Raw genomic sequence first — 72,089 nt, 5'->3', positions numbered from 1 at the left:
CCAATTCATGCAGGCCGTCAGAGAGATGGGGTCTGCCGTAGCTGCCATAGAGGGCCGACCCTCCACGTCAGGGCAGGCACAGCGTACAGCAGGGGGGCGTAGGAGATCCAGCAGGCCGAGGCATGGGTCCCATGAAGCCTACCACGATGACACACCCCTACCCTTGGAAGATTTGGCGGACGCTGTCGACACCAGCGATGACGCGGATGATGACGACACGTGGGCTGCACAACCGGACTCCTCAGGTGAGGCCTCGTTTGAGGACGATGCAGGGTCTCGGCGGGGCACCTCATCTAGCGGGTCAGGAAGCAACCATTCTTCCTCCTCCTCCTCCTCTTCAGCGGGCGGGTCCGATGTGGGGAGCTCCGCTAGGGCACGCAAACGGGCAGCTAGGTACGCCAGGAAGGAGGCGGGGAGGAGGGCACAGCAGTCCAAGCGCAGGAAGCTATCCGCTATATCCCGTAGAGAGAGGAAGAGAAGAAATTTGCCCGCCGTTGTGCACTGCGACTATACGGCAGTGTGCAGGGGTTTGCGCGAAAGTTGCAGGAAGAAAATTGAGAAAGGGGACTACGTTGACGTGTTCAGTCTTACCGAGGACTCCAAGAAAGCGTTCAAGGCAGCTAAGGATAAGGGCGGCATTGGCTCTGAGGCCTACAGGTCTTATGACAACTGGCTGGCGGGTTTCTGTGTTTTCGCAGCCTGTTACTTGGAGGATTGGCCAGACGAACACATGAACGTGATAAGATATATACACATGGTCCACGAGATGCAGCGTACCTATGGGGGCACGGCTTGGCGTACTTATGATGAGCAGTTCCGGCGCAAGCAGGACTGTTTATTCATTCTGGACCTTGGGTGCAAGGATGTAGAAATATGGATGGGGCTCACGTGCATGGGGTCGGGGGCGGTGGAGGCTGCCTCCGCACCTCCGGCTCCTCCCGCGGCCTCCCCCTCCTCACAGCGACCAACGCAGGAGGCCCTTCCGGCACGTCGTTTCGCTGCGACAAATAGGCCCGCAGCAGTAGGCGCATCTAAGGGTAAATGCTTCGCATTTAATAACTCCTCCTGTCAGATGGGCCAGCGTTGTCGCTTTCGGCACATCTGCATTAATTGTTCTGGGAACCACCCGGCCTCCAACTGCTTTCGGGGCCCCCGCCCCAATAGAGGGGCGGCGGCCGCTACACCCAGAGCAGCGGCAGGCGGGAATCCTAGATAAGGCGCGTTCACCTGTGAACGTGGCTGCCATGGCCGATTGGTTTCAGCGCTACCCAGATAGGGAAGCGGCCTTTTTTCTGTTTGAAGGTTTTAAGGGGGGTTTTGTTTTACCAGTTAAAGGAGAAGTTAAGGGCAGATCATATCGCAATCTCCAGTCCGCTCGTTCCCTCCCGGAAGTTTTGAGGGAGAAAGTGGATAAGGAGATTCAGTTGGGGCGCATGGTAGGCCCCTTTTCCCTCCCCCCCTTAGAGAACCTGGTTATTTCCCCGGTTGGTGTGGTACCTAAGAAGGCCCCAGGGAAGTATCGCCTTATACAGCATCTGTCTTACCCAGCGGGCTTTTCTGTCAACGACGCCATCCCAGAGGAATATTGTTCGGTGACTTATCAGTCATTTGACGATGCCCTGGCAATGGTTCGGTCGTTTGGACAGGGGGCGCTCATGGCTAAGATAGATGTTGAGTCTGCTTTCAGGCTTCTCCCCCTGCACCCCAGTTAATTTCGGTACATGGGCTTCCGCATCGGAGAGGAGTATTTCATCGACAAATGTTTGCCGATGGGGTGCTCCGTTTCTTGTGCATTTTTTGAGAAGTTCAGTACTTTTCTGCACTGGTGTGTCGAGAGTTCATCTGACGGGGGCGGCCTAGCCCATTACCTGGATGACTTTCTGTGCATCGGGCCGGCCGGCTCTGATCACTGCGCCCGCATGTTGCTTAAGATTCAATCGCTGTTCAGGCATTTCGGGGTTCCCATCGCAGACGACAAGACTGAGGGCCCTTGTTCTTGTCTGTCTTTTCTTGGTATCTTAATAGATACTGAGAAGGGCTGCTGTAGCCTGCCGGCCGATAAGGTAGGCAGGCTCAGCGAGGCTATCTTGCAATGCGAGAGTAGGTCTAAGATCACTCTGAGACAAGCACAGTCAGTTTTAGGGCAGCTCAACTTCGCGTGCAAGGTCATCCCCATGGGCAGGCTTTTTTGCAGGAAGCTCGAGAGGGCCACGGCTGGGGTGATCAAGCCTCAACACTTCGTCCGCTTGTCCGCCGAAATTCGGCGGGACTTGAAGGTATGGTCCTCGTTTTTAGAGGACTTCAACGGGGTGTGGATTTGGCTCGCTCCGACCGTGGCAAACTCGGAGCTTCAGCTATACACGGATGCAGCCGGAGCGGCTGGCTTCGGCTGCTTCCTGGATGGGCATTGGTGCGCGGAGGTATGGCCTCGGGGGTGGTCCAGTGAGGGCCTCACCCGGGATCTTTTGCTGCTAGAGCTTTTTCCCATCATGGATGCCATGGAAATCTGGGGATCGCGCCTAGCGAACAGGAGCCTGCTGTTCTGGTGCGACAATTTCAGCGCCGTACACGCCATCAATCACCAAAAGGCCAAATCCCTGTTAGTGTTGAGAGTCCTGGCGCAGCTTTCCCTCCAATGTCTGCGCCATAATATATTGTTTAGGGCTCAGCATGTGCCCGGCATTGATAATGAAATAGCGGATGCTCTTTCGCGTTTTCAATGGCAGCGCTTTCGGGATCTTGCGCCTCATGCTGATCTGTTGGGCACGCCCTGCCCCTCTTATGTTTGGCAGGTGATCGAGCCCGACTGGAGGGGCTAGCGGAGTCCTCCTTGGCTCCCCGTACGCTGCAAAGCTATCGGCAGGCATGGGCAGAATGGGAATCGTTCTCAGGAGGGGGTGCGCAGCCAGGTAGGCGGGGTCAACAGCGTTTATTGTCTTTCCTTTGGTTTTTATATAGCTCAGGAAAATCCAGAGCAGTGGCAGCTAGGTACTTGGCGGGCATATCTTTCTTCGCTAGGATCAAAGGGCGGCCGGATTTTACTAAGGGTTTTCTAGTCGCTAAGGCCATGAAGGGCTGGGCACGGAGGGTGCCAGCCCCTCCAGACGGTCGCCGGCCGATTAATGCCTCTCTTCTTTGTGATCTACTAGAAGGAGTGGGGCATTGCGCTAGCTCTGCGTTCGAGGCGCTGCTGTTTAGGCTGGCTTTTTCCATGGCTTACCACGGTGCTTTTAGGATATCCGAGCTAGTTGCCCCCTCGAAGACTAGGGACGCGACCCTCCTTCTGTCTGACATACGCTTAGATGGAGGGACATTGTGGTTTAGGATTAGAAGGTCCAAGACCGACCAGTCGGCCAGAGGTAGGTGGTCCTCCATGGGCCCTGTCGTCCCTGAGTCAGTGTGCCCTGTGTCATTGGGTACATTGTATATGCTAGTGAGACCTTCCTCAGGGTGATCCTGGCTCCTACACTACGATGGTTCGCCTCTGACGTTGTACCAGTTCCGATGGATGCTGGGGCGTTGCCTGTCTCGGTTGGGCCTGTCACCACGAGACTTCGGGACGCATTCTTTTAGAATAGGTGCCGCTACTGCGGCAGCTGAGGCCGGCTGGTCGGTGGAGGACATTAAATCCCTAGGGAGATGGCGCTCAGCGAGCTACAAGAAATATATTAGGCCACATCTGCTGTCATAAGTGTTGCTGAGTTGTCTGTTTGTGACTGTCATGTTGATGGATGGTCATTTGTTTACCCTTCCCTATGTCCACCCTACTCGGGGCTTAACTACGCTCTGCTGTTGGGCCAGCGTCCGGAGTTTTCCCGCTTTTTTGCCTGATCTGACGGACTGAATCTGGTGCTACTTAATTTGGCTATAGGCTAATTAAAAGTCCCTCAGCAGGTCTAGTCGTTTTTTCTCCGGCCGAGTACACCTTTAAACCCTTTCCTTTCCAATACCCTGCCCTTCCCCCTGTTTGTCTCTTTCCTTTTGTGTCCTGGTATGGCTCCAATCGTGATTGGAGCATGTCTTAGGCACTGTTTTGAATGTGCCTCGAATAGTCATACCAAATTTGTTTTTTTCTTTTTGGCAGATCCTCATAAATATGCAAAGGTGCTCCCAATTAAACAGTCCAGTCTAACACCCTATTTCATCTCTCTTGCATCTCTCCCTTTTAGGTCGGGGGATCGATAGGCTCCAGGTGTGGGTAGTCGGTCACTCATTCGTGTATTGGGCGGCTAGGCTAGCTAGCGCAGGTAAGGGTCCCCCCTCTGCCTGCATCGGATCGATTAGGTGGTTAGGGGTGCGGGGCATGTCCTGGGGGGCCCTTAAGGATTTCCTATTGTGGTAGTCTGTTAGAACCCCGCTTTGGCGGGAAAGAACGGCAGTTTTTTAAAATAAATTAGTTAGATATTAGTTATTGAGTTTACGTACATGGTTTGTTTTCGGTGCACTCACCTCTCATTGACTTAGGCATGTTGCTGTAACACCCGTGTCGGGGTCAGCGACCTCACCCGGAGGGGTGGGTAGTCAAGGCGCAAGGTTGAGTTGGATACCGCTTGTTACGAGTTAGACCAGTTACGTTGGTAGTTGGGGTGGAGTTTAGTTAATAGCCGTTCTTTCTTGGCCACCATTAATTAATCAATTAATAAATCAACAAAAATTAGTTAAAAATTCTACAAAAATAAATCAGTTAACAACTTCTGCCAAACCTAAGTCTCCGAGTCATTATTTCAGGTTTATCATAAGTAGAGGTTTTAAGTATTAAGGTGATACATGTTGGGAAAAAGGACGGGTAAGATGATGGGATGTTTAGAATAACGGAGTGCCTGCAATAGGCATGTAGAGGGTTAAACATCCCTCAGCTGCGTGTCATCACTGACAAGCATGTGACTCGGGGATCCTATGGGATGGGGAGGGTTTGGCCAAGGAGGAGGGAGTATAGGAGCAGGAAGGGGAGGAGGATTCCTCTTCTTCCTGCTGATTTTCCCACCCTCCCTCCCCCTTTTTTGGGTTTGGTTTTGAAGTGGTGGGTTTTTTGTGTTTTAATCGCGTTAGCTGATAGGCGGGAAAGAACGGCAGTTTTTTTTAATAAATTAGTTAGATATTAGTTATTGAGTTTACGTACATGGTTTGTTTTCGGTGCACTCACCTCTCATTGACTTAGGCATGTTGCTGTAACACCCGTGTCGGGGTCAGCGACCTCACCCGGAGGGGTGGGTAGTCAAGGCGCAAGGTTGAGTTGGATACCGCTTGTTACGAGTTAGACCAGTTACGTTGGTAGTTGGGGTGGAGTTTAGTTAATAGCCGTTCTTTCTTGGCCACCATTAATTAATCAATTAATAAATCAACAAAAATTAGTTAAAAATTCTACAAAAATAAATCAGTTAACAACTTCTGCCAAACCTAAGTCTCCGAGTCATTATTTCAGGTTTATCATAAGTAGAGGTTTTAAGTATTAAGGTGATACATGTTGGGAAAAAGGACGGGTAAGATGATGGGATGTTTAATGAATTTGAAATGGATTTTTGTCCATATAGGTGAATGTCTATACTGTATCTATATTTCTTTCCAAGTTTCTGTATGTCAGCCTATCTACTAAATACATCTGTGACCGTACCCAATAAATATTGTTGGAATTGTATTTCCCAACTGTTCATTTGTGTGTGTATGTATATACAGTATATATATATATATATATATATATATATATATATATATATATACAGCAAACGTTGTAATGAGGCACTCGTCAGACTTCTTAGATATGAATATGTTTCTTTATTCCAACATGTTTCGGAAGATATACAGATTTGACACAACTTTATTGCAACAGAACATAGCACCTTCACCAATCAACGGCTGCTGTCTAGTGCACACCCTCTCATCAACACACCTGTGTTCAGTCTAGCACAATCTGCCCGAATGCAACACAGGTTGGTGGGAGGTCCCGTGCATATAGCCGTCAATACACCCATGACCATTTGACTATTGGATAGAGTGCAGCACATAGTATGGATTTGGTTGGGTCTGATTAGTTTTGGCCCCCGCTATCTCCAATGCTAATTGCGCCTCAGCTAATATACTGCGTTGACAGTCTCCATGACAACGGATGCCTCCCTTGGGGTGGCTCCCTGCCGGACGTCTGGTTGTATGTGATGACGTCAGCAGTGCGAGCCTGAGGCGGCAGTCTGAGATGCGTGTGGTGACCGGCATTTGCCGCATCCTGCACGCTGTCAGTATGATGCGCCCAGGTGCTTGTTACAGCCCCCTTGTACATCACATGGATGTGCTCCCGCCTTGAGAGTTCAGGTGAGCAGATGTAGTGCTAATTGTGTGTAGCATAAATATCCGGTCTAAGGTTGAATTACTCATGCTCCTGAAGACGCTGAGACGCCACCGAAACGGCCGTCGGGCATGAGTTTTCCAACTGAGGATCCCCATGGTGCATCAGCATTGTGTTTAAGTATTTGACTGAACTTTTGATGTATCGCTTTGACCCCATGGAACCTCTTGCTATTATGTATGGATATTTGAATTTTTTTCTACATAAAGACTTTCTTCTTGCATTAAGAAATTGGATGTGCTGGCTTTGATTTATTCTCTAGCAATTCTCCATTATGTGGCTGCAGCACTTCGCAGATGAATTACACTAGTGGTGTGCATCATTGTCTTCCAACAAATATCACCCATTTATGCATGGTTGCACCCAGTCTTAAAGAGACATTGTACATACTTTTTTCTGTTTTTTTTCACGTTTTTTTGTGTTGTTCTATTTTTTATTTTTTGGACTTTTTCTATTGTTTTGCCTTGATATCTACACTTTGTGATAAGCATGGATACGGCTAGCTCCTTATCTGAAGCTCTATCTAACACCAAGAGATTTGATAATAGAGATGAAGCACGTATATTGTTCAAAGGCACGGATTCAATTGCTTTTGATGTCAATACACCAGCCGAAATTTATTCAGATCTCCTAAAGCTAAAAAGGAGAAAGGTTGAACTAACTTTACATGGCTTGACTTTATCGCAACATTTAAAAGATAAAATGATTCCACGGGGTTTCCGTATACGAAACCAGCCCACCATAGGGCGAACCAATTTGTATTTGGTAAACAATGGTGCCAAATATTGAATGACTGTTCGTTTCAACTGATTCTTTTGGTGATTGAACAAGTAAATACTGATTTGGAGTTGTTAGAGCAGGAGATAATTGCTTATGACAATGTGGGGGTTGAACAGTTGAAATCAGATCCCTCCGGTGATTTACTAGTTAAACTTGATGATTAAGTGAATGCTTTCCGTCTAGAACTGCTTGCTTTAAAAAAAAAGTAAATACAAAGTAGTCAAAGATGATTACAAAGAGATGCGTGTGTATGGCTGGGTCCAGGGTAACGAACAGAGAACTAATTGGAGAGATCATTTTATATCTCGTAGAAGACGTACAGGGCGCGGTGATAAGGGTTTTTCTGATATTGATACCCACACTTCTGCAAGTGATTCGGATCAATCCCAGAAACGGGTTTTTCCCAAAGGCAGTATAAACAGGTCAAAGTACAAGGCTCAACCAGACGAAAACCTTGCAGAAGGGGTGGAGTCAAGAGGAAGAGAGGCAAAACCGACAGGTCGCAAGTACAACAGGAAAGCGAACAAGTGATTTTCAATTTGTCAGATTATAGTCCCAATGTTGATGAAATCGATATCTTGAACAAGGGACTTTCCTTTGTTAAGTCATTTAAACAGCGTCCTTTTGTTTTTGAAATAGAATTATACCAGTTCCATCACTTGCTTAAGTTGAAAGATTTCTTTGCCAGGAATCCACAACCTGACAGACAAGTCAGTCAATTTAAACCACAGAGTACATTTGAGCCCCCCTGCTTCAATCCAGCCATTGATACTTTTGTTAAACTGGTTAAAAGAGATACCTTGGGATTTATTCAACATCAAAAAGTTTCTTATTCTAACATGACAGCCAACCAGAATTTAGCCCTAGACAGTCTTAAAAATAACATCAGTATAACTATCTGCCCCGCCGATAAGAGGGGTGGCATAGTTATACTTAATAGACATGATTATTTGGAAGAAGTCCATAGACAACTATTGGATACTACATGTTATAAAGCTTTAATTTATGATTTAAACAAAAATAGATTCTCATTCCAACAGCGCTTTCAACCGCAGCTGGATTGCTATCTAGGAGCACCACTCCTTAGCATTTATACATAAGACCAAAAAAATATAGGGTAGCTTTCCAGCGCTGGTTGGATCCAATGAATGATTGATGATCAGTATCCCTGGGTTCGTAACCTAAGGGACCACACTGACCTTGGTTTTGGTCCCTATGTGCAGACAAAGGTATCTTTACAGGCTCAATTCAAGGGGATCTTATATACTCCTATCCAAACACGGGGAGATTACAACTGACCTTGTTATAATTCCCTATATGCACAACACGGTTTCTTTAAAAGCTGCAATTTTCTGTGACAAACACACACTCTGTTTCGGATAGTACTGACCTGGTGGCAATGCCCTATGTTCACGTGGGGGTTTTTCTTTAGTGCGTCCCAGCCAGCATAATGAGTTTCCAGAACAGGACAGCGTGAGTTCCAAACATCATTCGGTTTATTATGAATAAAAATTCCAATACAGATAAAAAGTATTTAAAAAATGAAGTGAGGGACAGAGAGCTCCAGATACAACCACCAAAAAAACCTTCTCATCCTAATTGAGCTGGAGAATAGTGGGACCAATGGAAAGGGTCTGATCCAGAAGCTGTCCGTGCCTCCCTCCTTACACACCTGATCCCACGTATGCCTATAAAAAAGAGGTAGACTCCATCATTAAGTTTTGATGTTCATGCAAATATGTATAGAAAAATGGAATATTATTGCTGACATTGTTTGCAACATCTGCAGACTCCTGTGGCATAATGGGTGGGAGCAGATAAAGTGTGGTACATTACGTCCTAATGTCTAGCGGTCAGACCACATTGGTATTGGATCATAGGTCTCCATGACAATGGACGCCTGTAGTGGAGTGGCTCCCTGCCGGACGTCTGGTTGCAGACGTGACGTGGTGAGCACAGCGAGCCCCGCGAGGGGACGCGCATAACTTCACAGGTATACACGTCCCCTCAACATGCTTCGGGCTCGGTGGCTCGCTGCGCTCGCCACACTATATAAAATCAACTCCATGCCGACGTGGATAGTGGGGGTATGAAAAGGTCATAGGACGCATACCGTCACCCCTTGCGGGCTCGCTCCGCTCGCCACGCTTCTGGTTGGCGTGGATAGTGGAATTAACAAGGTCGACAGCTGTTACGTTGACTATTGTCATTGTGAACAGGTTTAAGAGTGTTTTGCACAGTGCACCCCTATGTACCCCTACACCCTAGTAAATCTAGACGCTTTAGCGTCTAAATCCAGATACCCCCCTTCTTAGCAGCTTGCAGGGAGTATGGATTCAGACGCTTTAGCGTCTAAATTCACCCCCTTTGATAGCGGTGTGCCGGGGTGTCGCAGGGAGCCTGGATTTAGATGGCTTTAGACGCTACGCTACCCTGATAACGTAGCGCTGCTCTGAGAACAACTAGGTGGCGCCGTGAAACTACACAAGTACCGTGTAGTTTCACGGCGGCAGTTACTTAGTCAGCGTAGTGTCCCTGTCAGAATGAGCATATGAGTTATGGCTGCCGCCAAACTAAATTTTTTTTACCTGATGGAGGAGGACTCTGTGAATATCTTGCAGCTTCACCACTTTCTCCCTGAGACCAAGACGTGTCCTAATGGCCATCCAATGCGCCTCAATGTGAAGGAGCGGATGTGGCACTGCCACATAAGAAGCTGCGACAAGAAGGTTAGTGTCCAGGCTGCACAGTGGTTTTGTGGATGCCATCTCACGTTCATGATGATCATACGCTTCATGTTTTGTTGGGCCGAGGAGCTAACCAGCATCATGTTTTTTGAGTGTCATCTCTCCATTTTGAAAAAAAACAAACCTTGCAGTATAACAACCTTATGCGGGAGGCCTGCACTGTGGACCTAATGTCGCAGCCCCAACGCCGGGTTGGCGGTCCAGGGAAAATAGTTGAGGTGGATGAGAGCCTCAACAGTGACTGTTTGGAGGCATTTCCAGACACACCGGTGAGTGCTTCGTGACACCTGTGGAAAGACATGATGCCAGCACCCTGATGGCCGCCATCAACAAATACATCGGAAGTGACTATATACTTGGATTGCTGGCGTGCATATACAGATGTAGTGCTGCTCATTCAGCTTACCCATGGCGGTTCTACCACCAGCCCGCCATGGCAGCCCATGGCACAAGGCATCACAATACATTTTAACAGCTTGCCGATTGCTGGATGAGTGCATACCCGTGATCATCCACCAGGTGTCACTTTTTGAAATCTTCACTGCGCATGCGTGAAATGTGCGCTGCAGTGTGTGCATTAAGTGACTGCAGTATTAAAAAGCTCTGTAGCACAGGAACTACTGTACTTTGCTACTACTGTACTGTCCAGTAAGCTACAGTACTGTAGATAGACAGCTCTTATCAGGTGTGTAGGCTAGTGAATAAGCACGCCGCTCTACATGTTGTACATTAATGTACAGTATGCCTGAGTTTGATTATTAAAAGGAACTTATTTGTTTCCAACAAATTTACAGTACAGATGGAGCCAGTCTCTTCTTTGCAGGGGATGGCGATGGCGACGCCAGCCACCTGATGTGTTGGGAGAGGGCTGATTTTGTGAAAGCCTCTACTCCTTCTTATTGCTGACTCAGCACATAAGGTTAGTGCTGGGACACTTAAATGGTTAAATAGTATTCATTGACAAAATTAATTATCACAGTACACACACAACAATTGTACTAAACACACAGCAGAAGTACAGTTGTACTGTACAGTTGGCGCTACAGCGATGTTCACGGGGATGAGACACACGAGCGTCTCATACTGTAGTATACTGTGTAAGCTCTCTCCGCTCGGCGAATGTCGATACCGTTCCATCGGTACAGTATATCAATCTGACGCTAGATTGGTGGAGCATTAGCCACCAAGAGGTGGTAACTTGTATTGCATGGTGAGCATCCATGCCCCTTGGTGGATGGGAGCGCAAGAAGAAGAGAGGATCGCCAAAACCTCTGCAATGGCGTGCTGGCGGCAAGAATGAGAGACGCTTCATCTGTAACACCAAGCAGCTGGAGCAGGCAGGGTACCACAATGAACGGGTGAACCACCGCTACAATTTTGTTGTTCCAGACACTGGGGTTCACACCCAAAACATTGAACGCCTTTGGGGGTCGTGAAAGTGGCATAACAAACGTCAAAGGGGCACTGCGTGCCAGAATCTGGACTCCTACCTACAGGAATTAATTTGGCAAAAGACTGTTGGCGCAGAAAACGCTTTCCAGCGTATAGTTTATGCCTTAACTCTGCTCACACAGGCTGAAAAAACAGACGACACAGATGTAGACACAACTGCATCCACATCTGCTGCAGTTTCTGTCAATGCAGGATCAGAAGAATAACTTTCATTTTTTTCTTTCTTCTTGATAATTTCAATATTATTGTACTTTGTTAAGTTGCCTTCTTCTTATTATTATTGACTAAAATCCAGTTACCAGTTAATGCATGTCGTCATTACTGTCTCAGATGTATGATATGGCAGGTGTGAAAGTGTACCTGAAACACCCCCACTATCCACGCCAACCCGAAGCATGGCGAGCACAGCGAGCCCCATGAGAAGACGCATTACACGTCCTCCCAACCTTTTCATACCCCCACTATCGACGTCAGCGTGGAGATGATTTTATAAAGAGTGGCGAGTGCAGTGTACCACCGAGCTGAAGCATGGCGAGTGGATGTGGATTACTTTACATGTATTCCGGCTGCGCTCGCCATGCTCACTGTGCTCACCTCACTTTATAAAATCATCTCCATGCCGACGTGTATAGTGAGGGCAGGAAAAGGTCAGGAGATCCTGTAATGTGTCCACTCGCCGCGCTTCGGGCTGGCGTGGATAGTGTGGTTTCAAATGGAAGCATTTGCCAGTATGTAACATGGAGCACTGGCAAATGCCTTCTTTATTGTGCATGAGATGCACTTGCGTCCCAACCCCCTCTTTCTGCAGGAGAGGCATGCACTACAGAACCCCTAACCCTGTCGGCAGGGTTGCTGTACCCTCTTGGCAGGGTTGCTGTACCCTGCCGTAATAGTTACTCAGATGCAGAAGCGTATCAGATGCTTCTGCGTTTCAGACGCTCCTGCTTCTCAGACCGATGGAGCGCCTCTCCGCTGGTGCCCGCATGATCCCCTCTCCGCCGGAGAGGGGATCATGCGGGTTCTGGCGCTGTGTGAGAGGCGCTCACTAGGCTTGCCAGGGATGCCAGGAACAGAGATGCAGATACCGGCATGGTTGCCACAGAGTCACTACACTGACTATGCTAGGCAGACATTGGGCTATGCTGATAAGGCTGCCACCATGAAACTACACAAGTAAGGCAGCCGTTGGGCTATGCTAATAATGCAGCTTCAAACGTAACAGGAAATGTAACAAAGCAATGAAGAAGGCAAGTCAGAGGTACAAGCAGTAGAAAGAAAGAAGTAATAATGCCACTGTATAGGTCATTGGCACAACCTCATCTAGAGTACTGTATTCAGTTCTGGAGGCCATATCTACAGAAGGATATAAATACATTACAGACTGTACAAAGAAGGGCAACTAAAATGGTGCATGGCCTACAGTACATTACAAAACGTAATAGGAAAGGCTAAAATATCTTAATATGTATAGTTTAGAGCAGAGAAGGGAAATGGGGAACATGATAGAAACTTAAATATATCAAGGGTTTTAACAAGGTACAGGTGGGAGACATTCTTCACAGGAAGAGGAGCAACAGAACATGAGGACATGCATTGAAACTAGAGGGAGGAAGATTCAGTGGAAATTTGAGGAAGAATTACTTCACATAAAGAGTAGTAGATAAGTGGAATAGCCTCCAATCAGAGGTGGTAGAGGCAAATACAGTAGAACAATTTAAACATGCTTGGGATAGGCATATTGATATCTTTACAAAAACATAAGGATCAAATATGGTTTGAGGTAAAATGTTTAAAAAGGGGCAGACTAGATGGGCCAAGTGGTTCTGATGTGCCGTCAAATTCTATGTTTCTATGTTTGTATGAGACCAGTGAACTAGTGATGCATAGTTCAGATTTATACAAAAAATACAGGATACAAAAAATACAGGATACAGTTCCTATACGCTGAAATAAACAAAAATTAAAAGAAAAACATGAATAGAAACAATGTCATAAGTATACAGTAGGTGATAAATAAAGAACTTTAAATGATTCCATTATAAAAACCACTTCAAACTTAATTGATCGTTTAAATCCTTCGGGCACATTGAGTCAAGTTTAATAATCCACCGATCTGTCAACACCTCTAACATGTGCAAGGACATGATCTATAATTCTGTAGAGAGGTACTGTATGTTTAGCAATGGAAAAATGCTAGGCTACAGGCTGCTCACTTGAGCCAGATATACGTGGCACAAATAATGGAATGATGTCGACACAGTCTTTATTTACAAGTAAAATCAGTTTTTCCAACATAAGTTAATGAACAGGAACATGAAAAAATAAAAACAAGGAGTGGAACATGTTAGAGGGTGACGTACAGTACAGTATATGGAATTTAGCAGCTGAAAATAAGTGATAGAATAAAAAACCTTGTGCAAATCTAAAAGCGCTGTTTATTGTATATATTTGGTTCTGTGTCTAAAGGTTTGTGTATCCCTTTTAACAGCAGCATATTGGATTTGAATGTAGACTTGAGCTTTGTAAATTTTTGCCTCAGAAGTGAGAACCTGTTTGCAAAGTACCCACAGGTGGTACAATTAGGGCATTTAGAGCATCCATTCCTAGGCTTACTTAGGAATATAGTTTGTACTTGCTTCCCAAATTAAGAAATGTCAGTGCACACTAACATATTTTTTAGATTACTACCATGCTGGTAAGAAGTCATTCATTTTGTAATCTGTAATGCAGTATTTCCAGGTCTTTGTCAGAAGCTAACATAGGCCATCATTTTTTATCTACTTGGTAGATATCAGCACTGAATGTATTTGTTAATCCAAATATGTCTATTTTGTATTTTGTAGAAGAACTAAGCATTAACAATCTATCAGCAGGGATAGATAATGCCTTAGATTTAGCAATAACAAGATCTTTATTAGAATAGCCTCTTGACTGAAACGTCTGGTGCATCACTTCTAGCTGTTTTATACCTTCTTGAAGGTAACGTCTGGTGCATCACTTCTAGCTATTTTATACCTTCTTTTTGATTAGTTTAATTACGTAAAGTCCTTAAAAACTGAAACTATGGTAAGCCACACTGTATAGGTTCTGGGTGTGCACTGCTTGCTAGTAACAAATTGTTTCTATCAATCAGCTTAGTGAACAAAGAAGTAATTAAATGGCTATCCCGTTTAGTAATAGTGATGTCCAGTGAGTTCACACTAGTAGCATCCATTGTACATGTGAACGTAACTGGACTATCAGTAGCATTGTGTTTTAATATCACATTTGGTGATCTGAGTGGTAGGGGGCCTATGTTGAGGCAGTGTAACCTGAAGAGGAAAAGGGGGAGAGGGGCTCTCAGGAGACAGTGGTAAGGTGAGGGGCTTTGTGGAGACATTAAAATCTGTAGGGAGAGGACTGTGTGGAGACAGTGTGATCTAAATGGGAAGATGGACTGTGCAGTACCAATGTTATTTGTGATGCTGGTGGGGGTCTGCATGTACTGTATGTAGCTTGATCTTAGTGTGAGGGGCTTGGTTACAACAGTGTTATCATCAAACTAGTAGAGGCCTGTGCAGAGACAGAGTGACTGTGTGGTGGCAGTACAGTATGTTCTGAAGGGAAAAAGGGCAAGAGAGGTTGTATAGAGGCGTTGTTATCTGAGGTGGGGTGAGGGGCTTTGTGTTAACAATACAATCTGTGGGGGGAGAGGGCTGTGTGGGGGCATTGTAATCTAAGGGGCAAGGAGAGGCTGTGTTTAGGCTGTGAAATCAGTTAGTAAATAGGGGATGCATTTAGGAAATGTGATCTGAAGGGGAAGAAGGACTTTGTGGAAGCAGTGTTCTCTATGATGCAGGTGGGGGTCAATCCTTAATACAGCATAGCCAGAAAATACTTTTTCAGTTTGGGACACCAATGGAATCTTTGATTTCTATATCAAAAACTTCTGGATAAATTGCATGACTCTGATAATTTGTTTTTTTCCATGAAAAATAAGAGAAATAGGGGTTATCATTGGATGATAAACAGAACGCTAGGGAATAATTGTGATATTATATCTGAATTCCAATATGAAAATGAGAGTTTTCTTAATCCAATACAAACCTTTAAGTATTTAAAATAATGAAACAAAAAGTCTATGCTTTGTCTTTGCTAGTAAATTATTTTAACTCTGCTGTGCGGCTTTCTTCTTTGAGAAGTAGATCCACAAGCAATCTGAACAGCATATTTAAATGCTGTTGAGTCCAGAGGGAAATTATCTTTTAAATTACTTAGGAAATAGGCAGCATTGCTTGACACCCAGGATTAACTGCTACTACATAAGTTAATTTGTTTTAGGAGATGTTATAGTTTCTAGATATAGATTTGGATGGTTTAACTTTAGAGCAGAAATACCATAGGCAAATTTGGTAATCGTTATTCAAATGCTTTACTCTAAATTAGGGTTTTAAATTGTCTGTAAATTAAAATATGCATTACAATAGTTATTAAGAGCCAAGACATTCTAAGCAGAATAATATGGTTGTTGCAATTACTGATCTTGTTTTTTTTTTCTGAAGAGTATTAATGTTTAGTATTCATGCAGTGTATAAAATATCATTTAAGATTCTACCACAGAAAGGATGGTCACTTATCAATCAATGTATTCTGTTCTTAACACATCAAGTATGCTTAGGGCACTCATTAACATGCTTGTCAAACACGTCAATTATTTTGATATATTGAAGAAAGTTGTGTATCTTTTTTGCAATGCCAACTTTATAAATATTAATTAACAGAATTTCAACTGAATGGTTTTCTGTGGTTGAAATTGAATACAGGCATTTATCTATATAGACTGGATAAATTAGATACCAAGTACTTTTGTATTAACTGTGGCTTTGAGTTTTGAAAGATTAGTATCAGATGTTCATGAGTGATAAAGTTGCGAGAGCTCAACTACTATCCAACCAGCTTTTGTCATTTTTGTAGATAGGAGCTGATTGGTTTTGTAGCTCTCCAAGCCTTAGTGCATCTGCTCCTGGGTGTTTTGAAATGAACTGAGTTTTGTTAAGAACATTAGCATGAATCACACATATGGGTTTTTTTCTACAATGGACATGCTATCTGCATAAAACTACTGAGAATAGTCATCCACCTAAAACCTATTCTAAATGGCTAAGATATAATAACCAATGCAAGGGAAATTCTTGCCTGCCACCAGGGTGGCGTGGGTATTAATTACACAGGCCTGGTTTTCTGACAGCGGCAACCTCTCTCACCATGGGCCTTATTCTAGTTCACTCTTTCTGACAAAATCCTTCTTAAGCCCCATACACACGGGGGAGATATATTGCTCAGCAATATATTGCTAGCAATATATTGCTCAGTTTTTCCTTTTCATCAGCGACCAGAGTTGGTCGCTGATGAAAGGGAACCTCTGCCGGGCGGTGCCGCAGAGGTAATCAGCTGGTCGCAGGAGCAAGCTCCTGCGACCAGTGATTAGAACAAGGCTGAAAATGGGAGCACACACCCCACGATTTATCGTTGAGGCACACTCCCAATCACTGGCAATATGGTCGCCTGCGACCATATTTCCAGCAATTTCAGCCCCTATCGCCCCCGTGTGTACACAGCATAAGATGGACAAAACCATGTGCACTGCATGGGGGGCAGATGTAAAATGTACAGCGAGAATTAGATTTGGGTAAGTTATGTTATTATTTGGTTTCTGTGTAGGGTAAATACTGGCTACTTTATTTTTACACTGCAATATAGATCTCACTATGAAGTAAAACTCCACCCAAATCTAATTCTCTCTGCACAAGTAACATCTGCCCCACCTGCAGTGCACATGGTTTTGTCCATCTAAGATGGAATTTGTCAGAAACAGTGAACCAAAATAACCCCCCATGTGCTGGGCTACAATTAGGCTATAGAGTCTGCTGCCTCCCCCACCCTGGATTGGCCGCATCATGTGGGGCTCAAGTGCCTCCTGCTCATTGAGCTACAAATACTTTTACTTTTTCATGTTTTCCATGCATTTGTAATTAGGCCATGTCCCCACATTTTCCCGGTAAAACATTTGACAGCACTGGAGGTCATAACTGAAAAATGCATTGAGATGTTGCGGCAAAATATAAAAATATATTGGCCTAAATTCACTAGGGTGGGAGTTCTATTGAAATCAGAATGTTGCCCATAGCAGCCTATCATATTTGAACTATTACATAAATAAGAAGTAGAATCTGATTGGTTGCTTTGAGCAACAACCCATCTTAGTCAATTTACCCCACACAATATAAATGCATAGTCCCCATGCACAGTTTAAAAAAAAAACACTGTAATTTGTGGGGGAAACAGTTGGAAAAAACAGTTTTTTCTGTCCAACAACAAATTAGCCCAGAGTTCCTTAGGACCATTTTTATATTGTGAATGCCGGCCAAATATGGCTGCTGCTATGTTGCAATCTGAGTTAGTGTCATGTTTTATCTGGGGTTCCAGAATAGCAATCAATAGTGTCTAATGATAAAAACATTTTTTTATATTTTGTATTTATTTTGTATGTTCCTTGCTTGGATGTTAAAATTAAGTAATATAAATGAAATGTATGATTTGTAGGCTTTTGGCTAAGCTAGTCATTTGTTTATGGAATCCTACTTTCAAATGTACTGTAATTGTTTGATTGAAACACAATATTTTTTTTAAATAGGATTTGCCACTGGACACTTTACTTTACAGATTCCTGATGATATTTCAGTTCCTTTTAATAAAAAATCAATATAGTAACTGCTACCCATAGATAATAAAACAAAAGACTTCTAATGCAGAATAACTCTCCCTCTATTCTTAGATAATAATTATGTACAATTAAAGTGAATTCTACTTTTGTAATATTATAGTATGTTTTGTAAGTAGAACAATGTGCCATGTATAAGGGTAATCTAGAAAGTAAAGACTGTGCATACCCACTACACAGATATTTCACTCTCCCTAATTTATGGTCATGCAGTATCCCTAACCTGTGTTCTAGGTACTCAGTTAAGCCCCTTTCACATTGCAGTTTTAACACGGCATATTGCTGATTTGTAACTGCTTTAAAACGGTACCAGCTGCAATATGAAAGCTCCACAATCAATTTACCGGTTACAAAATACCGGTATTTTGAAACGTGTTAAAAGCAGGATCCTACACGTTTCTGAGCTGTTTTTCCTGCAGTCTGAACAGCTCAGAAACGGTATTTGCTACAAATGATAACCACACATGATCCCCGCCCACAAGCAGGAAAAAAAACGTTTAAAATTACATTGTATGGCTTTCTATGGGTGAAATGGGTTGAATCTGAAGGTACAAAAATGGTATTGAAACTGCAATATACCAGTTACAACATGTAATGTGAAAGGGGTTTAACTGGGTTTTGACCCATTTAAAAAAAACGTTTACAAAAACGAGTTGAAAGCAGGTTTTTGCAATGTGAAACCAGCTTTAGTGGTGTGTTGTTAAGGTTATTTTTGGTGCATTGTTACAATGAACACTAGGACACACACAACTAGCTAGTCAATTAACCCCTTCCTGACGCAGCCAGTTTTTGCCTTTCTTACAGAGCCATTTTTTTTCAAATCTGACATGTATCACTTAAGTGGGTATAACTTTTTTTTGCTTTTACTTATCCCAGTGATTTTGAGATTGTTTTCCCGTGACACATTGTACTTTAAATTAGTGGTGAAATTTGGTCGATACAGTTTTTTTTGGGGGGGGGGAAATACCAAAGTGTCGTGAAAAAAATGGAACATTTTGCTATTTGCAAAATGTTCCATTTTCTGCTTGTGAGACAAATAATCATATCACTCAAAATAGTTAATAACTAACAAAGACCATATCTATTCTTTATTTTTAAATCATTATTTAAACCGCCTTTATTTTTTTTGGACGCTAGGGGGCAGCAGAGTCTAAATTTTACACTACATGCATTTCAACGCTACTTTTGGCTATTCACTTTTTAACAGCCAATAGCAGCGATCGCCCAAGACAGGAGGCATCGCTGCCCCCCCTGGGCAATGAGGGAGGATGTCTGCTGTCAGGGACAGCAGACATTGTCCCTCTGCCACCTCGTCTCGAGACGGGGTGTCAATTTAAAGTCATGACGTATATATACGTCATGTGTCGGGAAGTACTTCCCGGCCATGACGTATATATACGTCAAATGTCGGGAAGGGGTTAAAGCTGGTATATAGTGATGTGGAAAATTGTTATAACATGTTCAATAATAAAATAACACATTTTAAAAACAAAGATTTTGGACACCCATCACTTGTCACAATTTTGGGTAGAGAGGTTTTCAATCATCCAAACTATTATTTGCCCCTGGATCCAAGCAATTTTCTCCTTTTCACTAAGCTGAAAGGGTTCCTGGGTAGAAACATTTTGAAATTGATGATGAGTTAAAGCTTGCAGTCACCAAGTGGTTCAATAGACTGGTTGCAACAAGGGGATTTTAAAACGCCTGGAGAGATATGATAAATGCTTATTTGAATGAGGTGATTACAGTATATGGAGTTTTTTAGGTATTAATTTAAAGGAGTTACACTCCTGTATCTCTAATTGTTATGTACTTGTATAATAGCCCACTTTTAAAGTTTATTGAATATATGAGTTGGTTATGAGTTTTTTTGAATATTTTAGTTGGTTTATTGAATATATCAGTTGTATGCACTGATAATTTTTTAGCCCAGCAATTTTTCCCACCATACACGCTGTGCAAAAACTCCCAGTATGTATGGACCTTAATTATACGATCATCTCTTTGCTTGTTGTTGAAGTGAATCATAATCTGTATGGATTTTCATTCATATATTTATTGTAGGAAGGCCGATAGCTCTGGTTCTGGACTGTCCCAAACAAACATAAGATCACCAATGCATCTTTTCCCGGCTATGAGGTATTTTTTTATATTTGTTGTTATTGCATATTTTTTCCTCTTCCCAGTATGCTGCAAACAAGTTAGCATAACATGGGCCAAAAGAGGTCCCCATAGCTGCACCTTTGATTTCCTTTTAGAATACACCTTGATAACAAAAAAAGTCATGTTTTAATATATAATCTACTAGCTAAGCCCGCTTGAAGCAAAAGCTTCGAAAGCTAGTCTGCTACCTTGTGATTGCCTCTGTGTTTCTGTATGTCTGAAAGAGAAAGAGATGTAGTTTTACTCACTGCCAGCCAATGAACACTTGACATATATATATTAAAAATTGATCTGGTCATTTGGAAGATCTGTCATTGTTGATAGGGAATAGCAAACTGCGTTTTGTCCCTGTTCATGACCAATGCATGTATAATGAGAATTAATGTCGCTTGTGGATAATGACATAGTTGGATTCCATTCTATGTTCTCTAAGTATTGTATAGTTTTTGTTTTCCTACTAGCTTTGGGAGGAAGACATCAATATATTTTGAATTTATTTCCGACACAATTGGTCATCCAGTAAAGGGGGGGTTCTCTTAATTTTTTATACATCTTATGTAGCTGTTGGAATTTTTTTATTTTCTTTACAAATGTATTTCAATTCTGTTGTTAATAATACCTATATCTTTGCCTTTTTCCAAGATTTTAAGGAATTCTTGTTGGAACTTTTCTGTTGGATCTTCTTTTAATATAGTGTATGTTTCTTTATCATTTAGGGATCTTTCTATTTCTGCTTGGTATTTTTCTGTGTCCAAGACCACTGGGCCTCCACCTTTGTCTGCAAAATTATTCTGGTCTTGTCCTCCTTAAGTTGTTTTATTGATTCTTTTTTCACAATTAAGTTATATTGAATTTAATTGGTTCTTTTTCTGTCAATTTCCTAATTTCCTCTTCTACTAATTTTTGGAATGTTTTAATATGTGCCCCCTTTATATGAGCTAGATAGAATGTTGATTTATTCTTTAATTTCAGATGCTTGTATTTTACTTTTATATTCTGCTGCGGTCTTTGTGGATTTTCTTTATTGTTTTTTTTTTTATGCACAGCTTTTGGACTCATTTTTGTGCGTCTATATATAAATCAAATTTATTAGCACTTGAATAAGGGACAAATTTTAATCCCTTCTTTAGTACGGAGATTTGATCTTTTGTTATCTCTTTTTAACTTCAATTGAAGATTTCATCCAGGTCACTGTAGGTAACAAAACTATTACAAAATATGTTTTTACATGTATAAAAAAAAAACATTTTTTTGTGATCTAGAGTGAGCCAGTAGGATTTTCTTTAAGTTTTGGGGGCATTCTTTTTGTTTCCCTTCATTTTTGTTTTTATAATGACTACACCAGACAATTGACACTGTATAGACTCAACAATAGAATAACTATAGAATAACCCAATCAATGTCAGCACCAAACCCTCTGCTAAATAATAGGACACCAAGGAAATTAATAAGAAAGAGGCAGTGTCAAATTCACAAACTTCATAGACTCATAGAGCAAACTGAATGTTAATTCACAGGCATTATTATTATTATTATTATTATTATTATTATTATTATTATTATTATTATTATCAATAATATGATACTTAAAAAAAAAAAAAATATATATATATATATATATATATATATATATATATATATATATATATATATATATGTATATGTATACCAAAATTCTACTACGTGCTAATATTATTTGACAGTGTAAATACACAATAGATGAGGCAGCCCAATCACTAAATTCCCTGATGGTTAGGGAATTAATACACAAATATACAACCCAATAGTGATCTGGCGCCTATAACACTCAATTAACAACAACAGTTTCAAAAGGGATTGTTCATAATCTCCAACATGATTAAGAAGAAGCGTTGTTCATTCACAAGGTGCTTTTTATTCAAAAGATTTTCCAGATGTCAACAGTACACAGAAACCCAACCCTGGCAAACTAATTTACTTTAACTAAGATGTATGTGAACCTTTTTTATTATATAAAATTGCTAATACACTTTATTTATTGTGCGCTATCTCTTGCTTCTTTCTACGTACTCTTGCTAAGCCTCGGGATTGGTTTAAAGGAGAAAAAGCTGCATCATACATCCATGTACAAATTGGACACAATAAGGATCAGTGCAGTCTCTTGTTCTTTTATATATATATATATATATATATATATATATATATATATATATATATATATATATATACATATACAGCAGTGGAAGGGCATCGGCACTCAGGAGACTTCAAACGTGAAATAACGAGTTTAATAAAAAAATGCTGACATCTCAATGGCGACGTTTCGGGGTCAGACAAGCCCCGTTTTCAAGGTGAGAGCCTCTGCGGGGGGCACCGGAGCAGCTGATACAGCACAGCAGGAGTGCCGGAACCAATTTGAAATCTATATATATATATATATATATATTATAATATATACACTAAACATCGGCACTCACCTTTCCTAGTTTTATGGTACCCTATGGCTTGTGACCACATTGTTTAAAAAATGTGATAGCTATGTGTATTATAGCCATTTTGAGCCATAGTGTTAGGACCTGCAGAAAAGTGGGGTCCAGTGAAGGGGGCTGCAGGCTTAAATGCATTGATCAATTCATGAACCAAATCTCCACTATTTATTATCAGCTAATTTAGTGTGTGCAGAGCCCCTACAATGTCTATATATATATATATATATATATATATATATATATATATATATATATATTTATATATATATATATATATATATATATTTATATATATATATATATATATATATATATATATATCTGTAAAAAATGCACTCCTGAAGAAGTCCAGCAGTAATATGCGAAGGACAAAATGCATTGGGGATATCTTTTATGAACACTGACTGACCTCAAAGGTGCTGGCAGAGCACTCATGAGATAAGCTATTTCTCATTTTTAACATTGTAAGGGCAACTGCGTTGTCATTGTGTGGTGTAATAAAATTGTTGTTGACATATTACACTATCATCTCCATTTTTGCTTTCTAATACATACCTACTTGTTGAGGAGTAAAACAGTGGGATGTATAAGGTTCCATAGAGGAGGAAAACCTTAGAAATATCGTCAACCAGGACTGCAAACATCTGTCTGGGAGGGCATTATACAACAGGCTCTAATCACAGTGGTGGAGGACCACCTTTTACGGTACTCCTTCATTTGTTGGGGTGAAAACTCTCACATGTGGTGAAGGGTATCAAACAACTAGAAGATACTGCACTAGGAGGCGCTGTTTTTCATCTTTTTTACAGATCCATTTTACAAGTGTTCCAGGATAGGAAACACATAGGAGAGGAGCTGCCACCCTGGAGAGGAGGGACGGTGCTTATACAAGGACTTGGAGTAAAAAGATTCCTAAATTGTGACATTACCAAAAAGTACTTTTTTGGAAAAGAGGAGAGACTGAGAGGGGTTGGGCGCTAATACCACAACTGTTAAATATATATATATATATATATATATATATATTTGCAATTAATAGGGTGTGCCATGGGCTCTTCTGTGGCCCCCTCTTATGCTAATGTTTTTATGTTTTTCCAGGAATATGACTTCTTCTTCAGCGAGCCCAGTATCAGTGAGCACATTGCGATGTACACTCGTTATATTGATGACGTTTTCCTGGTATGGACGGGCGGTGAGGAGTTGTTTCTCAAGTCTAAGGTGTCAATTAACGAGTCTAGCCCCCATTTTAAATTCACCTTCTCACATAGTGTCACACAGGCCAATTTTTTGGATGTATTAATGATGGTGCAGGATGGAAACATTTCGACAGGGTTATTTACTAAGAGTACGGATAGAAACACTTTGTTGAGAGCCTCCAGTCACCACTCTCCACCATAAAAAAATGGTTTACCATTTTCACAAATGTTGCAAGTTGCCTGGATTACAAGCAACGGTAATTGCTTGTCACATGAATTAGAAAAAATGGTGAACAAATTCTGTGTTAGGGGGTACGACCGTGAGAGTTTGTTAAAACTGAAGCAAAAGGTTTTAAATATGACTTGGGAGGAGCTGTTTACATCTAGATAATCTACAAATAAAAATATACTACCCTGGGTGAATTAATTTTCCCTCAGCAGTCCCATTATTCGTCGAGCTACAAAGGCACTCTGGCCAATTGTAGCCACAGATAAGGAACTTCCATCACTGTGCAATCAAAGGCCGATGTTGGCCTATACGAGAGGTAGAAATCTTCAGGACACGTTGGTTAGGATAGATGAAACTGAAAAAAAGCCCCCAGTGTTGCCGAATGTTTATGTTAAGCCACCTGGCTGCTACAGTTGTTACAACTGTGCAGCTTGTAAGTTTATGATACCCTGCAAATTGTTCAAACATCCCCATTGTGAAAAACTATATGTCATCTGGCATGTATTGACATACTCTACTACGTTTGTAGTATATGTCATTGTATGTCCCTGTGGCCTTTTTTTATGTGGGTCAAACCACTAGAAAATTTAAAGAGAGGATGGCGGCCCACAGATTGGCTATTTCTCAGACTTCTAAGGGTAAAAGTGTGGACCAACGTGTCCCAAGACATTTTTGGAAGTGGGCCATTCCCCTGATTCTCTTTAATATTTCATCATTGACCACATTCCGGTGAATTTGAAAGGGGGGGGGGGGTGATCGGGCTAAGTCACTGTTACTGAGGGAATCTCAGTGCATAGTTAGACTCAAAACCATGAAACCATTTGAATTGAACAATCCAATTTGGATCAGTTGGAACAGCCTAGTATGAGGGTTCACTTAGTTGTCATAATGCATCATTTATTATCTTTTTCATGTCACCACATTGTTATATTAGATCATATTCCATTAGATAAGATGGTGCTGAATTATATTGTACATAAAGTAGCTCCCATGTTTTATGTTTTTATCCTTCTTTTTTTATCATATTTTTTGTTATGTGGTATTGTTATTATTTGTACATGTTTTGCCCATAGAGGTTCTGATAAGTTTTGCTGTTTCCCTAACAGGGGCGGGAACTAGAACACGGCGGAGAGTAAGGAGAGCCCAACATCCGGGTGGAAAGTGGAAGTGGGTGCCTGTGGAACTCATCAGTAATACGGACGGACCCCCTGCGTTGTGTGACCAGAAGATCGGGTCTGACACTCTTCTGGAAGCGGAGGTCCCAATGCCTAACGGTGATGACTGCAGTCAGACTTCTTAGGTATTTATTCAGGTGGGTTTGGGGATATCCTGTTGGCTCACAGTGTTGTATGTGATCGATTTGTACTCTAATACTCGGTATGGTATCTCAATACAAGTTTGTCTGGATGAAAAAGGGTTGTGGAGTGCCTTCTTTCTGGATTGGTATTTAACTTTGTTGGAGTGCACCTGACCTATTTGGACTGTTCAGTGGAGTGCCAGCATATTGGATGAATATATATATATATATATATATATATATATATATGTGTGTGTGTGTGTCCAGAGGGCCTCTGACGAAGTCTCTGACGAAACGCGTTAGGGCGTGGCCTGTGATACCCGTGCCTCTGCTACCTGGCGTCCTGCCCGACGTGTGTCCGTCCAGCTCGTGGATCCAGAGTTCAGACAGCGCAATCCAGCGTTTATGGTCTTCTTCGATCCGGAGCCTGTGGATAGTACATCGGAGCGGTGTGCCCCTGGTATTTGTTAAAATTTTGTGGTAACCAGCCCACAGTGTTTACACTATCGGTACGAGCACTTGCCTTTACCTGATTTTATATTTGTGTGATATACCCATTAAATATCATTTACATGCACCATGGAGCGCTCCTCTTCTGCTTCTATATTTTATATATATATATATATATATATATATATATATATATATATATATATATATGTATAATGGATCCAGGGAATGGCCGGCACTCCATATGTCAATGCACAAAAATCTGGGTGCCCTCCCAGGAGAAGAGGGTAAGCTCACTCCAATACAGAGATACAGCGAGGGTGGCACTCCAGAAATAAATACAGAAGTCAGAAGTTGGAATAATGGAGGCCACAAGGGCAGCTGATTAAATAGACCATTATGTCGGCAAGACCAACAGAACCTTCAAGGAAAGGGCAGCAGCCCACCGTTCATCCATAAAAGCAGCCATCTCAACAGGGCAAAGTGAGCAACCCGTTGCTCCGCATTTTGCCGAAGCACGACACAATCTGACAACCCTCCGCTATCTTCCTCACAGCCATTGAAAGATAAAATCCTAAGTGGTCTATGGGCCTAATTCTGGTTGGATTGAATGCACAGGTGTAGTAAGGTTAGATTTACTGCTGCTATGTACAGGTTAGGTGATTTGGGATGAAAATGTTGACATACCTTAAGTCGACATGGTCAAAAGTTTGATACATACAATAGGTCGACATGGGAAAGGTCGACAAGAAAAGGGTCAACATGAGTTTTTCAATTTTTTCCCAAAATGTGTTTTTTTCAGACTTTGATGGCAAGTGTACATAGAGTTAGATTATAATAGGGTGCTGAGCATAGCAAGGCACAAGGACCGTGCTCTTATATAGTTTCCATGTCACCGCTGAGCTGAGTGCTGAGATCAGCGCCGCACTCAGCTTTGGCAGCTGCCTGACTCCTGCTGCCTGGCCCTGCCTCCCTCCCCCGGCTGTGTGTAGCGTGACCTTGTAATGCCACACACAGTCGGGTTGCCTGGAGCAGGGCCGGGCAGCGGCTGATAAACTTTTCAGTGGTGCTGCCCGGACCCAGGGATACCCAGGGATACAGTGGATCGCTCCCCTGAAAAAACTCACCCTGTGGGGAGCGCTCCATAAAAAAAAAAACACTAAGGGGTTAAGCAGATACTCTATCTTTTGTACTCAAAATATCTAGATATTTAATTAATTTAATAAATTAAAAGAGAAAATGTGTGGGATCCATTTTTCCAAAGTTAACCAGAGGGTATCAGCTTTCATGCATTCACAGTTTTCTAAAAATCATGAGATGTGATTCGAGTGTGAATTTTGCTTGTTATTTTGATGAAAACAAACAAGGTACATTATAATTTGTGTGGTTACTGCATAAATAATACTACATTTGTTAGCGCATTTTAGTGGACAGTATTCCGTATATTATTTTCATCTTAAAATAAAAGAGAAAATATGACAGTTTTACAAATAGTTACTTATTACCAGTAGTGGCAGTACTTTTATTTAATTTAAAATGAAATGAAACGTATGTATCTGAATGTATATAATATGTGCATATTCATTTTGCTAAAAAAGGCAAAATTTCAATAAAAAAATATGTTATTTATATACACCTTAAAGTCATAATTCTCATCATTTATAATTGTTCCTGCCATTAAGAATCCATTACAATACTTATACAGCAGCTTAACACATGTTCCTCTCATTATACTGTATTATCCACAGCCGGCCTCCTCACTCAAAATGATGTGATGTTGATGAGTTTAGCAATTAGATGTGTCTTCGCTTTCATGTCTATGTATTTTACTGTATTTAAATACCTTCTTCTAGATGAGTCAACTATCACCTTCATAGCAATATAATATGCTATGTATAGTTGTGATTCTTCCAACATAGACATATATTATGGAATAACATACACTGTATTACACTTACAGTGTAAATAGTCTCTTGGCTGGTAAACAAATATCACCTAACACAGTTTTTATCAAAGCTAGAAAAGCCCTATGTATTTCTATTCATTAAGAACTGTTCACAGTATTGCTGGTGCTAGCCATTGTTTGGGCTTTCTGGTTAAGGCATCAGCATGCAATGCCTAGTAAAGTATTATTGTTGTCTTCCAAACACTATTGTTATCTCTGCATGTTATGAATCACTCAATTACATACAATTACAAGAGACAATTACAGGAGACCTAGCATTACTGCAACAAGAATTTCTGCCTATAACACCTGCCCATTGTTCCCTGAGAGTACAACATACCATCACTAAGGATGCTGCCAGGTTTTAAACTAAAAAATATAGGGGCTTTCGTAGTTGTCAGGTGTACACTAAGTAGTAGTTGGAGCAAAGAGAGGAACGGTAATATACTACATGACCTATATAAGGCATGGGAAATATAGTATCCTGAAAATGGATGCAAGTGGTTCACTGAAGTTCCTTATATAGGGCTGGAATACAATGGACTGTGCAGATGAGGAGAGGCAAAGAGGGTTATTCTAGTTCACTCTTTCTGACAAAATCCTTCTTAAATGGACAAAACCAAGGGTACTCTTTACCTAGAAGGGCGCCCGCGATTGGAATCGCGGGCGTCGGGGGTAAAAAATCGCGGGCATCGCGGGTAAATCGCGGGTACATTAAAATCGGGTGCCCGCGATGACTGCGATTTTCCCATAGGGATCAATGTTAAAAACGGTGATTGACCGCGATTTTAATGTTAAATGCCTCAATGCCCGCGATTTGGCCATAGGAATCAATGTTAAATGGGCCACAGAGCCCTAATAGTCACCGTGAACTCTGAAATGGCCCCCACAATTGTTAACGCCACACCACGATCAACGTGAACCCGAAGCGTGGCGAGCGCAGCGAGCCCGCGAGGGGCGGCGGTACGCGTCCTCCGACCTTTTCATGCCCTACTATCCACGTCGGCGTGGAGTTGAGAATAGAATAGTGTGGCGAGCGCAGCGAGCCACCGAGCCCGAAGCGTGGCGAGCGCAGCGGATACCTTCACAGGTAAACGCGTCCCCTCGCGGGCTTCACAGGTGTCCGCTTTTCGCCACGGACACCTGTGAAGCCCGCGAGGGGACGCGTATAACTGTGAAGGTATCCGCGTCCCCTCGTGGGGCTCGCTGCGCTCGCCACACTTCGGGCCTCGGTGACTCGCTGCGCTCGCCACACTATTCTATTCTCAACTCCATGCCGATGTGGATAGTAGGGCATGAAAAGGTCGGAGGACGCGTACCGCCGCCCCTCACGGGCTCGCCACGCTTCGGGTTCACGTTGATCGTGGGGTGGCGTTAACAATTGTGGGGGCCATTTCAGAGTTCACGGTGACTATTAGGGCTCTGTGGCCCATTTAACATTGTTTCCTATGTAAAAATCGCGGGCATTGAGGCATTGAACACTAAAATCGGGTCCAATCTCATTTTTAACATTGGTCCCTATGGGAAATCGCGGCCATCGCGGGCATCGCGTCGCACCCGATTTTTAGTGCATTCGATGGTCGCGATGGTCGCGATGGGCGCCCTTCTAGGTAAAGAGTACCAAACCAAGTGCACTGCAGGGGGGCAGATGTAAAATGTGCAGAGAGAATTCGATTTGGGTGAGTTATTTTGTTTATGTGCAGGGAAAATACTGACTGCTTTATTTTTACACTGCAATATAGATCTCAATTTTAGGTAAAACCCCACCAAATCTAATTCTCTCTGCACAAGTAACATCTGCCCCATATGCAGTGCACATGGTTTTGTCCATCTAACAAGGAATTTGTCAGAAAGAGTGAACTAGAATAAGGCCCATAATGAGCAAAGTCTGGACTCCCATCAAAGCAATGGACCAGAACTTCAAGGCACCATAATAAGAGTTAGACACTGCAAATATTTAAAAAAATAAAAGTCACTACACTGGGCACTCTTCTTACAGCAGCTGTGATAAATGTGGAAGTAGTCAGCCCCACAAATGGAAATAAAGAAATTAAATCCTGGCCGATATTTCCAATACTCAATTGCAAATTGTACAGTATATATTATATGTGAAAACTGATGATATTTACAACTTTCGGAAATATTTGCATGGATTGAATCCCTCCTTATGACCCTTGGAATATAAGGGATCCTGATAGGGGTGATATGTCCCAAAATATAAACTGTCCACTCACAATATTGAGGGTCTCACTGGAAAGTCCTCTGGAGGGTCAATGAAGAAAGTGGTAAGTCCATGAAACCAACAGTATTCACCTTCTCAGATAGCAATTCATATCCTGGGTTGTCTTGGCAAGCACCAGATGGTGCTGCAAATGCTAGCATTCCCAGAAGAGCTGTGCTGCCGAACAGCTGACGCATTTTGCTTTTTCCCATCTTTGAAAATTACTTCACTTCATACATTCAATTGTTTTTTTTTTTGTTTGCACTTTCCGCAAAGTAGCATTGTTTTGTAGATTTCTCAATTTGTTTCTTTACCAGAATAGGACCAGCTATCACTGGTAGTGAGGTGCTGTGCTGGCTGCCTTTTAACAAGAGGAGGAACCAACTATAGAGATCCAAGCAACTAGCCTCTCTAATGGCTGTTGCATAGCAGGCTTCTCAGTTGCTAGGCAACAGCCAGGACCAAGATTCAGTGTGAAAACCCAGAGTTCCAATTGGCAGGAAACCCCTTGGACCACCAGAATCCCTAGTTGGCAGCATTATGCGGCATCCTGGTCACCCAGTAATGGCCAGGTCCCGCTACAGGATTGAGCTGGTGTCACAGACATCATTCTTTATAACATTGTATAATAATTATCCCAGTATTAAGTTTCATCCAGGTGTGATGCACATGGCTCCAACTGTATTAATACTGCCATTCCGCTTATAATATGTTTTGTTTGCAAATAAATGTATGCATAGTGCTACCATTGCTACTTTCAGTTAAGGCAATACAATGACTGGTTAATTGTGGTTCACAAGCCAGTCCTGTATAAGTGTTTTTCTCTGTATGGGGAAGGTGAGTACATTTAACTGCAATGTATGTATACTAGTGTAGGGACTTGCAGAAAATTGGATTCCCTTATAATATTAAATGTTTTGACCAATATATAACAAAATCCCATTTTATTTGCTACATACACACATATTTGCAGTATATTGGTATATTATTGTTAGTACTGAAAGCATAAATCTTTCTGTTTGTATACATACTTTGAGAAAATGCATAGCCATAGTGACATGCCATATGAGCAGTAGTGGATTTTGTCTATCGGCTGCAGGACTGCAACCCCCAGCAAAATCTATCACCCTGCTCAGTGTCGGTGAAGCCAGATACAGACTGTGAGGCTGGCTGCTATCAACAATGCTAATTGAATACTTTACAACAAAGTCTTTACTCTCTCAATCCCAGTATAAAAAACATTTTATATTTTTTTTCTGGTTGCCACTTGTTACTAAGTCAATCCAACAATCTGGGAAAATCTTTGTAGTATATCATTCTTCTTGTCGTACTTAATATATTTTCAAAGGTATTGCCTGTGTATAACCATTAGAATTGAGAACAGTAAAAACATTAATTATTCTATTAATAGTTTATGATTTTTTGACAATTACTGCATTTTATTTTATGGAATGTGATTGTAACTCACTATACTGTGTATCTGATCAACATTACTTCAAGACTACTTAAAGTGAAGATTGGAGAACATATGTATAATTAAAAAGAGCGTCATCAGTCACTTCAATCTGGATCATTTTATGCTCAAAGATGTTAGAAAATGTATCAAACATTTTGCATATACTGTAGTTCAACAGTTATGGTAAATTGGAAGCACAGAGATGTTGTAACTATAGTAAATTGGCACAACAAGAGGTGAAGTGTATCCACAAATTAAAGGTTGTCACCAAATAGCCATAACAAACAAAATCTAACTTTCAGTACAGTAAATTGATGTTGTTGTAGCTACTTACCCATATTTATGCCAAAAAATATATCATAAGTGTTGTTTTTTAATTGTGATATTTTATTTACCTTTTCTATTGGACACGGCTGATTACAGGTCACTGCTGAGCTCTTCCCTACACCCAACAGTAGTGCAATGTCAGATAGTGTAGCTAAGTGCCTTCAGTTCTGTGAGTTTAACTTTAAAGGGATGTATTCAATCAAATGTACACTATCAATAATATAATAAAATATATAAACATAGTATTGGACTCTTTTGGCTTTTGCACTTCATTACAAATAGGAATGAGTCCACTGTTAATAAATTTGTTTACCACTGCCCGCTACCTTGAAATAGACTCAGGTAAATTTGAAAAACTTTGGTGTACAGTAGGTGGGGAATTGCATGCATGTTTCCAGCTATTATGATTCCATAAATACAATATCATTCTAAGACAGGAGAATCTTGGGCAATTCTTGTTTTTACATACTGTAAGTCATTTTTTGTTGTAATAGGAATATTGCTTGTAATAGAAATTGAAACTGTAATCACTTAATTATCTATTAAAGAAAATAATTATTTTAAGGTAATAATGCTATGTGATATCATATTAACCAATCAGATTCTAGCTTTTATCTTCTAGAAGGTAAACGATAAGTAAATGATAAGTAGAATCTGATATCCACTTTTATAAACACACACTTTAGTAAATATATCCCATGGAGTGGACATGCAAAATTGGTCAAATATTAAGCACATGTACCATGTAAACAGATCACATTAGAATAAGACACGTGTGTGGTAGAATAAGACAAATAGTGTGGATCTATCTGGTGTAAAAACATGAGAGAAAGGAGTCGTGTTCACAGTTCTCCTTTAATTTTTTCACTAATGCTGGCCATACATTAGACCAACATTCATTCAATCATCCAACTGTATGGAATAAAATGTAATTCATAATTCAGTGTATTTGCTCCACAAATCTGGAAACGGACAATAACTGTTATTCAGAGAAATCACTGTAGGTGAATTATTTTTTTAAACAATTTGACTGAATGTTTTAGCCCATTTTCCTGGGTTTCTGAGCAAATTGATGATTGTCATTTGCTCCTATTCAGTACCAGATTATCAGTCCAACCAACCAATAACCAACCAACTAGTTGGATGGTTGGATGAAAGTTGGTCTAGTGTATGGTCACCATAAAGTAGACATTGCTTTAAAGAATCTATATTATGGTTGCTTTTACCGTTGTCTCTTGTCATAATAAAGATAATCAAATGAATATTATAATCTTCAGCTCTATAAAAACATGAGCTACCTTTATTCTAGGTGTTACAGAATGTGCCAAATGATTGTATTTTTCTTGTTTTTTTTTTATTTAATTTTTGATGTCTAGTGAAATAATTATTTCCATAATTTTTAGTTCCTAGTATTGCCGAAGCTGTTAAAAAATCTATTACAAAATTATATTGTACTTTTCACTATGAAGCCTTTGGTTTGAGAGATGTTACTAAGAATAAGAAATGTTAAAAAAGTTATTACTATTGATGTGTGACTGCATCATACACCACGATGCAATCTCGATGGATCTTTTTGCAATAGATAGTACCTGTCCTTTTGTATCAATGCCTTTTCTCCCTATAGATTTTATGTTTGCAAACAGGGCCTTCCTACCTTGTTTTACCTGCTAGTATCTGTTTTTCTATCATTGTTATTTCCAATTGTAAATACCAATGGAATATCCTGCGCTATAAAAGTAAAAACCCCTACAAATAATAGTGCCTAGATAGAGACATTCTTTAGACTTGTGAAGGCTGATTTACACAATGCCTTTCACAAGAATTAACGGCTGGGATCTAATCTCACTAGAGCTGAGACAATGGGTGTGCATTCTCTACATGATAATGCAAAATATTGTGATTCGCCCCACCAATAAAGGTGGGGGAATTGTGATCTTAAATCACACTGACTATGACGCTGAATTAATGGAAGAGTTGAATGACTCCACCTGCTGTAAAAGACTCACATTTGATCCCACAACAGGTTACAAAAGGGAAATAGATTCTGTCATAGACATGGGTGTGTCCAATGGCTGGATATATACACAGACTGCCTCTTTTTTGATACAGGATTTTCCAAAGGTGCTGATCTATACATTGCCCAAAATCCATAAGAGTCTTGAGGCACCCCCTGCCAGACTAATAATATCTGCCAGGGGTTCCCTCAGTCAATCCCTGTCCCAATACAGTATGTTGACTACCAGCTACAACCAGTGGTGAGGAAGACCCCCTATTATGTTACGGACACCACTGATTTCCTAATAAAGTTACAGGATTTTGGATTGCCTCCTGCAGATAGTCCGTTGGTGACACTCATAAGAATAATTTTTTGTTTAACAACGCTTTCTTTTTGCAACAGGTTGGCACAGCGATAGGGTCTAATATGGCCCCATCCTATGCCAACCTGATCATGTATAACTATGAACGGACACATATTATGTCCAATGCGCTGTACTCTAAATTTGTTGCCCTATATATGAGATACATAGACGATTTGTTCCTAATTTGGACTGGGACCCAGAAACAACTTAATATTTTCGTCATCCATCTCAATGAACTTCCGGGACTTATCAGGTTCACATGCACTAGTGACCCTGTGACCACAAATTTTCTTTATGTAATTATCACTGTAAACAATGGACAATATATAACAAAGATTTACAGAAAGCAAACCAATAAGAATACACTTCTAGCATTTGACAGTTTTCATCTGTAACCCCTCAAGAGAGGGCTACCTTTCTCACAGCTGATAAGAGTTTCCAGGATTACATCCAATAATAATTACCTAAATAACATGGCACAGAAGTTCCTTGATCGAGGGTATGATAAGCGAGAGGTCCAGTCGGCAGTACAGAAATGCATGGCTTAGAAATGAGAGGATCTATTGAAACCCTCTACTAAAGATTTGAGTATGGATAGAGTTGTATTCCCTACCACATATTCAACCAGTTCTAAAATATTGAAGGAGGCAGTTCATAGACGCTGGAACATCATTAGTTCCGATCAGATCTTGGGAGAAGACTGCAAGAACTTTCCTCTCTTTAGTTACAGGTGGAGAAACAACCTTGAACAAAGGATAACATACTCAGACATTAGCCCAACAGTGAACAGCTGGATTACACCAAGGAAAGGAGTCTTTAGGAGTCAATATGTGTGTGAACTGTACTTGTACTTGATTTTGGGCACATATTTCACCCGTCAAGTTTCTGGAAACAACTTCCCGATCTTCCATTGAATGAACTGTGAGACCAAGTTCGTTATATATGTCACAACTTGCCCATGTAGAAAATGATATATGGGCAAAACTATGAGAATGATAAAGGAGTGGATCGGGATGCACAGATCATCCATTATCCATTAAAAAGCTCTAAGTGGTGTTGACATTAATACACCAAGAGTGGCGCAACATTTTGTGAATGCTGGACACTCAATAATAGACTTTCGATTTATGGCTGTTGATCACATACCCCCATTAAGGATGGGTGGAGACAGGCATAAGCATCTATTACAGAGGGAGTGGCAGTGGATACTAAAACTTGGCACTTTGTCCCCCTCTGGACTGAATGAGGAGTTTCCACTCTCTGTTTATTTTCATTAGATTACATGTTCACTAAAGCAATGTATTATATTGCTATGACAACTAGGTTATACTTTAATTCTGGTTGCACACTTATCTAATCGTGAGAGATCGTTTTTGGTTGCCTGATATTTTTATTAATTTGTTATATTTTTATTATTTTTTTCACAGTTTGCATATATGCTATACATTCATGCTGGATGTGATGTGTCAGCTGGGTATGCTGGCTGGCCCAATGTGTCATCCTATAGGCACCTGGTAGTCCTTTAATATACTTTCCCTAATAGGATGTATTATTCACTAACTTCAGACCATTGTGTTTCATTTGTGCCCCATTAAAGATGGCCATGCTCCTCAACATAAATATTGTCAGCCTCTGACCCACCCAAGATGGCGGTGCATTCCAGGATGTCGTATACCAGTGATGCGGTAGTTGATGCTGCAGGACGCAATGTCCCCAATTGGTTTTGTCATCCCGGGCACTAAGTGATGATGTGGGTGACGTGGTGCAAAGCGCTGCGTGTCGCCTCTGTCTCCATGCCTGGATAAATGCTAGCTAACGTGAGATGAGGGTCCTGCTGTGCAACTTCTATGATTGGGCAATTGGCCACTTACGTCTGGCAGTTAGGAGGTGTGTATGCTAAGGTCATTATGTTAATATGATTGTTACAAAGGTCCTAGTGCTTTACCTTATTTGGAATTCCGGGATGTAGGTGCGACATGTGGTGGTGGTGGTGGTGCTGCTGATTGGCTGGCACATTACAAACAGCAGGTTTGAATTAATTGACTGGTGATTTGGTAGCTATATAATGCATTCAAGTGTCAGTCTATTTGGGTCAGCCTGTGAAAAATGCATGCCGAAACAGATTTGTCGACTGCCAACTGTCTGATTAAGCCATGATTAGGCTTAATCAGAATATGTTTATGAACTCCAATACTCCACACTGAATGGTTTACCTAAAATATACAATCTATAAAAAGAACATTAAACCCATACCATTTCTTTCCAATATTTTATCTTTATAATATATTTGTCAGTCCATCAACACAGTTCTGCTCCTTTAATCTGATGACAGATGTGATGTAATTTATGACAGCTGTTGTTTTGATCCTTAGGTATTATAAGACAGAGCTGTAGGGACAATGTGACCTCCTTTATTTTCACATTATATATTTCACACAGAGAATTTGTTGTTCATAATAACAATAGTTAATTGTTGGATGCATATATATATATATATATATATATATATATATAATGAAAAAACGTGTGTGAGCGGCGCTTCAGTGAATGTAGGAACCAAGTCCTCAAAGAACCTTTTAACAAGGATATATGAAAGTCACCAAAGTCTGACTGTAAAGACTGCAGCAACCTTATTGTAAGCAACCAACATCCAGGGTCAGGAAGTACACATCTACAAAATATAAAGAAAAGGGGCGCTCCATGGTGCATGTAAATGACATTTAATAAGGAGATATACGCTCCAATACAACAAATAAAAGCAGTTGCTCGTACCCATAAAATTTACACTGTGGGCTGGTTACCACATGACACAATGAAATACCTGGGGCAAGCTGCTACAAAGTGCTCCTCCACGATGACGTCCAAGAGGGCGCCTGATGAAGTCTCTGACAAAACGCGTTAGGATTGGCTAGTGATACCCAACCTTTCTGTGACCCGGCGCTGTCTCCCACTGGCGTCCTCCCCGGCTTCTGGCTTCAGAGATCTGCTAGCGCAATCCAGCGTGTGTGGTTCCCATGGACCCGGTCATCGTGGAGGAGCACTTTGGAGCAGCTTGCCCCGGGTATTTCATTGTGTCATGTGGTAACCAGCCCACAGTCTAAATTTTATTGGTACAAGCAAACTGCTTTTATTTGTTGTATTGGAGCGTATATCTCCTTATTAAATGTCATTTACATGCACCATGGAGCGCCCCTTTTCTCTTTATATTATATATATATATATATATATATATATATATATATATATATATATATATATAATTGTCAATTATTAATGCTTATACACTTTATAGCTATTTCCTATGCAGCCTGGTAAGTGGTGTGACTGAAGTAATTAATGGATTTACTATGTTTAACCAAATCTGGATTAAAAAAAAAAGGATAATAATATACAACAAGAATGTTTGTTCAGTTGGGCACAACCCTCTTAAATGAAGTTCAAAAATGATAAGTTCAAAGTTGACATGAATTTATTTTGTAATATCAAGGATAAAAAGCAAATTCCATATACAACATATGCTATAAGGATCACACGTCTTATCCTATAGACATTCATTCAGACGTGTGATCCTTATGGTATATGCTATATATTTGCAAGTTGCTTTTTATCCTTTGTTTTTTTATCCTTGATATTAGTGACACAGAAGGAGAAGTGAGCATAAACAGAAGGTTAGAATAAGAGATTGCTGGATTTAATTAAGTGGGTCTTGAGAGCCCATATAAACTTTTGTAGGGAGGTAGAATATCTAAGGAAGGGTAGAGAATTCCAGAGATACAATAAGGAGCACATCAGCCTAAATCTTGGAGGCAAGAATGGGATGGTAACCATTTGGCAGGAGAGGTGGCTTGCATTTATGAAGCGAAGGTGGCAGGTGGTGGTGTAAAGAGAGATAAAGTCAGATATGTAAGTGGGAGAGGAATGGTACAGGCTTTGAAAGTGGGTATCAGGAGCTTGAATTGGATTCTGAAGATTAAGGGGAACCAGTGTAGGGCTGTAAAAAATTTCCATTTCTGGCAGCAGCAGCATGGAGGATGAATTTGAGTGGAGAGAGACATATGTCAGGGAGGTCACAAAGGAGGAGATTAAAGGAGTCCAATCTGGAGGTGACCAGGTCTTTGTAGCATATTGGTGAGAAAGGTCCTGATCCTGGAAATATTATTGAGGTGGAAATGGCAGGACTGTGAGAGGTGCTGAATAAAGGAGGGCGAGGAATCAAGAATAATGCCAAGGCAGCACACATGGGGGGCTAGAGGAAATAGTTGTTCCATCAATAGATAGTGAAACTGTGGGAATTATGTTATGCAGCTCAGTCTTATGTAAAGTTTAAGAAAGTGTGGGGACATCCAAGAAGATATCTCAGAAGATATCAAGACAGATGGAAATATGAGTATAGAGGAGAGATATACAGTATTTGGGCATCAACAGCACAGGTGATATATGAAGTCAAATGAGTGAATGTGCTGACCTAGAGAGGATGTATACAGAGAAAAGGAGAGCACAAAGAACAGAGCCTTGGGGGAAACCTTGTTTCCTCTTGGTTCTCTGGTTTCCTCCCACAATCAAAAAATATACTTGTAGGTTATTTGGCTCTCAACAAATATTAACCTTAGTGTGTGTACAAGGGCAGACTAGATCTTCTAAGTCAGGGGTGGTGCACTGGTGAACCTTTTTTGTGCAAAGGGCCGTTTGTATTGGGAAAAAATCCTTCGGGGGCCATATTTAAAAAATGATCTTACAAATTGTCCTGCTGCAGCCGTCCCACACTCCGGCGGCTGCCGCTGAATAGGACTGACAGTCTCCGGCTGCTGCTGATTATGAGGAATCTCACAAGAACTACCGACCACTCATGAGAATTCCCCTGTACTTGACTCCCGGCAAAGCTGCTAGGTGGGTGAGAGGGCCACTCAGACCAGCTACGGGGTCCGCATAAGGCCCCCGGGCCGTATGTGGGCCCTGATCTGTCATTCATATTGTATCTTTTTATCTGCTGTCCATTTCAATGTATCCAAGATTTCAGTGGTCAGAAGTAACCATGTCAAAGAAAATACAGAATGGTGTTAATTTTTGCTTAGAATCCTTTTTTAAACTCTTTGTATATTGACACCTTTTTATATATTAAATATTACAAGGCTTGACACTTATAGACTGGTTTAGTGTAAAAAAACCTTGACCAATTGTGCATGTTATGTGCGATAATTAAAGTGCTCTCAATACAGTTATTATGCAACAATGAGCACCCATTAATTATTGCACCTTAAAAAAACTTCACCCTTTCACATTGGAGGATGCATTAGTTAATGTGAAATGTCATATATTCTCATGTACATTCAGACACTACAACCTACCAGTGATAAACCTATCACATGGCCATACTGTCCTACAGCTAACATTGCATTATTGACTTATTAACATCATTTTGCTGCTGACATTTTTCAATGCTATACATAATTCTATAACTGGTTAGTGATAAACTATGTTAATTGATATTTTGATACATTTGAATCCACTGTGTGTATTACTCATTTGGAATTGAACAGCTGCATTTAAATCCACAGTATATTTTGTTATCTTTAATTCTTTGTATTTTGTATAATGTTTTATACAGTTGTGGTCAGATTTATATACACACTGTACATATTTAATTTATTTATTTATTTAATATAATATCTTCTAGTTCAGGCATTCCCAACCACGGTGCTCAAGGCACACCAACAGTGCAGGTTTTCTAGATACCCAGGCTTGAGGGGATGCAGTCAATTTGCCGGCGGTCGGAATCCCGACACTGGAATCCCGACCGCCGAAATGCCGAAACTTTCTCCCTCCGTGGGTGTCCACGTCACCCATAGAGGGAGAATAAAATAGCGTGCCAAGCGCAGCGAGGCACCAGGCCCGCTGCATGGCGAGCGCAACGAGCCCGCAAGGGGGGGCGCTCCACGTCCCCCCCATGTCGGGATTTCGGCGGTCGGGATTCCAGTGTCGGGATTCCGACTGCCGGGATTCCGACCGCCGGCATTACATATCGGATCCGGCTTGAGCACAGGTGACTTTATTAGTATCTGAGGGATTCTGAGTAAACTATCTGTGCTGAAGCCTGCTTATCACTAAAACCTGCACTGTCGTTGTGCCTTGAGGACCGTGGTTGGGAATGCCTGTTCTAGTTTAACAGTACTTCCTTCTTTATGCATCGATTTGTATCTTATTATCAGTAAGGAAGCACTACTGACTCCTCTATAACCACCACTACACTACTGACCCCCCTATACCCACCACTACATTACTGACCTCTCTATACCCACCACTACTGACTCCTCTATACCCACCACTACATTACTGACCCCCCCTTATACCCACCATTACATTATTGACCCCTCTATACCCGCCACTACACTACTGACCCCTCTATACCCGCCACTACATTACTGACCCCCCCTATACCCACCACTACACTACTGACCCCTCTATACCCGCCACTACATTACTGATCCCTCTATACCCACCACAACATTACTGACCCCCCCCCCATACCCACCACTACACTACTGACCCCTCTATACCCGCCACTAAATTACTGATCCCTCTATACCCACCACTACAATACTGACCCCTCTATACCTGCCACTACATTACTGATCCCTCTATACCCACCACAACATTACTGACCCCCCCCCATACCCACCACTACACTACTGACCCCTCTATACCCGCCACTACATTACTGATCCCTCTATACCCACCACTACACTACTGACCCCTGGTAACAGGACAGCAAAGCAGCGTTAAGGTGCGTACACACGTACAGATTTTCTGTCTGATCTATCAGGTGGGAACAAAAACCTGTAAATGTATGGGAGCAACTGACAATAAAAATTTCCACCCAAATGCAGGAAAAAAATATATGTTTTGATAAATTTATTGTATCAGAACGATTAAACAATTTGTCTGACTGATCACTGAAGTGTTTGGGAACAATTTTTTGATTGTCATATGCTCTATACATTTCCAGGTATTTGTTCCCACCAGATAGATCAGACAGATAAATCTGTACGTGTGTACGCTCCTTTAGGGGGGCATGGTCTGGACAATGCAAGCATGTCAGTAGCGTTTTCGGACATCTGCCTGACATCACACACAGCCACAGCGATCCAGAAAATGCCGTCCCTGCACAAGCCTTTGCAGCCAGGCTCTGCAGGCAGAGGATTACCTTTGAGATGCGATCACATCGCATATCTAAGATGTTATCACATTTCTGCAGGGCGGGACCTTGCATGCCTTGCTCTGTGCTGGGCAGCCCTCAGCATGTGAGAGAAAGCAGTTGCAGTTTTGCTTTTAAAGCATAACTGCACACACTACACTATTGCCGACATCCTGCACCCCCCTCCCCACACACTACAGCCGCTACCCTGCACCTGCTCTCCACATACACTACACCAGGGGTGGCTGGACTTTTGTAACCCGGGATCTACTTTTTGTACACTTACTTTCCGGTGATCTACCAGCATTTTCCCATGTGCAAAAAATATTCTCTTTCCAGGGCAATACTCCCCTTACACATTATGCCACACAGAACAGGGCAAAATTTGCATTAGGACGCACTGTATGAGGCAAAATTCATATTAGGACAAAGGTTTTGAGTCAAAATTTAACATTATGGCACAATCTGACACGTGGAATGAGCCGAAATTCACATTCTGACACAGGGAATGTGCCCGAAATTCACATACTGACACAGGGAATGTGCCCGAAATTCACATATATGTGACAGTGCAGAAAGTATTATACATAATGTAAAAAGTGATAGGCCAGGGGCTGAGCATATCAGACAAACTACCAAAGAAGCAGTGGCGTAAGTTCAGATGAAGCGCCCGGAGGCAGTATAGATAGTGGTGCCCCCCCCCCCCCCAAACCAGTATTTGTAGCTACCATATATGCGAACACACATTAATATTATACATATATATATATATATATATATATATATATATATATATATATATATTGCATACAATACAGCCAGTGTTATGGAGCACTTACTCTGCATCACGTCAGGTGGCTGCCTGTCCCCCTGCTGCAGAGCTAGTGTGGATATAATTGAACCTGCGGCACCCTGATTGACTGCCCGGAGGAGGCAGGACGTGGATCCCTGTGTGTGTGCACAGAGCAAACTCAGCGCTGCCGCTGCGTGCGTGCCGTGCCGTCGCTGAGTTTGCTCTGTGCACACAGGTATCCACGTCCTTCCTCCTCCGAACAGCCAATCAGGGTGCCGCATGCTGCAGGATCAATTATCATTGGACAGCTGAGCCGTCGCTAAGCTGTCCACACTAGCTCTGCAGCAGCGGCACCACCATCTGACGGGATGCCGAGGGAGTGCAGTGTGGGGTGAGCATTGGGGCCGCAGTGACAGGAGACCTGTACAGAGCGGGGGGTTCTCCTGTCACTCGCCCCCCTGATGGCTAACGCCCGGCGGCAAATGTCTCCATTGCCTCCGGGAGTTACGCCACTGCAAAGAAGAAAACTATGCCCACCAACCTTACACTGGGGGACACACATGCTGTGCCCAACCTACCTGCTACCTAACCTTCTGGTGACAAAAATAAAACCCCATTCCCTGGGGCAGTAGACCCTCCTGACTGCTGCCCCCCCCCCCTTTTTTTATAGACATTATGGGGGCCATAAAACAACATCCCATTTAGCTGGGATGAAGAGACCCTGTTCCTCTCTCCCCCCAACCCCACCTTAACTGCCTTAAGCACATGTTCAGGCTGCCTCTCAATATTCCAGCCCCACCATACCAAGCATCTTTGAAAAAAGCACCTTTTAAAAAAACTCATTCACTCTAAATTTTTCTTGTCGAGTAGTCTGAGATTCCAGCCACCGCTGCCACACTGCCTCCAGCCGCTGCTGTCGCTCTGCCTCCAGCCACCGCTCTGCCTTAATGCCTCCACATCTCTGCCTCCCCGCCTCTGCCGCACAGCGGCCGCGCCTGTTCAAAGTGCCTCAGTCCTGCACTGCGCCATGCGTGGGTGCGTGGTGAAGTCACCCGCGCAATGGACTACTGGGAATGCTGAAGCCAGGAGAGGCTTCTGAAGAAAATTTGCAGTAATGGAGGCTTCAAAGTGTAAAAAATCATCGTGATCTACTGGCAGAAGGTCTGTGATCGACCGGTAGATTGCGATCGACTGTTTGGCCACCCCTGCACTTCACTATAGTTACTATCCTGCACTCCACGCACACTACCATCGCCACCCTACATCCCTCTCCCACACACACTTCTCTGACGTTCTATGGCCAGCTTTTTTCATCATGCAAGAGAGGTGCCGCAGCCATAAACAGATGACAGTGGAGCGCTGGAAAAATAATTTTCTCTTTTCTATCTCCTCCCTCAAATTGGTTTTTAAAAAGGAAACCCAGCATGCAGGACACACTGTTAACCCCTTGAGTGGTATGCCCGGAAGTTTTCCGGGCTCAGCTGCGCTGCCACAGCGGGCTGTCCCAGAAAATTTCCGGGCATACCACTAATATAGAATAGGTGTGCGCCAGTGGTGTCCAGATGTGCACCACTGGCGCAGCACCACTGGAGCCCCCCGACCCCAAATCCCTCCAGTCCCCCATCACCTTTGCTCCGGCAATCGGTGCGCCGGAGCTCCCCTGCCCTGATCCGCCCGCCAGCCGGCCCGTCACTCAATTTACAGTGATGTCGGCGGCAGGCTCGGGTATGGTCGGCGCGGCTCGGGGGGTTTTGGGAGCACTCAGGCACCCTAGTCCTCCTGAGCCGCCGCGAAAATCCCTCAGCCTGCCGCCGACGTCACTGCAGTGCTGAATGTGACAGGCGGCTTAGGCAGGGGGGAGAGCGGCAGCAGGGAAGCTCGAGGTGTACTAACGCCAGAGCGGAGGTGAGGGGGGATTCCAGCTTTCTGTGGTGGGTTTTGCTGGTGCAGGACAAACCTGCCCTGGTAGGTTTGTCCTGCCCCAGCAAAACCCACCACTCAAGGGGTTAATATGCCACCCTCCCAGAACATACTATACCACCCCCCCATCAAACATTACTCTGTGACACCCCACATTACTCTGTTACACTTCCCCCCCTCCAATACATTACTCTGTGACACTCCCCTCCTTCCCCACATTACTCTGACACTTTCTCCCTCATCCACATTACTCTGTGACACCCCCCCCCACATTACTCTGTGACACCCCCCCCACATTACTCTGTGACACTTCCCCCCCCCCTTCCCCACATTACTCTGTGACAATATCCCCCCCAGACACACACATTACTCTGTGACACTCCCCCCCCCTTCCCCACATTACTCTGACACTTTCTCCCTCATCCACATTACTCTGTGACACCCCCCCACACATTACTCTGTGACACTCCCCCCCCCCTTCCCCACATTACTCTGTGACAATCTTTCCCCCCCCACATTACTCTGTGACACTTCCCTCTCCTTCCCCACATTACTCTGTGACACTTCCCCCTCCTTCCCCACATTACTGTGACACTTCCCCTCCCCCACATAACTCTGTGACATTTCCCCCCCTTCCACCCACATTACTCAGTGACACTCTTCCCCTTCCTTCCCCAGCAGTATTTACCAGATACTTGGCTGGCTGTCAGTGCTGCTGCTCTGCTGCCTTGTCACTTCTGCCAGGCTCCTCCAGTGTGCTGTGCAGCCATCACGTGACTTCCCTTTAGTTTTACCATTTCCGGAAACAACTCGCAAAGGAGTGACAGGGGAAGGAGCATTGGTTCCCTCCCAGTGATGGGAGGGCCGTGCTGCTGTTGTTGTCAGACGATTCTATCCTCCAGCATGAGCGCAGCTGAGCAGGGAGGACACAGGAGATCACACTGCCAGCCCCTGCCGCTGCAGCCTGTCAGTTAGAAAGTGTGACAGGCGCAGCAGCTGCAGCAACACACACTGGGCACACACATACAAAGGCTCCTGCTGTAGGGCATTAGGAGCTGGCGGTGCTTCTATCGTGCGCACGCCTATGACATAGCAGCGCTAGTCTGCTACACCAAATAAAGTACCGCGGGAGGAGCTGCTTGTGGCCGCGCATGCGCAGCAGCCCTCCCGCGGCCATTTTAAGTTTGATCGAGCCGGGGCCGGCCGCGGCCATCTTTAATATGGGCACAGTGCTGCGGCCGCCTGCCGCTAACCGCGTAGATAGCGGTCCGCGGCCCAGCCAGAGTGGGTGAGCGGCCGCACACTAGCTTATATGAGCCGGCCCACCGGGAAATTACCCGGTTTCCCGGCAGGCCAATCCGCCCCTGCATATGGTTTCTCTAGCACATATTAAAGTTAAACTCTAAATCAAAATATCCCAAATATGTCTAAATAACTCTAAAATATGTTTGATTTAACAAACGACATCATCTAGAGGCATCACAAAAAGCATTTACAAGCATTTACAAAAAATGTCCACATTTATACAGTACGAAGGGGAAACCCAGTCTAATCCCCAACTCAATTGTCACTTGACCTTCACTAAGTCTTTTATCTGTTTGTGCCTCAGGCATAAAAAATGAGATTGCCATCTCAACAAGCAGATAAATCAGCATGTACAAGTCAATGTTCTTATTCTTTCCTCTCATGTTAAAGGAAAAAGAAAGCATTTATTAATTATATAAACTTTAGATGGAACAGATAGCATAATGTGCCACTCATACCTGTCCCTGTGGAAAAAATATATTTGGAAGCAAATGTATTTTTTACATGTTTAATAGATGATAAATAAAAAAATAAAAAATAAAAAGTAATTAATATTGAAATTTTTATATAGACTTTTAGGACCTTATTCTAAATTGTTCACTGCATCTTCACTTTTCCTAATGTGCATGCACATTTCTGCACATACCCATTCTCACCCACCAGTGCGGGCAGGGGCATAAGGCGGCGGTGGATGGACGCACCCATAGAAACGCCCAGCATTTCATGGATGTTCTCATGAAAATGCTGGGCATTCCCATGGTAATGAGGCAGTGATGCGGCTGCCGGGGACAGGCAGCTGACATCACCTGAAGTCATATGCAAAGCTAAGGCACCTGAGAGTGCCTTCAATGTGTGTGTATGCTCCACATCAAAAGCCTTCGGACTTGTAAGAATTTTCAGATGGCATTAAATATTTTCTCGTAAATAGGCTTTTTGGTTCCTTGTCCCAGAAGGAGAATTGGTGCCCCGCCCCAGACACCATATTTTCAAGTAGGTACATAATTTGCAGGACCTGTTTAGCAGAATGCAGTTTCTTGTGTCTACACAGTGCATACCTCCCAACTGTCCCGCTAAACGCGGAAACGTCACGATTTTTGGGGACGTTCTCGCATCCCTCCAGCGGCCGTCAGTGTCCTGCTGCGGGGGGGGGGCAGTTGGGAGTTCCCCCCAATTTGACCGAATAGATGCTGTGCGCATGCGCACAGTGTCTATCCGCGTCCGGAAATGGGGGCGTGGCTTAATTTGCATAAGCCACACCCTAATTTTCATGTGCCATGCCCCTTTTCGGGCGAGTGTCCCTATTCTGCTATCAAGAAAGTTGGGAGGTATGCAGTGGGGATTATTCTGGTTCACTCACAGAGGCAACTCTTCCCCAAACAAAAGTGGATTTTGATGGCGCTTGACTGGTTTGCTCAATAATGATGGTTTTCCTATTAATATAAACAAAAAATGTGTATCAGTGACACAGATAAACCAATGATTTTTAGGGGGTCAATGGATACCCAATGAATACCCAACAAATGATATATGTCTCGTACCAATACTCACATAAAGTGGTAAGTTCAAAAACGTGTAAAGGTATCTTTTAACGGGTCACCAAAGTGGATATTCAAAAGTCAATACTAGAGATGGTGACAGGGTGATCAAGTGTGCGTACCGTACTCACTGATAGATCAGGAGATTTCAAACATACAAAGGTATCTTTAAACCACTAGGTCCAGACCATTCATTCTGGCAGAAATTGGATAGAGAACAGTGTGTCGGCGTACCATACTCACTGCATGTGCAGATGAGATACACATGGAATGGTGTCTTTGTGGAGAAGTTCCCTCAAGTTTATCCTTCCACAGACTTCCTCAGAGGGTGTACAGTTACCGGAAAATAAAGGTGGGGACTGGTCTCAGTACAAAGGTTTAATAACAATAGTATTGTGGCAAAATGGCCATAAGCCACAATAACAAATAAAAACAAGAACTCACTTAGCCTCCAACATGTTCCGGTGGTCCCAGCTGCCTTTCTCAAGGATACTAAGTGAGTGAGCTGACAAGATATTTATACAAGATGGAGGAACTACTTCCGGGTCGCCTTAATTAAGGTGAACAGATCACCCAACAGTGTATATAGTTGGGGATGGTCCCGCTGTATCAATAATGTGTGATCTGGCATTATATCCATAACAGCAGCATCTTAAAATCAAGGCTGTATCAGAGCTCCCAGCTGGTGTAATCAGCTGGATCAGGCTGTTCTCGGAATACCATTCCCAGCTGCAACACATATTGAGGATGGAGGAGCCTTTCTCTGTGTACTGCAGGGATTGAGAAAGGTAGGTCGGGTACACCATTATCAGGACCTGGCAAGGGGTAGTCACTCCCCTAAAAAGTTCAAGAGTATAGATAAATATATGCCAGCGCTGGCTGAAATAAGAAATAATGACGGTTCTCAATGAAAAAAGTTTTTTTTTATTATTATTAAAACATTTTTGATAAAGAGAATAAAAGGTTAAAATATATTATAATCACATCACCATATTAATAGACTTACTGTATGCTGCTTGGTGTATGAGCTTTTTCAAGAAGTCAGAGTTTTTCCAACTGATAATAAGGTAAAGTTTATATTACCATGCCACGGTGATCCATTATGTGGGGCAAATTGTTTCTGACAAAGGCAAATGCTCTCTATAATGGACAAAATCATGTCCACTGCAGGTGGGGCAGATGTAATATGTTCAGAGAGAGTTAGATTTGGGTGTTATTTTGTTTCTGTGCAGGTTAAATACTGGCTGTTTTATTTTTACACTGCAATATAGATATCCCTTTGAAGTACAAACCCCATCCAAATTTGCCTTTGCGAGTGAACCAGAATCAGGGCCCTTATCCTCAAGGCTAAAAACACAACAGTGATGTATTTATTAAATGAGGGAATAAGGCTATAGTTATAAATAGCACTTTTTTCTTTCTAGTAAATGCCTATTTGACAGTAATAATACCTTAATGATTTTAAAATGAAGAGCAGTCCACAACCAATTATATTCTGAATTATCTGTCCCCCAAATTGTACCCCTTACTCATATCTCCCCTAAGATTGCTGTAAATGAAAACTGATATAAAAACATCAGGGACAGATTAGTTAATAATAATGCTTCCTTCTAGAGGTCAAAAATATGTTTGATGTTCAACATTCTAGCTACCCATTTCAAATGAAAACTTAATTACATTACTCCCTATGATAGAAAATGTCTCTAGACATAATTATCATCCTACCAAGAAATTGGTTTGGAAACATAACCAACATATTTTTACTTGTAAAACCTAAAACATTATTTTAAAGCTCATTAAAAATATATTTGTACAACTGTGAAGGTGATAATTTGTGATTAAAAGAAACTTCACCTACTGTGCATTCCAAAGGAATCAAACCTCTTAAAAGCATACAGGGTCTCTTCCAAAGATTTATAAATATATTATGGACCAGGGAATAAAATGTGAGCTTCAAACGCATTAAGCTGCTCTTGAGATCCTTGGATACACAGCTTGATGTATGTCTTAGTGATGCATTTTTCTCCATTAAAAATAATGACTGGATGCTTACAAATAGGAGCCTAGAGATGTAATGAAGTTTACATTTTAAACTAATTATTCCTTAAACTAGCACACAATATCTTAACTAATATAATAATTATGTATCTATGCATTATCATTCAATTGTAAGTGATTATTTGCAATATATTAAAGGGGCCGATTCTGACCCATTCGTATGGGTATGAATTCAGCCCCGGTTCTGGTGGAAATCAAATGATGTCTCTTCCCTTGGTACTTCTGTAGTTTCACGGCACCAGCATGGCGCCGTGCTACTTCCGGGTTCTACGCTCGCCACGAAATATGTCAAAAAAAGTAACTTAACTCCATGCCAACATGGATAGTTCATACCCCCACTATCCATGTTGACATGGAGTTGATTTTAAATAGCGTGGCGAGCGTAGCGAGCCACCGAGCCCGCAGCGTGGGCGAGCGAAGCAAGCCCCGCAAGGGGACTCAGACGCACGGCGCCATACTGGCGCCGTGAAACTACAGAAGTAGCCTTCCCTTTTGCCGCGTGTGAGGGGAATGCGGTTGGCAGGGGGACTGGGTGTCGATGGGCCCACTGACCTGTTCGCTGGTCTGAACCAGGTCCTAAATCACATTATATTCCATTTATGACTACAAATATAATTAAATAATCTATCAGTATAAAATAAAAAAGCCTGTTTAGGTACTTGTTTCCTAGCACGGCGCCCACGATATTCAGTCGTATGGCATTGTATTCAGTTATAAATTGTATACCATTGTATATGGCATACAATGGCATACCATCCAATGCAATGCGATTTTAAATTGTATAAGCACCCTAATTGTTTTTTTCAATGTTAAATGGTCCAACCCGAAGCATGGTGAGCGCAGCGAGGGGCGGTGGTACGCGTCCTCCAACCTTTTCATACCCCCACTATCCACGTCGGCGTGGAGTTGATTTTATATAGTGTGGTGAGTGCAGCGAGCCACCGAGCCCGAAGCATGGCGAGCGCAGCGTATTACTTCACATGTATTACGTGTCCGCTCGCCACGCTTCGGGCTCGGTGGCTTGCTGTGCTCGCCACACTATATAAAATCAACTCCACACTGACGTGGATAGTGGGGGTATGAAAAGGTCGGAGGATGCGTACCGCTGCCCGTCGCGGGCTCGCTGCGCCCGCGAGGGCTCGCTCAGGCCTTGGGTTGGCGTTGATTGTATGGGTGGCGTGGAGGTGCTTTTAACATTGTAAGCACCTATTACGGTGCTTATACAATTATTTATCTTATAGGGGGCACATTTAACATTGAAAACACCCATTAGGGTGCTTATGAATTTTAAAATCGTATACCATTGTATATGCCATACAATGGCATACAATTCGATGGTATACAATTTAAAATTGTATAACATCGGCTAACATCGCATCCCATCGCATACCATCGTATGCCTTATGGTATGCGATACGATGGGAGCCGTGCTAGGAAACAAGTACCTCTGTTTACTTTGTATGGTTACATTCTATATGTTATATCAATTATACTTACATTATGACTAATCACATATACACATTTATTTATTTTTTGAAATACAAAATAAGGAAGAAACCACCAACACATGTGTGAGTGAGGCACATTCCCTTTCTCCTGGAATAGCACAGTCACTGTCACACTTAACCACCCTGGAATCTGCAACAAACAGACACCGACCAGTGAATGTGAGTGTCGGAACGCGACACATTAGAATTAATCATACAAACCAATGAAACAGTGAAATACAATGAAATACAAACTAGGATAAGACAATTTAATCCAATTTTCTTCACAGAGAGCAATAAACTCATGAAGGACTAAGAGCACTTATACAGGCTCTCCTTTATAACCATCAACTCCCATTGTGTTTATATGCATTACATTTACAGTATATGTTTTGCCTGCATATTATCCTGCACTTGTAGTATAATTCACAGTGTACCAACAATAGTTACTATGTTAACTTTCTGCAAATAGTGATTGACACTCTGGGCGGTATTCAATGAGCCGGAATCGCCAAGTTTTATGGCGATTCTGTGTTTTTATCGTGTCTGACGGTGATTTTTGGAGCCCCAAATGCGAATCACCCTATTCAATGAGCTGAAATCGCCGATGACGACCGGTGAATGAAGCAGCAATCGCCAAATGTTATTCTCTACAAATCACCGTTTTTTGTCTATAGGATTTTACATGGGGAATCGACGGTAGTTGAGGGGAATCGCCAAAAGTGTATTCAATGAGAAGTTGGCGATTCCTTTTTCTTCTTTCATATCGCCGTTCCTCACCGAGTGTCCCTCGTCATCTTTTTCTGGTGAACTTTTATAGGAACATGTGAAATAATTGCTTTTAAGTGTTCTATTTAACTATGCAAGTCTAATGTATTATTATTTGCTGCCCTTGTGTGATGTCATGGTCGTAGAAGTGCTATACAAATATATATTTAATTTTTTCAGGTATTTTTTTTTTCTCCCACAAAGCACTGTTCTTACCCATGGTGCACCTCACTTACCCATGATTCTCCTCCCCACCTCACTCCTTCGTTTGCCCTTTGAGCAGATTACCCAGCGTTTGCCGTATGCTGTATGGGAAGCGTTTGTCCAGGGTAATTTGCTTATTTCTTGCATTTCTCTGCATTTTTTTAAACAACTGACTACATTAATGCGGCTGTATAGGGAAACTCCGGTATGGCTGAGAATCGCCGTTAGGGCCGGCGATTCTCAGCCACGTTGAATAGGGTGACTTGGCGACTCCCCACGAATCCCCATGCATGGCGATTCACAGCTAAAAACCGGCGATTGGCAGGCGAATGTTAAATCTGGATCACTGTGACCAACGATTCTGGCTCATTGAATACCGCCCTCTGTGTACATATATTCAATGTATGCAAAATAGAAGTCATGTGTATTAACTGAGCCTTTGGAGAGGTTTAATATACAGTAAAAAACACCTGCTGTCTCTTACATTAAGCGAGACATTAATCATTATCAGAGTGTCCATACACGCACACACACAAGCACACAAACATCAGCTCGGAGTGGAGAACAGTGTATTGTTTGGATTTACTATTGCATACATGGTTCTGGACAAACCTCGAACAATTGCTGCTAACTCCTATCACCTAACAATCCCTTAACACTTATTTACTGTATTTATTAAAATTTTCTAATATAATGCCTCAAACTATTTTGTGCTTTATAACAGGAAACTGTGATAAAGAAAACTGTGTAGTTACAGAAAATTTATAGAGGTAGAAAAGAGCTGCTCACAAGCTAAAAATCAACAGGGAAATAAGAATGTATTGCATAATTCTTCACCAGATTAGGCTGGTCTTGTAGCCCACAAGACCAGCCCAATCTGGTGAAGAATTGGTTACCCAGCAATGTTAGTCTGGGGTCAGTTGAATGGAAAATTGGAGAAAGAGAAAGTAATGATATGTTTGGACAGTACAATGAGGATGTAATGGGAAAGGAAAGTTTATAAATGTTATGTATGCGGTTCTGTATTTTGATAAGCTTGCCTGAAAAGGGGAGTTTCAGGTAAAGCTGGAAGGTTTGGAGTCTTATTGTGCAGGGGAAGGTGCAGTCTAACAAAAGTCTTGCCATCGTAAATGAGAGCGTACTGTATAATGGACCTGATTCTGGCTGACTCGTAAGCTGCAAAGATCGCAGAATACCGAGCGCCAGAGAGTCCGCCCTGCCAAATACCCCCCCCCCAGCTGTGTCCCGTCGTTCACATGTAAGGGGATGTGTAACGAAGACACACCCCCTCGCATATCACCCCAGCAGGAGAAATCATTCGATGGTCGGCAACCATCAAATGATTTCTCCTGCCTTTGCAAATAAAAGACAATGGAAACTGACTTTTATTTGCGAGTGCCGTAACGAAGACAGTGCAGGCGGCTGATGTCCTGTGACATCAGCTGCCCACCCTGGCACACATCGGCCCACCCGCATACCCATGGGAATGCCCAGAAAATGCTGGGGGTTCCCATGGGTGACACCCATCCCCTCCGCCATCCTCCCCTGGCCCGCCCCGATCCCTACAAGTCGTTTGCAGAGTGGACCTGCACATGCACATAAAAGACCATGCGCATGTGCAGTCCCACAACCATCAGGATGGAGCCAAACTAGCTATTTAGTCAGGAAATCAGAATGACTCCCAATGATTGTTGATGAGAGATGTGGCTATTGGGAAGAGCGAATAGGTTGGGTTGGGAGATATTTTGAGATAAATGCAGTTTGCTTTATGGTCTTGTGAGTAAAGTTATTTATATTGTATATGGTAGAATACATGAAGGTAACCAATGGAGGGGCTGTCAGAGAAGACTCTCAGATGATGAACACCTAGTGAGGAGAAGGTTGGCCTCACAGTTGCATTCAGTAGGAATTGTAGTGGTGAGAGTATCCTTTTGGTAAGACCAGTAAGATAAATATTGCAAAATGCATGAGATAATGAGAGCGTGGGTTACAGATTTTTGTCATGTCTTGTGTAAGGTAAGACCGTATTTTGGATATATTTTTTAGATGCATGTAGCATGGTTTTGAGACCGATTGTGTGAATATGGGGAACAAAGGACAGTACAGAGTCAGGATGACACCTTAGCCATGAGCTTTTGGGTTGGGAAGGTGCAGCCCAACAAATAGAGATATCAGGTTGTTAACTACTATTTGTGAGTGGAAATATAATTAATTCTGTTTTGGAAATACTTTGTTTGGCATCCAGGATGACATCCAAGATGAATTGAGAGAAAGGCTATTAAAATGTAAATTATGAAAACATTAATGTTCAAAAGTAGAACAATTGATTAACTTTATGACAATAAAATCTAGGGAAACAACCAATCAAAATGACTTGGCTGTTTATTATGCCTCAGATTTTCACATACCACATATATATTTATCTTGCATAAATATGAATGTTTTCCTTAATACATCCATCTCTCAGTGATAGCATGTAAGGTGGTGCTGATATAGGGATGTCGTGAAGCATTTTGTAAGATGGTATGTATTATTCACTATTACTCATTATGCAGGTTTTCCATTGTACATGTATGTAATCAATATATCTTAAGTACACATGTACAGTGGGGCAAAAAAGTATTTGGACAGCCATGGTTTGTTTATGTTGACCCACTTAATAAGATGAGAGAGGTCTGTAATTTCCATGATAACTGTGAGAGACTAAATGTGGGAAAAAAAAACATGATTTTTAAACAATTTATACAGGTTGAGTATCCCGTATCCAAAATGCTCGGGACCAGGAGAATTTTGGATAACGGATTATTCCGTATTTCGGAATATTTTAATATTTCAATGATGTATTTTGAAGTATCTTGCATGTATGCTGTATAAACACATAATATACACACAAATATATTTTATTACCACATAAAATACACACAAATATATTTTAATTGTTCAAAAAACAAGGTTTCAAAACGTGAAACAAAATTTGTGTACTATCTCAGCACTGAATTTGAATGCCAAGCAATCATTGTCTTGCACATATATAGTGCCAGTTACATATCATGTCCCCAGTGATGCTGTTACAAATGTCCCCAGTGAGTTTTTAGCAAAAAAAAAAAAAAAAATTTCACTTTCTGGAATGTCCGTATTTCGGAATAATTCGGATAACGGATACTCGGATACGGGATACTCGACCTGTATGTATATTCTTGCGGAAAATAAATATTAGGATGTTAAAAAAAGTTAAACTCAGTACTTGTAATATAACCTCGGTTGGCAATTACAGAAGTCAAATGTTTTCTGTCGTTTTTGACCACTACTGTAGCACTGTAGTGTGTTGCACGAACTGTAGCAGGTATTTTGGCCCACTCTGGTATGCCTTATGGTATGCGATGGGCGCCGTGCTAGTATACAAGTACCCAAATTTCTTCTTAAAATGGGCAAAACCATGTGCACTAAGGTGGCACAAATGTAATATGTGCAGAGAGTGTTAGATTTGGTGAGTAATTTTTTTGTGCAGGGTAAATGCTGACTGCTTTACTTTTACACTGCAATTCAGATTTCAGTTTGAACACAACCCACCCAAATTTAACTCTCTCTGCCCCACCTGCAGTGCATATGGTTTTGACCCACTTTGAGAATAAATTTGTCATGTGATCAGATTTAAATTAGACCTACTGTATGTCGTCAGTAGTGCTGCATTCCAATCCTCAAGTAAATCTTGGTACACACCTACAGATGTATCTGTCAAATCTGTCTGGTGGGTATTGTATGGGAACATATGACAGTTAATCATCACTCCAAAGTGCTGGAAAAATGGACAAAAATGATTATTCAGATAAACGACAGATTTACCTAGGTTGTCTGAGTGTCCACTGTCTTTTTTTCCAGTGTTCGGGTACAAAAACATATTTGCTCCCATAAAGTACATTATCAGCTTTTTGCTTGCACCAGATAGATTGGACAGATAAATCTTTATGTGTGTCCCCAGCTTTACTTTAAAAGGTCACGCTTTCTGAATTATTTTAATCATGTATAGTTGAGTTAATCTACTTTTCTGGCCATTTTAAATTCCACCTGTTTCCACAGACTTCCAAACAGGTCCTATACGTGAGGGAGCTTCAGAAGAGTTGAGAACCTCCACCCTATGCAATAAGAAACTTTGCAAAATAGCAATTGTTTGTTTCCAGATAGGACTGTACATTGCTGGCCACTGCTATAAGGAAAAGGAGGAAAAATAAAGACTTTATAATCTAACATCTAAGTAACCAGCTTTTTGGCAGCTAAGGCCGTGGTCAATGTACGTAACTTTATATCCTTCAAAAGAAACCCTGCCAAACTCTAGTCAGCAACAAATAAGTAAATATCCAAGTATCTGCAACCATTTGTTTTGTTAATTCGCTAATTAATTTAGCCAATTCTAAAAGGTTTGTAAGTAAATTATTCACACGTGTCTGTATAATTGCAAGCAGATATTATTCACACCATGTTTTGTGCTAAAAGTATTTTTACATTACATTTTGTAGTAATTAATAACAAGCGTACAAATTAATTGCACTTGAAGCCAAAATGTATACATGTGTACCAACAGCTTAATATTATTTACTGTGCTCTTCCCACACATCTTAATTACATTTTAGAGTTAGCACATTAGCAAGGATAATAATTTATATTGCTGCCAACTTGGATATGTTATCATTTTGTGATACTGTATTTCCATAATAAATCTAAAAAGCAGCATTGATGTCACAAGTTAATTTGCATGAGCCATTAAAGCTTGTCAGGTAATTGCTTTTTTCCAAGTTAAGGTTTAACTTTAAAAAAAAAAAAAGTATATTATAATTTTATCCTTTTAATTCAAAATAAATAAAAAGGTTCAGAAATATCAAAATAATAAATGTAATTAACAAAGTAATAAGCAAGAGTAAATCAGTAAATACAAGTTAAGGTGAATTATGGAAAGGAGGAAGAAAAGAGAGAGAAGGAATGGGGAGAACTCTTGGGTGGTGAGCCACTGATGGAGCAACAGAGTGAAGGCAATAAAGAGTGGCACTGGTTCCTGGTGATATAAGAAGGAACAATAGTCCAAAGCAAGAGTAAGATCAGGAGCTGTGGAAAGAATATGATAGAGCTCACACCTGTATGAACTTAATCATTTTTTTGATACACTGTTGATTCCGTTGCTGCTAGCTACTACATTTTGGACACCATCGCAGATAAGGAAGGAATTGAAGAGGCTTCCGGTGTTTGGGGTCAAGCATCGAGTTGTGTTAAGGATCATTCATAGTCTGCAATCTAGTGGGGACCAGGTACAATTTTATTTATTTATTTGTATTTATTAACAGTTTCTTATATAGCGCAGCATATTCTGTTGCACTTTACAAAAGGAGACATTGATACAACAAACAGGGTATTTACAGACAGTCAAAAGGTGCTCACAAGCTTACAATCTATATTATATATAGTGGTAGATGCTCAATTAATTTAGTAATACCACTCAGGTGCATGAGAGGGAGGGGTTAATACCGAGTAAGTGCAAGTGTAAATGGATTTACACTTGAGCCTTGATAAAGGGGTCACTTGGCTCTGAAACTTTAGCTTGTAACTATGGTGTCTTTCTGTTTGCAAGTGCCGCCGATTTATAAAACTTCTACATTCAGACAGCTACACTGTCAGTTTGGAGGGCACAGCGTTATTTGGTTTGAAACACAACATTTATTTGCCTGCTTGGAGTGCCGCCCCCCACAGACTTGTATATACTGTATATATATATATATATATATATATATATATATATATATATCACTTTTCGGATTCAATGAGGGGGTGCCCAACAAGCAGGGCCGGCTCTACCACTAGGCAGCTTAAGGCAGCTGCCTAGGGCGCCGGGATCTGGGGGGCGCCACCAAATCTGCAAATGAAAAAATCAAGGATTCTATGAGGATCCTTGTTGTAGTTAATGCAGGTGGGGGCTGTGGAACTTCTAAGATCTCATCTCTATACTTTCCCTTGAGTCATACTCATACATTGCTGCCCCCTCCTCCCTGTACTCTGTTGTGGGTGGCAAAGGGGAGGGTTCAGAGGACCTCCAGGACAAGCAGGGGACTTGGGGGGGGGGGGGGGGTGACCTTGGATCTAAAAAAAATTTGTTGTGTTTTTTGTAGGGGGAGTAGGTTGAAGTTTTGCCTAGGGTGCTGAGAAGCCTTGCACCGGCCCTGCTAACAAGAGCTGCGTGCAATGTGCATGCACCCAAAAATAGTACGGAGGTTCCTACACCAGTTGGTGTAGGATGCAAGGTACTCTACAATATAACAAGTATAAGAAACTGTATTATAAAATCAAAAGTGTTTCCTTTTATTCCAACATAGGAACTATCAAGTTCTATGTTGGAACTTGATAGAATTGTTTCTTCTTCTAGTGAAAAGGGATAAAGGTACTGTATATACATAAGGACTATTTTGTTCTATATGCAATTGAGGTATATAGGGGCAGATGTATTAAGCTTTAACAAGAGATAAATCCAAGGGTGATAAGGAGAGATAAACGTCCAGCCAATCACCTGCTAACTGACATGTTACAGGCTGTGTTTGAAAAAAGTCAGTAGGGAGCTGATTGGCTGGACGTTTATCTCTCCTTATCACCCTTGCATTTATCTCTTGTTAAGGCTTAATACATCTGCCCCATTCTGTGCAACAGCAAAGTGGCAGATCGATTGCAATATACTGTATTTTAAGCAAATGCTGTACTGTATATTCCCGAGAGAGGCCAGTAACAAGCTCTTTGTTGCAATTTTCGGTGTTGGTGTTATTTCGTTTAATTTCTAAGTGTCATATGATATGGACTATTAAATAATGAATAGCTGTTATTCTTGCAAAAGTCTATACAATAATGAATGTACAAATAAATAAATAATTATATACACACACATAATTACACTGTATATGGAAGAAGAAAGACCCATGTTCTCCGTAAATGAAAGAGCTATTAAAATTTGTATTGATAATGTCTACAGTATGTAATACCAATTATAAGCAGAGGTACTAAGGAAATAGAAAATATTGTAATAAGAAAAAGGTTCTGGTTAAGACACTCACAAGATATGTGTTAGAAGAATTCAAATATGGATGCCACAACAACTTCCAGGACTCTCTGGCAGTTGGTGTTACTCCCATATTTGAATTTTGGATTGCGCAGCAGCCCCACCTCTGGAGCCTCCACTGATCAAGAATATAACGTACAATAGAATAGCCTTGTGATAACATTTATTGGGGTTCAACAATGTACTGTATTTACATTGCTCTCATAGTCAATACTACTATTTATTTTGTATGATAAATGTGGCATATGTAAACGTATTTATTTGCAATTAAATAAATAGAATAAGACAATGAGCCCAATTCAGTCCTGATCATGGGGCTGTGAAAAAGCAGATCCTTGTGCTCACATAGCCACCACCCCGCCAGAGTGGAAAACTGCCCACGTGGAAGCATAAAAATGGGCTGTGATATTATTGCTGCCGTACAAAAATACCAAAATCCATTTACAGCTCACTCAACGTCAAATGATTTACCCAGTTTATGCAATGTCTGAGAAGCACAGGACTTACTTAGTGGCTGCAATGTAACAGGCAGAGCTGAAGTCACACACCCTCCTGTAACCAGCTGACCACACCTGCATTTTTCCATTACACTCCCATGAAACGGCCAGGTGCCATCTTCAAACGTCAGCCACCTTTCAATCACCTGGCTTACTGCCAGAAAAGAATAGAATAAACTGACTTTCTTTGCACTGAGGAGCCCTCAGTAGGATCCATACACATGCACAGTAGTTCGATAAGCACATGAGCTGTATGAGCCGAACATCCCATATACATTGTATTTGTTGAAACAGTAAAGGAAATATTTGGCAAAATAATTGTAAAGCTATGAATATTGAAAGTACATAGAATACCTTAAAACCATATATTCATGAGTTAAATGGATTTTATTAAATATTATTACTGTACAACTGATGCTTGTGTACAAAAATAAACATAACTGGCCATTATCACATATAGAAGCCTCATGTATTTACATTTTTAAAAAGTGAATATATTAATACATCATGCCTACAATCTCATTATCATTGATGACACTACTATTTGCTTTAGCCCAAGTGTACTGTCTTGGAGAAATCCTTGATTCCTCAATCTCCATTAAAACACACATTTATCACCTCTCACAAACCTGTCATTTTCATCTCCAAAATATTTTGAGGATCGGACCCCTTCTAACAGAGGATTCTACCAAGACCCTTATTCAATCTCTGGTCATCTCCAGACTGGACTACTGTAATCTCATCCTATATGGAATCCCTGACATGTTTCTCACACTCACTTACAAAGCTCTCACCCATTCCTCTCCCACTTGCATCTCTGCCTTTACGCTCCCACCCATCTTCTCCGCTTTGCTAGTGCATGCAGCCTCTCCAGCCAACTCATTACTTCCTCCCACTCCTACCGCCAAGACTTTTTAAGTGCTGCTCCCTACCTTTGAAATTCTATACCTCTCTCCCTCAGACTCTATCTCCCTACACAACTTCAAACAGGCTCTCAAGACCCACTTATTCACCAACCCAGCCAATTATCAAGTTAAGTCTCTGTTCCATGCATACTGTGTACCCATCTATGTCACCCCTGTTTGTCTGCCAGAATGTAAGTGCTCATAAACAGGACCCTCTTTCTTCATATACTTTTACTTCTTTTACTTAACCATCTTTGATAGCAACATTTCATGCAGTTTTCTGCCATAATCATACTTATTTTAGTGTCCTCTGCTGGTGCAACTAGGGTTATAAACCCTGTACTCATCCTCTATTGTATTCAACTGTAAGTCACTGTCTTCCTAATTCATTTATGAACTCTGTTATTGGGCGCTATGGATCCCTTTTGGTGACATATAAATAAATGATAATAATAATAATAACAATACTATAAAGAGTATAGGAATACTCTACTCATAATTAATCAACACTGCTACATATTACTTATATGTGTCATATGAGGTGCTAAAGGTATATGGTATATAACAACAATAGTCATCTAACTTTCTGTTTCGAGAAATCTGTGATAGCTATACTTTTATTTCAAAATAATTAATTGCTTTCTTAACATTGACATGATTAGAAACATTACCTTATCTATTTCTAATAAGGTCTAATTGCTATGACAAAATAAAATTAGAATTACAATGTCTGGGAATTATACAAGTACATAGGTTAATTAAAATCTTCCATAAAAGTTTGACGTTCATAGTTAGAATTATCTAAGAAACATTTTATTATATTAACAGCAAGAATTAATGCAATTTTTAATAGATTTGAGACTTGTTACTTACCACAATTACCATGGGAATTTCTTTCAATAAATAACTTTTTTTTATGGTTTAATGGGCATGCAAACTAATAACAGGATGATAAGTCTTGTTAGATTAGGCGTGATTTAAAATTACAGTATAGGAGCTTTTAAAATAATTCAAATTGCTTTCAAATATTTGCAAATGCTAGTTAGTTTCACTCTTGAAAGTATTTTTCTACAATGTGTTATTCATTCCACTGTTGCTTACTATCAATCAAAACCTTAAAGTTCTTTGAACATGCATTGGTTGTGATCAGTCCTGTGCTATGTGAGCCAATAATTAGTGAGCTGACTTTGGAGTTGAATGCATGTTAAAAATATGGTATTATGATCGATGTAAACAAAGATGAATGCATGCAAAAACGATTTATCTAAAATTTCAGACTACAGCAATATTCTAAACTAACTGCCTCATGCAGGAGTAATTTATGCAAATAAATAAAGATATTTCTGCTACTGTAGGTAAGCTCTGGAGAAGGCATGGAAATATAATCCTCAATGACAAGTGATCTCTTTTCAGTGACAGCTGCTGGCCGTGTCAAGTGAAAAAAGAATGATCGAATATTATGTTATTTTTACATTATTATGTGATAAAAGACTAACTGTAATCTAGCTAAGGGGCCAGATGCACTAAGCTTCAAAAGTGATCAAATGGAGAGTGATAAACAACCAACCAATCAGTTGCTACCTGTCATGTCAAAGACTGTGTTTGGAAAATGTCAGACAGGAGCTGATTGGTTGGTGGTTTATTACTCTCCATTAACCACTTTTGAAGCTTAGGACATTTGACCCAATGACTATTGGTCGGATCGGCTAAGTAAATGGTGTAGCGGAAACAACCTTGACCTCAACCCCCTCAAAACGGTGGAGATGGTGGTGGACTTTAGAAGGAAACCAAATGCCATGCACCCACTCATAATATCTGACAGAGTAGTGTCGAGGGTCGACTCCTTCAAATTCCTAGGAACAAAGATTTCCTGCGACCTCAAATGGGGTCCCAACATCATTACAACTGTCAATAAGGCTCAGCAGCGGTTGTTCTTCCTGAGGCAACTCAAGAAATTCAACATCCCGCAGGAGCTGCTGCTCATCTTCTACACTGCCATAGTAGAGTCTGTCCTTTGCTCCTCGATCACAATCTGGTTCGGAGGAGCAAACGAGAATGACAGACAAAGGTTGCAAATAGTGGTCAGGATGGCAGAAAAGATCATTGGGGCGGAGCTCCCCACTGTCCAAGAACTATACCTAGCCAGGGTCAATAAGCGTGCAGGAAAGATCATGGCGGACAAGCTACACCCTGGCCACAACCTGTTTGAACCCCTTCCGTCAGGCAGACGTTTTAGGTCCATCCCAGCAAAGACGACAAGAACTACAAAAGGCATCTTCCCAATAGCTGTCCACCAGCTAAACCGTATTGAACGTACTAAATACTAACTCGAACTGTTCTAGATATATGTGAAATGTATGTGATGTATGTTTATGCCTCTCTTCCCACCCCCAATGGGATATATTCAATGCCGTGGGCAAGCGGTGACTGCGAGCAGGACTTTTTGCTCGCAGTCACCGCTCACCCTGTCAGTATTCAACTGACCCCCCTCATTCGCAAATTCCCCCTCGCTCCGTTTTTTGAGCGAGGGGGAATTTGCGAATGTGCCTCCAAAAACTGCGAGAGCCGAGGCTAATTACAGCGAGTTTGCTGCACTAGCCGCGGCTCTCGCAGTTCAGGGGAATCCTCGCTGTTCTGTGACTGCGAGGATTCCCCCGGAACGTTGCATAGTGCGAGCGGCCAGCGCGGGGGTTAAACTGAGAGGATCACTGGTTTTCTGTGATCCTCGCAGTTTAACCCCCTCGCACCGGCATTGAATACTGCACTTTGTGTTCCCTGATTGATGCTGCACTGTTACCACAAAAAATTCCAAGCATACGCAAGTATACCTGGCCAATAAAGATGATTCTGATTCTGATTGTAAGTAAGGACCTAAAATATACATGAAAACATCTATCAATGTTCTAGGATCTAGTAATTTCACAGAGAGACTCATGACCAGCAATTGTGAAGCATGATCAATATTTAAAAGATCAAACAAAACAAACAATGCAATACTTTGTAGGCTTTGAGAAGTGTTGTATGACATTTATTCATTTTGACAATAATCTTTTAAGTTACTTTGGTCAAAAAATACCAAGCATCTGTATTGGTTCACTATTGCTCTTGTTGCTTATTCTGCTGCATGACATTTTAAAGCAGACAATAATGTTGATTATGCCCATCCCCGTTATATTTTGTTTGAGAGAAGAAAGGCCAATTGAAATCATACTATTGTATGGGTCTGTAGAGATAGAAGCAAAGCACAAACAGCTCCTAAGAATCAGCACACTCTTTCTATGCCCAGCCCCGAACTCCTCTCGAGTTTCACTGGAGTCTGGGGTTAGGATTAAATGTGTGTTATAGTTTATTCTGTTTCCTGGGCATCGCATGATGCCCGATACGATACGATGATGCTGATTACGGGTCATCAAGGGGTTAGATATAAAAATATCAGTAGGGCGCTTACATGATTGAGCTGTTTTAACCCAAGCAGCAGCAGCAGCAATTATCAGGGGTGTCAAGCCCTTACACATATGTAAAAAGATAAAGGAAAAGGTGCTATGCTGTGCTTGCTGTTTAAATGATAATAAATGATGAGTGATGTAGTAGGTTATACATTTAAAATAAATGACATTTAATAAACATATATAAATACAATGAAAAAATTGTATATAATACAAAATGCAGAAATATAAAAGAGCATGCTTAGTCAACAGGCTGTATGGTGCATTTTGTGAGCAAAATAGTCACCCATGTCCTCTGATCCTGAGGTGGTCCAATGAAGCATTGAGTATTTCTCAAAAGTATTGTTTCAAAGTCTGTTAAGAAACAGCTGGAACCAAGTCCCTCTAAAGAGTGGCAAGGTGGCATTCCTTTGGAGAGATGGCAGATGACTGTGTGGTGACAGCAAGCTGGATATGCCGGTCTCCCTTTTGGCCAATTATAGAGGGTGGTTTTCTTGCAGGTTAGTCCCAATGATGTTGTAAGATAAGTTGTGCTCAAAAAAAGTTGGTGATGAGACCAAGGTGTCCAGATGACTGTATATTGTTGAAAAGCACCTATCCACCGACTGGTTTCGCTGTGTAGCATACAGCTTTTTCAAGGTGTGTGTTCATAGCTCAGTGTATGGGTTTATATACACCTAGTAATTGGGGTATACCTCCCAACAGTTGAAGTCCTGAAAACAGGACCTGCCATGCTGAAGGCGTGACCAACCCGAAAAGAGGCCAGAGCTATTGTATGGTTTGGCGTGGCTTCAGGGAAAGGGGGTGCCGCTTAGCACCACAACCCCAATTTTCATAATTTTTGGGGCATGCCACATGCTCCCCTAGCAGCTGGGCAGCCTCCCAGCTCCATCCCTGCCCTCTCTCCCTTCTCCCTGCACTGAAGTGATGATGTGCGCAGGCACACAGCATCTCCTCAGTGATCATCGCCTCCTCAAATTCACCCCCCCCCCCGACCTTTGGACACTACTACCCGGAGGAGGGACAGTGGGACAGTCTCCAAATAAAGGAACGGTCGTGATGTAATCGGGACAGTTGGGAGGTGTGTCCAGGGGATCCGTTGACCACATATATTACATACATGATAATATGTATGCATGTATGTATATATTTGCTTAGTAACCCCCCATAGAGTCAGAAAAGAAATCTGAGCTGTACAGTAATTGTGTGCTACATGCAAAAGTAGCCTATATTTGCACGGCGATAAATTAAAAAAATGTAAAAGCAAAGTTTATACTTTTTTTGGTCCTTTTTTTTTTTTGCTCCTAACTCTACATTGGCTGTTCGTGTCAAAAGGCCATACGGAATACCCTTCCCAATGGCCTTTTGACACAAACAGCCAATGTAGAGTTAGGATAAAAATAAAAAGGAACAAAAAAAGTATCAACTTTGATTTTAAGTTTTTTAATTTATCGCAGTTCAAATATAGGCTACTTTTGCATGAAGCACACAATTACTGTACAGCTCAGATTTCTTTTTGGACTGTAGAGGGGGGTTTCTAAACAAATATATACATACATGCATACATATTATCATGTATGTCAAATATATTCTCTCTTTAGATTGGTATGGGCTATTCTACTGAAAAAAGTCATTTATTTTCTAGGAAATTGCTAACTAATCACTCAGATTGCTTCTATTCTTCTCTAAACCAGGAAAATTCAGCTTTCGACATGCCATACTGTAAGATATTTATAAAAATCTGCTTCATGTAAAGTATTGGAACATACAGCATGTGTAAAGATTTCTGCTATTTTATGTATATTTTTGGCATTTTCTATCCAGTTGTTTTTGTTTCAATAAACACGAATATTTAAGGAATTCTCCATACAGCTAGAATTATTGGGAGTTATGCAAACAAACATAGAACCATATGCTTCTCTTGACACAGGTAGCCTTGTTTTAAAACTAAGCAGTGGAATAGCAAGTTGCTTTTTTCTATTATCTCCATCTGTTCCTTTTCACAGAATAGGACTGAATGGTAATAAGCCATTTAATTACTAGTCATAAGAATGGTCTGGTACATTAACCATTATGAAGAGGTAAAAGGAAGTATCAAAACAATCTAGTTTTCACTAATATGACCTGGTTCATTGGTTTGTTCATTGCTAAAGGTATGTGCTGTCATTTTAATGAGTTATGAAAAATGTTGTAACACTAAAAGGCAATTTATTAACTAATTTCTGTAATAAGAGCTCCCATTGGCCTTACATAAAGATAATGTAAAATATAATTGGAAATACTTTAAGTTTATAAAATATATACTGTATATATCATATACATTGCGATGTTTTTTTGATGGCAGTGAGAACATGTTATTATGGTATAATATCCTAACCTAAAATATAAAGTCATAAAATGAATTAGAATATTATTTTCATACACTACTACAGTATATTAAATTATTTTAGCTTGTATTGCAGCTATTAGCATATTTACCACTATGCAACCGAAGCAGTTGCTGAGGGCCGGAAAGGTCCCATGTGGTCCGCCAGCAGGGATTAATATGGGCAAGAGCCAAAGTTGGATTGTACCATTGACCAGCAGTGCACTAAACTACAATCAAGAGACTCAAAACAAACTACAGCTCTCAGCAGCTCTTGCTTACTGGAGCTCCCGGTGTAAAGGGCTGTCAAAAACTGTACTTTATTTCGAGTTTCTTCACTGTGGGCCAGATGCACTAAGCTTCAAAAGTGATAAAATGGAAAGTGATAATCAGCACCTGCCTGCCCTGTCACAGACTGTGGTTGAAAAATGTCAGGCAGGAGCTGATTGGCTGGCTGTTTATCACTCTCCATTTTATCACTTTTGAAGCTGGTCCTGTAAGAGGTGCTGAGCTGAAGTATCCTGATGTATGCAGAGGAGGGTGCTGTCCATGTGAATGCAGAACAGATGATTGTTGAGAAGGGTGCTGGATATACAGTATATATACAGAACATATAGATGGAGCCGCTCTCATCTGAGCCGTCACCAGCCCGTGCCAGCGCCAGCCGGCAAATGGACATGCGCATGTCATACTCGGGCTGCCCTCCTTCAGCAGCCGTGAAATACTGATATCTGGCTTGCTGATGGCAACAGGGAGAGTGGACCCTCTGAGAAGGGTGCTGGAGATACAGTCTATGTATATAGACTATATGAGTGCTGAGGAGGGTGCTGGATATACATTATACAGTTTATACAGAATATATGAGTGCTGAGGAGGGTGCTGGATATACAGTATATATACAGAACATATGAGTGTTAAGAAGGGTGCTGGAGATACAGTATATATACAGAACATAGTGCCGAGAAGGGTGCTGGATATAAAGTATACAGTATATACAGAACATATGAGTACTGAAGAGAGTGCTGAAGATACAGTACCTTATTCTGGTACATTCACACAGGGGAGTGATATGTGGTATCTGCGTATGTGCATTTATGCACATGTGCAGAGGCTGGGTGCGAACGGGCACAGCAAACCGCAAGTTCACTGTCCCATTCGCATCCAACAGTATAGAGGGCATGGAGCAGCAGCGAATGGACATTCCTATGAAAACACTGGGCATTCCCATGAAAATGAGGCAGTGATGCGGCTGCCGGGGGCGGGCAGATGACATCACCAAATGTCAACTGCTCGCCCTGTCCTCGCACACGGCGCACGCAAAGCTAAGACACCTCAGGGTGTCTTAGTCTTGCGTGCTCATTCCACATCATTCGATGGTCAATGACCATCATATGATGTGGTCCTCGCCCACAAGGCTGCGAATGGATGTTTATGTAAAACTTTTGTCAAGCAGGGCGGGCGGCATTGCGAATGGCGGGTGGCGTTACTATCACATGCAGCGCTACAAACTTCGCATCACTGTGCGAGAACCAGAATAACCTCCACAGTATATATACAGAATATATGATGAGTGTTAAGAAGGGTGCTGGAGATACAGTATACAGTATATACAGAACATATGATTGCTGAATAGGGTGCTGGAGATACATTATATAGAGAACATATGAGTGCTAGGGAGGATGTTGGAGATACAGCATATGTACAGAATATGCAGTATACCTGTATATAGAGAGCACATATGAGTGATGAGGAGGGTGCTGGATATATACAGTATGCAGTATATATACTGGACATATGACTGTTTAGAATGATGCTTGAGATACAGTATATATACAGAACATATGCCCTTATTCTAATTCATTCTTTCGAATGCGCGTTCGTTCGGAAATGACCGAATGCAACGCATGTCGGACCGTCAAAGAACACACGCCTACATGTTATCCGCATCCGTCCGGATGGACTTTCAAAGAAGAGGGAGTGTCTTCGGACTGCATCCACATGTCCGTGTGTGGTCGGAACTCTAAGATTTTGCACGGTCCAACTGTGTCCGAACGGACAGGAAGCTGACCATACGCACCGAGTTGGCGTTTTTGCGCCCACCTCACAAATCTATTCGGAAATCATTCTTCACCCACATTACAAACTTATGCAATTAGGCTACCTCATAACATATATATTATTTATATTTGTAATCAATTACTTCCTAATTGACACTAAAGCACATTACTTCCTATTGAGATTAACCCTTACATCATGTTAAGTTTTATTTGATCATTGTTGCACCTTTACCTGTCTTAGTGGTTCCAATTGAACCTGTGGAATGTGTTTAATTAATCACTAATGACCAGAGGACTGGATTGTATTGTGCTCACATTAACGCCGAGTTTTGCCCACTTTGAAACCGCACCCATATACACGCCCACATGATGCCCATATTGCCAATATTTCCCGAGTGTGTTCAGTGGACATTTTTAGACTGTATTGTTGAGAACAAGTGTGGAGATACAGCATTGCACATGCGCATTGCGTTGCTTACACATGTGCAGTTAGCTAAAAGTCGCCATCCGAAAGAATTCGGAACGGACCGCCTCAACCAGAATAAGGCCCATAGTGCTGAGAAGGGTGCTGGATATAAAGTATACAGTATATACAGAACATATGAGTGCTAAGAAGGGTGCTGGATATGCAGTATGTGTGCTGAACATATGAGTGCTTAGAAGGGTGCTGGATATACAGTATATGAAAAGAACATACGAATGGTGAGAAGGGGGCTGAACAGGGGCAAAAGTGTAAACAAGTGTCCCCAGGCTTTACCAGCCCTCCATCGATTTCTCCGCGCAGCCTTGAGTCCTACCTGCATTTATCCTGGATTTCAAAGACAATTGAGTATTTCTGAGTATATTCCCGGTGGGCCGGTCCTTAAGACCCCAGAACCGGCCGCTCTCCCCTCTTTCTTGGCTGTGGACCACAACGTTTTGCCCAGATCAAAGATGGCCGCGGGAGGGCTGCTGCACATGCACGGCTGCAAGCAGCTCCTCCCACGGTGCTTTGGTAGTGTGCCCCTGATCCCCAGCAGCAGAGCCGGCCTAGGGGGAGCTAGTGAATGGTACCTGCTCCTGGGGGGTCCATGATTAGGCCACACCCCGAACTTTGCCTGGCCCTGCTCTGCAGTAGCTGGCTGCTTTGTGGTCCCCGTCCAGAAGCCAGGTAATGTGTGTGTGTGTATGGACTGGGGACCACGTCACTACACTGTGCGATACTGAATATATGTTTGGGGGGGATGCAGTCAATTTGCCGGCGGTCGGGATCCCGGCGGTCGGAATCCCAACACTGGAATCCCGACCGCCGAAATCTCGAAACTTTCTCCCTCCGTGGGTGTCCACGACACCCATAGAGGGAGAATAAAATAGCGTGCCGAGCGTAGGGAGGCACCGGGCCCGCTGCGTGGCGAGCGCAGCGAGCCCGCAAGGGGGGGCGCTCCACGTCCCCCCCATGTCGGGATTTCGGCGGTCGGGATTCCAGTGTCGGGATTCCGACCGCCAGGATTACGACCGCCGGCATTACATATGGGATCCATGTGGGGATATACAGCATGTGTGCTGACATGAGGAAGAGGGGCACAGCAGCAATTGAAAACTGCCCCCCCCCCCTCCCTCCACCAAAAACACCACAAAAAGTACCATTTTCATATATGTTGGATATTGAAAGTAATTACAATTATCCTAGCACTACAAGTCCCAGCATGATCAGTCAGTTTCTATTAGTATACAGATTTGAACATTCATGTTTACATACATGCTGAAGATCAGATAGCCTGTGGTCCTCTGGCAGCTGCTGATAGACTGCTAGTAGAAACTGACACGTCATGCTGGGACTTGTAATACAAGGATGACTATCAATTATATCCCTGGAAGTCTGTCCTTGGCTTGCTGCACAGCTTACTGCACTGCTTTGTCTTAAGACGTGCGCAGCGTGGCCTCCCTGTGTCCCTCTCCAAACTCTCTGCACCTTCTCCGCCTTGCCAGCTCTTCCTCCCTCCCACATCACACACATGTGCAGTCGATGGTGTCATGATGTCATCCGCACTGCGCAACAGGAGGAAGGGAACCGCAAATCACCCCAGGCACAAACAGGGACCTCGGTCAGGGCCAGGATTTGGATAGCATCAGTGGGACTCTGAGTTGGGCAGCAGGAGTTGGGTGGCGGTCAGCAGTCAGCCAAGAGTACCGCAGGCAGTGGCCAAATGTAATTTAGTTCCCCCATAATCCAGCACCCAGGTCGAGTGACCCCTTAGCCCCCCCTAGTTACGGCCCTGATATAGTCCCTCTCCATTATGTCGGCACTAACACAAGGGTTAAGTGAGATGGAACTGCATTCCGATTGGAGCCAGAACCAATTTATTTTATAACATGAACATGGATCAATGCATGCTGTGTAATGTGAATATGGGTCCCTACGTGCTGTGTAATGTGAATATGGTCACTATGTGCAGTGTAATGTGAATATGGGTCACTACGTGCAGTGTAATATCAAAATGGGTCCCTACGTGCTGTGTAATGTCAAAATGGGTCACTGCATGCTGTGTAATGTGAATATGGGTCGCTGCGGGCTGTGTAATGTTAATATGGGTCCCTACGTGCTGTGTAATGTTAATATGGGTCCCTACGTGCTGTGTAATGTGAATATGGGTCACTACAGGCTGTGTAATGTCAATATGGGTCACTACGTGCTGTGTAATATGAATATGGGTCACTACAGGCTGTGTAATGGCAATATGGATCATTGCATGCTGTGTAATGTGAATATGGGTCGCTGCGGGCTGTGTAATGTTAATATGGGTCCCTACATGCTGTGTAATGTCAATATGGGTCACTACATGCTGTGTAATGTCAATATGGGTCACTACATGCTGTGTAATGTAAATATGGGTCACTACATGCTGTGTAATGTGTATATGGGTCACTGCGTGCTGTGTAATATGAATATGGGTTACTACGGACTGTGTAATGTCAATATGGGTCACTGCGTGCTGTGTAATGTCATAATGGATCACTACATGCTGTCACTACATTTAATGTATAAAATCATGAGTGATGTTGTTTGTTCTAATGAAGTTTGTTACATGTTTTTATGAAAGTGTCTTCACCCTGGTCCTTCCTCTTCCTGGAACATCAACTTCCTGGTCCTTCAGTATAAATATGGACACAGTGCAGTCCAGAGACAGGCCTTGAAAAAGATTTGAAATCGAAACGCGTTGGTTGGTTATCTGGACCTGCACCTTTTCTTCTTTTTTTATCTACCTTCCTGTCAATGCTGGACATTTACATACGGTATCGGATGGTCTGCTCACCAACATTCTTGACTTATCCGGAAGGTCTTTTTTGTTGTATAGAGAGTCACCTGTCATCATCCACCTACCTTTGGATTTATGTTTCCAGTATACTTATTTGTGGTCTGATTTTAAAAATATTTTTTGGTAATAAAAAGTTTTTTATGTGAATTTTCATTGCTGGTTGCTTCAAAAATACCTTTCAAGCAAAAGAAACCCACACGTGTTTTAAAATCCTCCGCGAATTGTGAGTCACTGGTACGCTTACTAAAAAGAAACCATTATATGTAGTAGTAGTAGTACGTTTATTTATATGGCGCCGCAAAGTGTCCGCAGCGCCGTACATAGCAAACAAAAAAAAATGACGAGGTAACGTACAGGGTGTGTTGAAAAATACAGTATAAATGGGGGTATAGCTGGTAGAACTAAAATCAGCATCAGTTCAGAAGTAGGTGTCAAAATTGTCAAGGAGACTAAAGATGAAGTAGAGGAAGGGAAGAACAGGACAGGAGCACAGGTGAGGTAAAGAGGTAGGGTGAGTACGTGAGGAAGGAGGGCCCTACTCATAAGAGTTAACATACTAAAAATAGGTGGGTGGACGAACGAAAAACAATAGGATAAGTAGGAACGGAGGGGAACGGAGGCAGGATAAGAGGATCAAAAGAGGTTAGGAGGAGGGATAGGCTAGTCGAAAAAAGTGGGTTTTGAGGGAGCGCTTGAAGGAGGTAAGGGAATCAGAAAGCCTGATGGGTGGCGGGAGGTTGTTCCAGTGCAGGGGGGCAGCGCGAGAGAAGTCTTGGACACGGGAGTGGGAGGAGGTGATTAGGTGAGAGGTCAGTCGGCGGTCAGTGATGGAGCGAAGAGGACGGGAGGGAGTGTGGATAGAGATCAGTGAAGAGAGGTAAGGAGCGGTGGAGGAGGAGAGAGCTTTGTAGGTGGTGGTGAGGAGTTTAAAGAGAACTCGGAAAGGAATGGGGAGCCAGTGAAGAGATAGACAGAGGGGGGAGGCG

Source organism: Crinia signifera, chromosome 6, assembly GCF_055691185.1.
Source record: "Crinia signifera chromosome 6, ASM5569118v1, whole genome shotgun sequence".
Lineage (NCBI taxonomy): Eukaryota > Metazoa > Chordata > Amphibia > Anura > Myobatrachidae > Crinia > Crinia signifera.
The sequence above is the reverse complement of the archived record's forward strand: the minus strand, read 5'-3'. Positions refer to the sequence as shown.